Here is a 71,579-nt window from a genome sequence, read left to right on the forward strand (position 1 = left end):
CGGAGGTGCCGAAGAGCTTGCGGCATGGTTGCTTTACGATTTATTGACGCATAAGGGTTCGAAACACGTCCGCGAGTACCTGGCCCGCTGGAGCCCATAACTGTTGACACGCGACCAGCGAAAAGTAGTCATCAATTGATACGACTGCATATCTCCTGGCTAATTAATTTATAATCACAATGACGGAATTAGAGCTGGCGCGTTTTGGCGCTGCTACAAAACTTTTGCTTCACCAGGACACCCTTCGCCACGTGATACTTGGAAGGAAAGCTTCAGCTGCGGCCAAGAAAGCCGGTAGCCAGTATCACAACCAATTACTCGTTTTTAATCGCTGCTTTTTATTGAAGCATAGAAAAAAACACGAACGATTTCGAGTGCGTAACGCGAAGGTGTGAACGTTAGCTGGGCTGTGACACCGATAAATTTTCAGAGAAATTTCGTATTTTTTACCGCGACAGCGTGCTGTTAGCGCAGAATCCAGGGTCATAGTCGGCGAGTCGAGGAAATCTGGACTGTTCGGGAGGGTCGTGACGTCACTTCTGTAGCTAGGGAATTGAAAGGTGACAAACATTAGACACATTACGATTATAAGGTCTTAACATGGCTTAAGCGTAATTACCGTGCATGCCAGAATGTAATTTCCGCGCTGGTAAGAGAAGGGAATCGAATCTGTGACCCTTGTGTCGCAAGTCAGACACGCTAAGCCGCGGCCATCAAATCGTGCGCGTTCGACTTGATTAAAGGGAGGCCTTGTCTGTCTTGTCCTGTCCGTGTCTGCGAAGTGGGGCTCTAGAGAACACGCGGGCGCTGAACGGACCTATTAACGCTATTAACGCTATCGCATCACACCCTGAAAGCGGAGCTCGTGTCCCCCCATTCGCTTTGCAACATCCGCGTGGTTCGTTATTAGCTATACAAACTGCGCTGAGAAGATTGCATTGGAATTTCTAAACTGTCTCGGCTCGAGAAGTTAGGCCTAACTGTTTGGAATGTCCGGCAGGAGGGCGCGGTGGTGCGCCGCGTGTTCACGCCTCCAACGCTGGCGATGGTCTTGGGGGCTGGCGCTCTCGTGGGAGGAGGAACCGCGGCATTCGGATACCTGACCTGCACGTTCTGGGTGCAATCCGAACCGCGGAACGAGCTGCTGGCCTCGCCTACCACACTGCTCTCCCCGACAACCACGCCGCTTTCCCCATCGCCCACGCTGCTGTCCTCGTCGCCTGCACCGCCGTCCCCATCGCCTACCAAGGACGAAGGCGGCACTGTGTGCAGCACAGTCGGTTGCATGTCTACGGCAGCCTACCTGCAGGAAAGCCTCAATCCGTCGATGGAACCATGCCGCAACTTTTCGCAGTACGTCTGCGGACGACTGCAAGAAGGCAACAGCAGCACCACTGATAAAGTAAGCGGAATAATGTGGTTCCACACTGTGACGGAAGGTAGTGCATTCACTAGAGCATAGAGCAGTAGGATGACGAAGATAGGCCGAGATTGATTGCCCTGAGCAGAGGGAGGAAAGCTCCCTGTGTTCTCTCGGCCATCCCTGTCGACGAAATAGCAACAGCGCTTGTATCGCATTCGGATTCTTTACAAACGCGGCCGCTCGCTTTTCAAGTCCACCACGGTTGCTTCCTGTGGGACCACGGTAGCTCGACCGCGTACTGGATATCACTCGGACTACGAAGATCCCTGCCTGCTTTGTCACTAGAAGCAATTTTTCAAGCGCCACTGAGTTTTAGGCGCAGGATGGCTTTCCACTATTGCTAGATGATGGAATGCCGAGAAAGACGCACTTCTCATCTGACTTGGCGGTTGTTTTGAAAACAAAATGTGAATTAAGTATTTAGTTCTTTTACTTGCTAAGGCCGAACTTCGACTTAAGTATGCTTAGTTACAATAGACAAAACCTGAATATTAAACGAAATGAATTCTGCCACAGTGGAGACAGTCGCGCTGAAGCCACAAATCGGCAAGCAGAATCCAAGTCTTAGGCTACCTCTAGCCAAGCTAAATACGAAGTTTCTGCTTCCAACAATTTTCTTTAAGGATGAAGGGCTCTTTCAGAAGCTTGCATAACCAATGGCGGCCGTTTTACTTCCCGATAATGATGGGGAACATTACGCCTTCCGCTTGATGTCGTACAATGAACTCACACTCGCGTAATATTCTTCGCCTGCTTCGAGTTCAGTTGTATATCATCCTCAATAACCCTCAACAAACGCGGGAGTTCTTTAGGGCGGCATGACTTTTCCACTTACGAGGTAAGATCGCAGTAGTGCTGCCATTTACATTAGAGGATGTCCCGCCGTGTGAAAGAATCACAAAATGGAAAATGCACACCTGCCTTACCGACGCCCAGAGGTATATAATGAAGCCGCTATGCTAGCTCAAAATATTTGTACTGCATGAGAAATTATATTTGTCCCGAAAGAGCAACTAGGGCAAGTATACGATGTACCGGAAAGAATCTGCACAGCAGTTACGAGGTCGTCTCTCAACACATCTCACTTAGCTTTGTCTTCCTTCCGGCTATGATTTCTGTACCAAAATAGTTGGAATTAATGAAGTACGCACGATTTTCAGTATTGTGTGCTCAGCTATCTTAAAAAATAGGTCAGTTGAGGTTATGAGTAGTAATGTTTAAATTATACTGCGGCGCATTTGCTTTCGTCTGCATAGAATACTTGACAACGTAGAGGTCAGCTTCTGAGACGTTGATGTGCACACGTCTTCAGTTAGCGTTTGGCGACTACGCAGCTTCGAACACGTAAACCTGGCGCCAAAATCGGCAGTGGCCGTGACAGTAGCACCATCCTCCAGCATGCGAAGTAGCTGCTGAACCGCTAGGACACTCTTCGCAGGTAATAAAGCGCATCTTCACCGAAGTAGTCAAGACGATAGACCCCTACGTCCAAGAGGTCATCCCTGATGGAGCGCTTTACAAGGCCGCAGTGATGCTAGCCCAGTGCTTGGATCTTGTCAACGTCAACGTCAGCGCTCCCGAAGACCTGAAGGATTTGATGAACCAGCTCAAACTGCACGTGTACACCCCGCCTTCCGACGCACCCACGGGGCCCGATGACTTGCTGGCACTGCACGTGGAGCTGGCCTACGCCTACGGGTTGAGCGGACTCATGCGGATCCAACCACGAGCGCGGCACTCGCTGTCGGTCGACTTCAACATCCAGGACTGGCAGGAGGTGCTTTCCATAGAGAGGGACTACACGACGTGAGTCCACAAACCGCGGTTTTCTATACTGACACTTGTACGATGGACCTTCTCGGGGATCCATGGTGCCCTCGCCACACCCATAGTTCTGTCTTCGTTGTAAATCCCACTCATCGGTTCGATAGTGGAAGCGTTATTCGTGCAGGCAGACAGACGTTTAGTGGACTTCCCCCAAATGATCCCACGCCACTTTCGCTCTCAGCGGGTGCAGACACATTCATGGAAGGGGTGTGCGAAATAAATAACACTGTTATTTGCTCCTGAAATACATGAAAACTATGGGACTTAGTTTTCCTCCGTTCTAACCTATTTCCTCTTCTGGAAGATAAGGCGCACAGACACCTGAGGGAAAGAAGGGAAGCCACAGTCAGTGCGGCTCGGTACACTACCGAAAAACATATGGGCCAGCACATTTGTGTTCAGTGTCAAGAACGCTGCCCATCTGCAGTGTACGGCCAGGGTCACGATATTTACGGCGATGACATGTCCATGTCCACCTATCACTTTAGAAATACACTGGTATTTCTTGCCAGCCAAAAGTGGCGATAGCGTAACTTATTTCATGTACGTGAACTCGGAGCTAAATGACTCAGTATGTCTCCCTACTTTTGAGAGCTTATATGGACACTATTTGTCACACCCCTTAGGGGTACAATTTCATTTTAAGCCGCGTAACAGTGTTTCACTCTTTGCGCATCGCAAGTTGGAAATCTTTCTAAACTAACCTCATCAGGTTTCTGGGCCCCACTTATTTGAAAGCTGACACCTAGAGAAGCGAATGCATGCGCCTGTAATCGGTGCTCGTTTCCGTAGCCACACAAACGGCTAGAGAGTAAGATAAAGGGCACGCCTTGTTCCTACTGCCAAGTAGATTCCACCCCCTGCGGGCGCATATCAAATCGTACCTGGATACAGCGCGAGGACCATCATCGCCACCTCCTCTAAAGTCCGTTTCGTGCCTTAGGGAGGCTTAATGCGCTCGAATATACACGCTTGAAACCGAACCATTTGGCCTGAAGAATTTGTACGCATTCAGAAACATCGCGAATAGCGCGTCCGCGGCGTTCACTGGACGCAAAAGGTTACAGGAGGGGGGGCACAGCTTCCTATGGGCGTACTGGACACCAGGAGGTACTCGCACAGGCCCACGTCGGCCAATATGAGCTGCTCTCTACAAGGTACTTGTCCACTCCCAGTTTCGGTACGACTCACTGCTAACGAGCGAAGCGCCTGTCCAGGATACGTGTAGCGACCGTACCGTAAATGACAACGTTTATAGTTTCATCGCCGGGACTAGGATTAGACGTAGTCAAGCATAGCATAGCCCAATTTGGTCCAACATTTATGCGGCTTCAGGACCGTAAACGAAATGAAATGGCGTGATTGGTCGACGGGTTGCGTCGTGCTAGCTACTCTTCATTCATTTGTTTATGCGCTATGTCCTCAAAATGGATTTGGGCGGCCATGACAGCAAGAAGACCACGTTCATTACCCGGCATTGTTTCTACACTCTAAACAGAAAGGGTTAAAAAGGGAGTAAGCTCTGCCCTAGCGCACACCCTTTTTATGAAATACTGTGTGCTTGAGTACAGTTTACTCCCTTTTTACTCCCATATAGGCGTATCCCTGCTTAAAGTGCACTAGCTTAATATGCTCTATTTCATCTTGTGTTCCGCTTCTGCCGCCCTCCAATGTTGTACACTCCATGTCCGAACTAGGGCAACAGTTTGGGCAGTTATCTTCGAATGTCTAGAGACTGAATATATGCAGATGTTGAAGCTCAGTTGCACGGTGTGTCTATACCTCTTCGTGCCGTGTGGACCGGCGCATTGTATGATGTCGTCATAGTACACGCTAATACAACTTCGCTTCTCGCGTATAATCCGTTTCATGAGCGGCTCTGTCAGTTGATTGCATCATGTACGTAAATGGTGCTTTCAGGGGCAATCTGCATGCAATAATAGTTCAAATAGTTTGTTAAGAAGGGAGTGTGCACTGAACTCTCGGACATCGCTGCTTCAACAGGCCGATTGTCCACCGAACTCCTTAATGTGATGCCTTCTCAGTCGTGCGTCTAACTGTTTTAGGTATCTTATCTGTATTTATTCTGCCTGTACTGTTTGTCTGTGTCGTCTAGCGCGTTTATCTCAATTTGACGGCAGGTTAGCTGGCGCCCTTTCATAAGGGCTGCCGCCATTCTTTGTGACCTCACACGCCTCCTACTGGGATATCTCTAGTGATAGAAATATCCTGTTTCCGTTTTTACGTTTATATCCAGTAAGGCTCAGCCCAATGCGGCCGCACAGCGGCTGAAGAGAAAGATACAGCCTCCCGATTTGCTGCGGTAATTTAAAAGACCTCAAAGGCCTTTCACGCAGACTCGCCCCAGAGCTGGCAGGCGTCAATGGCCTCACCACGACATCTGAACAGGGAAGGAAGATGCAGCGCCTGTATGAGGCCATAAAGTTCGCCGTGGTGAAGGCTCTGGAGAGTTTCAGAGGAGGAAACGCTACGGCTTCACAGGCGGTCGTCATTAAAGTGAGTTGAAATGCCGCTGCTTATGTTTTCGTTTCGCCTCCATCTGTCCTATTGAGACCCGTTTAAACAGGATACCACTGCTGTCTTCAGTGAAAATGTTGTGCAGCTACCATTCTATACAATACAATCCGATGAGCTTGCAGAGCGCTCACAATGATCACACGACTTAATCAAAACGGGTTCTTTTTAACGCGACAGCTTTAGTACTTCCATGCGGAAAAATTTCAGGCGTCCGCACCGGGTTTGGCGACCGTTTGAAGAGTCGCAGCCTGAACGGCATTAACCCATTAAATCTGTCGGGTCATACCCTTAAATCGGATCTTTGATTCCCTCCCCGCATTTTTTCAAACTCCTCATGGGTACGTTTACGTTTCTCAGGCCAGCCTATTATCAACTGTACCTATGTGTGCGGACGTTAGACTGAGACCAAAACAAAAGCAGTTATTTTTAGAGCAAAAAATAAGAAAGTTACACTTGTAAAAGACATTTGCTTCAATAATGCTCATGTAGATATAGTACCTACATTTAAAACACTGGGCGTTGTATTTAATGAAAAAATGACTTGGGATGACCATGCCTATTTTATATCCAGCAAACTGTCGCAAATTATTGGTTTAATTTGCAGACATCGCCAACTGCTGCCAACAAGAGCATTGCTGGCCATATATCATTCACTCTTTAGTTCTCGCCTCAATTACTGTAATTTAGTGTGGGGAAAAACTTCGCAAGAAAACATCAATAAGCTACTCGTATTACAGAAAAATTTTATCAGAATAATTGAAAATGTTCCTAGAACATCATTCCATACACAAGAACTTTTTTATAAATACAAAATACTCCCGGTAACTAAATTATACACCTTTCGCCTCAGCCACGCACTGAAGCGCGAAATTATTAATCACACGTCCTTCCTTTATGAACTCTCCAACATTGTAGTAAGCTATAAAGTACACAACACAAGAAACGTCGATCAGTGACACATTAAAACATACAGAACAACATATGGCTGTCAAACACTTGAAAACATCTACTAAATGCTCTTTGTGTTAATGACATTGACCTAAAAACCACCTCACACAGAAAGCTTTTAGAATATTTTTATTTACAGATACTGAATTGAATCTGTGAACCGAATTTACTGTATTGCACTCTTCATTGCTTTGTTTGTCATTTTGTTTTTCTTGTGGGAAGTACCTGTCGCGATTTTTTTTTGGCAATATTGTATTTACTTTGAAAGTGTGCCACGGTTTTGTTGCCAAAGTTCGCAGCTGGGTGTCCATGGCCAAGTCAAGCGGTCCAAGAGGCCGCTTTTACTATGGGCACCCTGCCACCATGTATATTGTGGTGGTAAATAAATAAATATCAAATATCAAATACCTTAAGACCAATTGGCAGCGCTTGCTTCAAATAGAACAGCTGCTGAATGGTGCGCTCTGCATCTGAGCGAGTGTCTGCCGCATGTGCTTGTCTGTAACTGTAATGAAAAAGAAATTCCTCGTTTTGCAGTGAAGCGCAGCGCAGACCTTTTGGGCTGAAAAAAAGAGAAGGGAATGAGAGAGGTGCAGCCAGAGAGAGGAAAGAGAAATGAAAAGAAACTGTAAGCTTGACTCCCCCATATTGGTTCTGGTAAGGAAGTTAGTTGAGCTGATGAGATTAAGAAGTTTGCGGAGACACGGTGGGCGCAGCTGGCAAAGGACAGGGTTAATTGGAGAGGCATGGGAGAGGCTATTGCCCTACAGTGCGCGTAGTCAGGCTGATGATGATGAAGGAACCTGTACAATCATGATGAGTATAAAGTGCAACCAATCAAACAAAGTCACAAAATGGACTACAGACAACAGTGCTATAACTTCAGTAGTTTGTTTCCAAGAGATACGCAGTATATGCATTGAATAGAGTCGCATCACTCTTTTGTCAAGCTTAACTTGTAAGCTTGAGCACAATAGTAAATTAGGACACAGAAAAGCACATTGTAGTCGCTGAAATATTGAAGTACCTATGTTATGAAAATGGCTGCTCGTTACATAAACCTACTGGGACCACAGTGTAGGATATAAGCACCTGAGCAGATCTGATGATCTACAGCTGCCGACATCAACGTTTGCTTACATAAAATTACCGCTGATCACGATTTACACCTCAACGATCAACGGTTAATGACCGAAAGATTAATTAGGCTCCTGGTATTACCTCTCCGCCATGGTGAATGTCTCGAGAATTCTGGTACACATGAAGTTTTCAGTGCGTAACAACGCGTGGCGCGCTATCTCAACTGTGTCCTGCATTCCTAAGCCGCCACTTTTGGAGCCTAGGTAGGAAAGCGTCTCAGGCCAGACTTTTTTTAAAGAGGCAGATACCTCCGCCGATCCCTTCAGCCATCGCCCATCATGACTATCATGAGCTGTCATCTCGCCCATATAATATCTTCCTTAAAATAATGAAATTCACACGTGTCCGTTAGGGCAATCTGTATGCATAGCCACTTGCAGCATGGCCACTAAGATATCAGGTTAATTTATTAGTATCCAGGTGAGCACGCACCATGATGATGAGTACCATGAAGTACAGGCAGTAGTGGACGCACAAGCACCTAGTCTCCTTGGAAAGCATGTGCTTCTTTGGGAAATCGGTGGCAGTGTAAATTATGAAGCCGTTAGAGACAGCTTCGCACATTTCTTCAAGTTTTTATGTAGAGTAGTTTATGCTGATCTCTTCTTGTCAGTTCCTCCGCTCTTATCGTTTCCATTGCTGGCGGCGGGTTTCTTACTTTATTATTTCATTTATCTTTTCATGAGACTCTGCAGCGCAATATATAGCTCCGGCAAGAATGGCATATACACAAAAGAGACCTCGGTTACACGACAATTTGCTAGAGCAAATAAAAACATTCACTTTTCAAGGGACTGGTGAATTGCATAAAGCACATTTTCAGTCCCAAATGCATCAGCAGGTAGGTCGCTTGATTTGATTAAGGTTTCTATGAAAAGATTTGTATCTAAAGCTGCTGGTACAACCAAGCAGAAAGTTAGCTTATGCGGAAGTGTTTTCTTCGATTTTACATGATGACGACTGAAACTGTGGTGAAGGTTGAGGCGAAGCTGATGGCAACGCAAATCAACGAGCAGTTTTAATTCTTGCTTGCTTCATAGGAGATTTTAAGGAAGATGTAATTCTGCAACAGTAGTTGAGATGGGGGAATCAAGTCGCTGGTAGCGACTATATATAAAACGAAATGCACGATTGTATTCACCTAACTTTATTTTACTATTATTCTTAGTAAAAGCTTCTCAAATTTCGTATGTTCCAAACGAGATGCGATAAGTGTATTATAAGGCGACAATTCAAAACTGACAGGAGAGGACATAAGTATCCGTCCAGCTTTCGACCTGCCGACTATTACTAATGGCGAGAACTCTGATTTCTCAACGTGCTCGCTCTTGCATGCATGATCGTGGCCACGTGAACGACCTGGCGTTCGCTGGTGTGAGCCCCACCGCCTTTGCTGACGCGGTCGTGACGAAGACACCGTACAAGCGGGAAGCGAGCCTGTTTGAGAGCCCCATCTTGAAAGTCGTGCTGGAGACCGTGTGGGCGGCGATGAAGAGCACCGATCTTTTTCTCTGGACCAGCTGGTACGTGTTGGGCGTGACAAGCCCCTTCGTCGACCCTGCGTCTACCAAGCGCTTCGGGTAAATAGGTTTTATTTAGTGCGTGTTAATAGTGACAACTGGTTTTCACCGTTACAATTAATTGCACGAGTTGAGAAACTTCGCTTCGCAATACGGATATGCTATGTGGTCACATCTCGAAGTTAACAGAAGTCCGCTGCAGACGTGAGCCGAACTGTCAGCTATTTATTACCACCTTTAACTTTTATCTTCGGACTTTTAGACAAGCTGAGCAGCTACCCTGTTCGCTGCGAGATTGGGGAACAGTCTGATAACATCCGAGGCGTGGCCCACTCAGACTGCTTGGTTTCAAAATAAATGGTTTGGTTTGGTTTATGGGGTTTAACGTCTCCAAGCGATTCAGGCTATGAGAGACGCCGTAGTGAACGGCTCCTGAAATATCCTCTATGAAAAGTTACACAAATGGCGATCAGCAACGTGCGCAAAGCCAAAGCTAGGCCTGTAAATCGAGCAGCGTGGACATCGAGGCTTAAACAACAAGAAGCTCAACTTTCGGGTCGCTCCGCGAATTAGTCGAACTACAGCTAAACGAATACGGCAGGCAATGCGCGGAACATCATACCTCGATCTGCAGGGCCAGCAGGGTTAACGGCGGAGCTCAGACAACACGCTTTTCGTAGTCGAGTCCAACTACGAGTTTAACTACAACCGTGCCAAATGTCACCTACTGCAAAGGAAGACGGCATTCGCTCGCGCTTCGTACCAAATCTTCCGAAAAAACACGACTGACTACTGAAGAAAGGCCGCTAACCGCACAAAGGCGCAAATCCAGCGCATTATCGAATGTTGCCCGCCCGATCCTCCCCTGCGCAGGCAAACTTTATGATGGCAAGCCTCGTTCTCTTTGCCGGTTGGAGTAACGAAAGGCGTTTTCCGGTTGCCTCCTCTGATGTAGAACCCATAAGCTCAACATAGCTCTGCATCACCGCAATTAAAGGCCGCAAACTCCCGCGAAACGCTTCCCGCCAAAACTCCGTCACGCAAAAACAAAACGAAGCTTGCCCTGGAATCGCGCCAGCAGTGCCAGCATCTGCTGCAGAGAAAAAAAGCGAGCGCTAATGCGTGACCACGGCGCCTCGGCCAATGGGAGGTTCGATGCTCCTGCGGCGCGCTGGGAGAAAAAAGGAGCCGGAAAGTTCAAATGACTTTTGGTGTTTTCCTGGATAGGAAATAACCGTTCCTTCGCAGGCAACGTAGAGCCGTCATACGTGACGTCATTATCGGTGCCCCTGCCCGTCGTTGTGCCCTTCAAAGAAGCCGAACGCCAAAGACGACTTTGTTCAGCGATTACGCTACCATTCCAAATGCTAGAGCAAAACGATTTCGCAGGCTTTACCTGCACATTTTGCACATTCGGCAAACTTAAAGTCCTCGAATTCTAAAACTGCTTCAGTTGCCCTTTAAGGCGTCCGGCTGTAATATAACTTGACTAAGTCGTAGGTTCGATACTTAGCTCTCAGACATGTAAAAAAAGTGTGGAACTGCGTCGTAACGCCGACGTTATCCTTTCCACTGTGCTTGCATGCAGACAGTGGACGTCCTCCGTCCCGACGTCTCCGCGGGTGGTAGTGGGCGTCTCTTCTTACGCCAGCAACATGGAACGCCTGGACAACACCTACGAGGAGGTCTCGATACACAAGGAGGCCCCTTTCTTCAGGAACTGCGGTGTCAGGAATCTGACACCGCAGTATGACCACATCGAAGCGCTCAACCCGACCGTCAACGTGGACACCGACGGCACTGTTCTGGTGCCGGCGGCCCTAATAATAGCTCCCTTCACGCCGGATGGTCCCGTGGCGGCCAACGTCGGAGGACTCGGGCACCTCATAGCAAAGAGACTGGTCAACAGGTGATGTTCGTACACTGTCGGCATGTTCAGGGTATTTGGAACACGTTAGGACATCTCCAGGGTATGTGGTATATGTCACAGAACGGCCCGTGGTTTGAGAAGGCTGCGATTCCGAATACTCCGAGGAAACAGGAACTGGCTGGGTTGTGCGTTGATTCTTGTGAGGTGATTCAACGCGGACTTCCCCCTTTTTGCGCATCGGCCTTATGGTAACATGCGCTGCATTCCGGGGCATGAACTAGCGCCGTCTGCCAGTAGCCAGTAGATACCCCGCAACTAAAGGGGTTATTACTCGTAATTGAGAAAAGGCTAAAGAGCGTGACATGTTTACGCAAAAGGCGTACTGGCGCTAAAAAAAACGAAGACAACACACACAACAGGACAGGACTGGCGCCAACTTCCAACTAGTTTATTCACAGAAAAAACCACTTAAGAACCACACTGCATGCAAAAAGATACAGACAAACCAGAAACAAGGGGTGATTTAACAAAGATGCACGTGCCAAACGGACCAAAGGAATGATTATAACGCTGCAAGAGACCCACTCAGAAACCTAATCTCTTCTTCTGACAATGACACAGATGGCTTGCTTATGCAGATATCGCCCCTCTGTTTGATGTAATAGGCTTCTATTATTTCACGCTCTAATCTGTCTTTTGATCTTGCAATGAATTTGGTGCTCTCAAAACCAGGACGGCATTTGCAGCTTTTGCAGTGAGTGGCCATGTGGCTGCCATAGCCATTTTTTACAGCAATCTTGTGCTGCCTCACTCTTTCATTGTAGCACTGACCTGTCTGGCCGATATATTCCTTGCCGCAGCTTAGAGGAACAACATACACAACATCAGCCGTGCATTCAGTGGCGCGAATTTGGTGTTTCTTTTTGCACTGCTTAACCTTTCTTACTCTGTTGAAAGTGCAAACGCGTGACAGCTTGCAGGGAGCAGAAAGCACCACGTTGATCTTATATCTGCTGGCCACTTTCTTCAGGTTGTGCGAAAGCCGGTGAATATAGGGAATCACCACCGTCGGTTGTTTTTCTTTATCCTTGTTTTTTTTACCCTGTTCTCCCATCAACATCCGCTTGCGCTTCTTAACCAGGTCCTCACTAATGCTAGTGATGAGGTGTTCTGGGTACCCGGCTTGATGAAAGCGTTCAATTTGCGCATCGAAGCTCTGTGCCATCTCATGCTCACACGATTTATCCAAGGCTGCATTCAAGCATGTCGCAACGATTACGCGCTTAATTAGCTTGGAATGTGCACTACTAAAAGGCAGTAGTTCTTTGCACGATCTCGGGTTGTAGGACCAACAAACATGGCGGTCCTGCTTAAATTGAAGTTTCAAATCAAGAAACTGCAGGCTATTGTTGTGGGGAACTTCATGCGTGAAACGGAGCCCTTTTGATTCACTGGCGAAAATGGTGACTATGTCTTCAAGGATGGCGCTTGGTTTTGAACCTACATGATCGGTTAGCACAATTAGGTAGTCATCCACGTATCTAAATACCCTAACAACGTTAGAGGTCAATAAAAGCCGGTCACTAACACGTTTGTCAACACACGATAAATAAATGTCACTTAAAATAGGGGCAAGGGACGACCCAATACAAACACCATCACGCTGAATGTAAAACTGATCGCTGAAAAAAACTGCAGTAGATGAAAGGTAAAATTCTAAAAGTGTTAAGAAATCATCACAGCTAATACCTGTCTCGTCCTGAAATGCCAGTACGCCTTTTGCGTAAACATGTCATGCTACAACCAACTAGCTCAAATCAAAGTATTGCTAAAGAGCGTGCTTAGATTGTCCGCGAAGATGTTACCACTGACGGTCTACTCGTCCAACGTGCTGCAAAATTCTAGTTCCAAAACACTTCCTGCGCTCTCACGGAATAGTTCTGACTGCCATACGAAATCAGTGTTCAGCGCCCTTAGACACTTGGTTGAAGCCGCTTAAATCGGAAGTCTTTGTCAAGATTTTCTGTACTTGGATAAGCTGAATGACCCCAAAGTAATCAGAGTTTTTCCTCAACACCTCTGTTTGAGAAGACGTTTAGAGTGCAGGAAGCTAATTTAGACAAAGCAAGCGTCATGCAAGACTCCTCAGAGCGCCCCTAATAGGACCTAATTATTGAAAAGGCGACAACGCTGGAACACAGAGAAAGAACACGCCACTTGTTGGGTAACCACCAAATCACGCCCAGCTGTGGCCTCCACCTACAGACTTGAGGCAGGCACACGGACCTTCGTAATAAAATAACATTTTATATCTCTCTGACTTCCACTAGCGCACAGGCGGCAGTGCTAACGCATATTTTTTATGCGAAGCATATTACTAAGCTACACTACAGCCCGTCGAGCGCGGCGGTGGAGCGACCACCATGACCACGTGACACCACGTGACCACGTGACACCACGTGACAACATGACGTCACAGCAGAGGAGCGATGGGCTGCCGGCTCGCGCGGTCGGCCGCGGCGGTGGAGGCTCCACATCAGAGGCGCTGCCTGCTGCTGCTGGGGGTACATCAATACAGTCTATAGGGAATGGTGGCGGTGGTGGAATAACTAAGGGTGTTTCCAATGTACTTTCCATGGGTGCCAAGAATGCTGTTGTAGCCGGTGCGGGGGCAGCGGTTGTACACTCTGCATTGAATTCACCGATGATCCCATATATAGCTGCCACGGCAATCCTTGCTACACTTCTAGTGGTTGTATTAAAATGACCAAGTATTCAACCAAGCAAAGCCATGTATTACCAAGCCTAGCCATCAATATGCTTCGCATCTGACTAGGCTTAACCTTAGCTAAGCCTCAGCCATTTTTTTTCTTGAAAATCTAATTTTCTGCAAATGTTCCTCATACGGCTTTCCCACCTGAAACGCGACCACTCAACTAATATTTCCCAGGTATTTCGTGTAATCAGGCGCTGTGCCGGCCGAGTGCCAGGCAATGACGAGACAAGGAAAGGGTGATGATTTTCAAAGCCTCGTGGCGTACTCCTGCGTCAGGCCCACGCTGTCCGCCATGAACGCCACCCGCGAGGAAGTACTGCCTCAGTTCCCCGATCTGCAGCCAGAGAAGCTGGCCTACGCTGTGGGGTGCCTCAAGGTGAGAAGGTGACATAAGCGTGGTGCAGATAGCACCGGATGGAATCGGAATCAGATGGACGGTTGCAACATGTAGAGAAAACAGCAGGTATGGTACAGGGGATGGAGTGGAATGGTAGGCTCAATTCTTTGACGGGCAGTTTCAACAAGACGGCACAAAGTTACAGATATTAAAGACCGATTACGTCAAAGCACAGGACACATCATGTAAAGGATAACGGGACAAGCGCTACCTTTAATTCCTTTACCTTTACCTTTATGTGCCGTCCTCCTTTATGTGCTGTGTGCTGCGCTTTGAAGTAATCTGTCTTTAATCATGAGCCAACTAGGCCCAAAGCAAACGCAGGTAAGAAGGCACTAGGACACCCCCAGCACTGTTTCAAATAGTAAACGTGCTTAGCGCCGGGAAATTTTTCTTCAAGAAACCCACTGATTCCGGGGTCAAAAATATTCATGATGCTCTCTGTACGAGTAACAAGCCAAAGCCTACCAGTGTAAACAGTACACGTATTGTCACCTAAAATCAGGTCTTTACGAATATGCTTATGCCGCCAGAATATTACCAACAACACCCTGACAAATCTGGCGGAGGATCTGGACGCTCCTGCAAACCATTGGGGTACGGGAAATGGGATTCGACCTCCACCAGATCCCATGTCCAGGTCCAATGTCGCCATCTTTCAGTTCGAGCGCCACCTAGCGATATTATGCACCACTTCAAATGTGTTAACTGGAAATGCCATTGTCTTTCTCTTACGCAAGTTGAAACGATTAAGATGGCGAAGTGAAAGAGGGTATCTTGGCCTGGTCCGTGAAAACCAGGTGAACTCAAACTCTCTCTCCTCGATGGCGCTGTTCACACGAGAGCCCGTGTAAAATAGCTCGTCTTTCAGGAAACCAGTTAACAGAAAGGCGGCAGATAGAAATTGATTGCGATAACGAAAATTCCCGAGCCATTTTGTTCCTGACTCATGCAGAAAAAGGGCAAAAAAATGAGGACAAGGAAGTAGCAAAAAGACACACCTTCGACATTACCTTTGTCTATTTTTCTCATCCCCTCTGCCGCATCGTTTCAATGTGTTATAACGGTAAGTGTGAAGGCACAAAATATGAATAACTGAACGCTTTAGTTTCCTTTCCCGCACTGACGTGTAAGTGGTTATCTTTGGGCAGTTTTATATTAGTTTAATGCTCCTCGTTGGCACCAGACAGTTCAAAATATTCTCCAGGCAATAGGTGCGTTGCATTAGCTTACCTCACAAAAATAACGGGTCTTTTGCACCTCTGAAGAGATTAGTGCAGTCTGTACAATATTATTATAGCGGCCACCAGTAGAGCTGTGAACTTTTGCTTTTCAGGAAAGCATCTAAAATTTAGTGAACACAGGGAAGAGTACAAACCATGAAAGCCGGTCAGCGATGGCAGCGAAGTTCTTCGCGGGCCCAGACTAAATCACGGCCAATTTTGAAGCAACTGCTAACTAAAGCAGAAAAAGTCACCACACCAGTTCAGTACAAAATAAAGTTCCGAACCATCTGGTTCCACTGGACGATAAACGCCTTTTCTTATTTATCTGCAATTAGGCTTGTACTACTCCTACCAGGGCCGCCCACAAATTTTAGCCCCATCTCCGCATCTGACTCTGCCACATCTTTCCAAGTTTGTCATCACTTGGGATCATCTTTTACCGGTTCTCCGCATTACAGGCCGAACCTCAGTTAATTCTATAACCCGTTATTTCTAACGGGTTATTTCCGCCATGTCAACGCAACTCTGTTCTGCGCTTGGCACTGCTTTTCTCTTCCTCTTAGTGTTACCCTTTTTAATTGCTTTCCATCAAATGCACTCATACTCGACCACATCCCCTGCCCTGCCGACTTCTTTAATGCGTTGTCCGAGGACTAGGTTAACGCGGGAGTATTCGATCACATTGCTACGCTGGCGCATTCGATAGAGGTCACGTGCCCTTGGTACGTCATCACAACCTGCCCAACGGGTTGCGAACAACCCAGCTTCTTGAATGAAATCTCGACAGAATTAGAGACAGCAACAGAAACAAAGTGTTATATATACAAATGTCGCCGTCACAGCATAGCGGGTACCTGCTACTGCAACTAGCATCAGTTCAAGTAATATCGGTTGATGAACAGACAATTTCAACATAAACTGACTCAACCAGAATCGTAAGCTGTAAAGGATGCTGCGACAAATGCGAACTGTAATGCTGTCGCACTGCACCTCTGGGCTTTCTCAAACATCCCCATAGTCTGTTTGTTCATGTGACGCCGCTGTATATGCCGAATCCTCCTCTACTGAAGGAACGTAACATTCCTGGGCACATTTTTCTAATAATTGGTCTCATAATTAAGAGAGAGTACACGTCAGGTAGCCTTCGATTCTGCCGTTGCTAACCGCAGAAGATGTCTCTTAATGTTAGTAGTTGCTCGTAATGTGTTCGGAACAAAGATCTTTACGCTCCCTCGCAGGATTGCAGAGTAGAGCCCGGTCATCCGGGAACCTGCATCCCTTCTGCACAAGGGCTCAAGGAGTTCGAGGAAGCCTTCGCTTGCAATTCGGAGGGACGACCACCGGCGTGCAACCCGGCAGAACAGCCGAGTACGCAGCCACCCAGCTAGCAGTGGGCCCCGTCTGGTCCATCGGTGCAGTTGGCGGTCGCGGATCCCGCCATATTGAAAGATGAAACGTCGTCATCACCATAAATGATCTCACATTTTACAACTCGTAATTGCCCCGATATTTATGCAAAGTGGAAACAATTTCGCCTGAACACGACTTCTGTCCATTTTTGTAACTTACTTTTATGCGAATTTTCGTTCTCTTTTGGTAGCTTACATTGCCTCATGATCAGTGGTTTTGTTAGTGCTCAGATTCAATAAATGTGTTTGTGTTTTATGCTTACGTTCGTTCTGTTCTTCGTGTCGTTGACATGATAGTCATTGTTTTCGAAACACTGCCATGTCCCTTTTTAGCGACGCTCGGTTCTTTTTTTTATTGCCGAACCAGGGCTATAAACTCACGCATTTAGCCATTCCCATTGAAACGCCTAAAATTTCGACGTTGGCTTTATGTCGGAAGCCACGGATAAAGCATTGGGGTTCTGAAGGAACGTCTCACAAGCGTCTAACTGTGGTCTCATAGGCATCTCACAGACGTCTCACAGGCGTCTTACAGACGTCTCACAGGCATATCGCTAACATCTCACAGGCGTCTCACAGGCGTCTGAGCAGTCGTGCCCGTTCGTTGGTTTAACAGATTGATGGAGCAGTCGTTGCCGATAGGGGACCGCCTGTCGACCATAATAGAAAGGATTTTCACCACACACCTTCTTCTCACAGATAATTTAACGGCACTGCTGTACAACGTGTTGCCAATCCATCAGATATAGACATCATGGCTGACAATCAAATTTGATCGTGTTTCATGTATCGAATCCCGGATTTTTCTTCGACAAACGCTGAACTTATCGAGAAATGCCTCTTGGCATTTCGTATTCATGAAAGAATATTAAGGACCAACCATCGCTCCCGAATTTGCGCTACTGCAGACGCTGTCCCAAGTCTGCTTTTAACACGCTTATGTCCCAGCATTAAAGCAAAGGAAGTCAATTTATTCCAAAATATATCAGAAATGTAGCTGCAAACAGCAAATGCAGTACACACACTGCCGTCTCCAAGATTGCGCAATTTAAGAAACTGACTTGGTCACTCTGCTCACCGATAAGTGCTACAATCCCTGTGGTGTGCATTCAAACCTTAGGTCGACGTCTACCCTACATAGACTTATCGTTGCCGCGCATACCACCATCTAAGTCGAGATAAAGCATGCATGGTTACGTTGGCTGTAACCACCACTGTAACCACTATTTGGCTGCAAACCGTCTTGTTCTGTGCAACCGCCCTTGAAGCGGTAAGGCAGCAGTGACGTCACTGGCAACGCTACTGGAACATGGCATTGCACCCTGAGTGGTTCCAAACCAGTGACGTCACGTTGACAGCATAATTTCTCCCTCTCAGAACTGCTCCCACTGCTGTGACGACCTCCCAAAAAGCATGCAGAGACCTCGCCTTTCAGAATCTGGCATTGTTCCAACACCTGGAACACATCTCCTGCCACTTCTCAGATCACAAGGCTTCCTTCATCACTGTCAAGGAGTGGGAGAGGAAAGCTACTGCAAGAGCGAATATGTCTGACATGACATCATCATCATGAAAAATAAAAATGTGATCTGTAACTGTAAATATACGCATGCTGCTTTCCAAATATTTCTCTCAACATATCGCGAAGCAGAAATACCTCACCGGTTTGCGTTACAGTGTGAACCGTCCTGTGAGTTTGTTTTTTTAGTTATGCCATTGGTTCGAGCTGAAATCCCGGTGGTTCTTCTTCAATGTAATGTATTGCAGACCACTGACGGTAAGGGCTGTTCTAAAACAATGAAGCCGCCAACAAACCTCAGGTTAGCAAACAACGTTAACGAGGTTCTCTTTTTAACTATACTCGAAATTCTTCCGCATGTAGAAAAATCCTATTTCCTTTTTCCTTGGTTTTATTTTTCTCCAATTATTCTTGTCTAATTTTCAATCACTTGACTAGCCTACCCTTCCGCCCCTGCCTCTCTCTTCCATATTAGATCGCGCCAAAATACATGCGCTTTCGAGAAGCTTGCATGCAAAGGAACTCCTCCAGTGCACTAACGTGTCGGAATAAATAAAAAATAAACAAATAAACAAACTAGCCAAATTTTGGGGACACAGCGCCAAGGGTAGCTGAAATGAATATTACTTACGGTGGACTGCACGCCTCTAAATGAATAGAGAAATAAATGAATAAATAAACAAATCAACATTTAAATAAATAAATAAATAAATGGCTAATGGCAAACATCTCGAACAAAGAGCGCTAAAAAGTTACTGTTCAATAGTTAACCAGCCAGCTAGTTAGCACGTCTTAGCCATATCCTGATGCGCTACACTGCTAACATTGTTCGGACGAAATAAACGCTCTTCTAACTCAAAAAGCCTATCTTTAAAATTGCAGAACATCTTTGGTGAAACACCCAGTGTAAATGTTTTTCATTCATCCTCAATGTTACAGTCTCACCAGTGATGAACATGATGATGGTGTGGATGTACCCTTTGGAATGGGTGAGCAATGAACAGCTCAGCTCATGTTCGAACAGATAACAGGAAAAACAAAATTAAAGAGGTGGGGATGGGAGCGCTTTATATCAGTACGACACACAGAACAAAAGAAAAAGGGAGGGTTAGGTAGTAACCCCTCTCACATCCATTGTTCACTAATCTACCTGCATCATCGCCCACCACACGGAAAGTCGTCGTTTTGCTGCTGACACCTCGGTGTTTGCTACACCCAGGAAGCCGAACACCTGTTAAGTAGCCTCACCTAGTGCTGAATAGGAGAAGGTTTAAGAGAATGGATAAAGTCGAGAATAACGGCTCTCATTTTCATCGGCTGCTTTGTAAAAGGTCTCTTTATACGGCCAGTGTAGAAGCTGTTTTAAGAACGCTCTTTATGTAGCCTGTTCCTGTGCATAAGTACGTGTAATAAATATTGAAGGAGAAAACAAAACTTTAGGCTTAATCGATTACAACTGCGTTTTCGAATCAATAAGCCAGCAGTACGAATCGTCATTCCTAGAATAACATTTTTGTCTTTTTGTTTAGCGAAAAGCTCGCATCACGGAAATCATTTATCATTTCGCCCGGTTTAGAGTACCTTCTAGGTGGCATTCTGAGACAATTTCGAGCAGAAATCGCCGTTTATAAAGATGAGTGAGGAGGCAAAACAGGAATTGGGAGTACTGTAACATTGAGAGAAAAGCTGTGAGCTCAGCGGTCCAGCTGAAACTGACCATCAATAACAACGTCCATCCATCAGCCACAATGCTTTACTCCTTAACAGAAGTCATCGGTTACAGCACCCAGGTACCGGGTACCGATCACAAATTCAAAGATTCAACGCGCGTGGAGACGCATTTCAATAGAGACAGGATAAGACAGTCCTAGGGACTAAGATATCGGGCCGCGTTTTAAAGACCCATGTGTTTAGAATCATTCCCCGGCCCTCCGATAAGACACCAAACAAGGCCTCTTTTTCACGCTAAATTGATTAATCCATTAGGTTAGATAAACACATGGCAACTTGCCATTATGATGATGATGATGATGATGATTAAGAGGAGGAGGAGGAGGAGGAGGAGGAGAAAAACTGATGCGTAACGAAAGAATTAAAAACTTCAGCGCTGAAAAAATGCCTGGAGAATTTTGTTCTGCCCTTTCGGAAGGAGAAATAATCGCAGATATAGCCGCACTTCTGTCTTGTCATCGCCTCCTCGATTTGAAGTGCAACCAAATCAGCTGTTTGCGCCAAATGAAGCTTTTTCGTATTAATGTTTCCTCCGCTCTCTCATTCGCTAACTTCAGCGCCCTCTGTTACATTTGTTAGGTTGGGGCAACCAAAAAGGAAATAAAAATAATATGCCCCTGCCTGCACCGCGTACGCACAACAGGCTTAATCCAATTGGAAAATAAAAGAATAGGCCCGTAGGCAAAATATATTTTCGCCACCCATGGGTGGAAAAATAAAATAAAAGGAAAAATGCTACTGTAGCGGCCCACAACCGGGGGAGCGGGCCCGGGGAGACTCCCCTGATCTCCCCTGGGAAGTAGCGGAAGGGATGGGCAAATGGATGGGAAATTGGAAGTTGGATTGGGTTCTGGGAATTAGGTGGGATTGGGGACAGCAAGGATTTTGACCAGATTTGGTTTGATTTGATCCTCAGTTCCTTTTCAGGCCTCCTTGAAGGGCGAGCACTCAGTCCACCAATAATGGGCCCTCGGCGTCGATCGTACACCCACACCACAGAGAATGTTCTGTGAGCAATCTCCGACCGTCTGAGACAGGGAAAACCTACAGGGGCTCGACTAGGATCCCCTCCCCCAAGCCAGGTTCCGCCACCCCGACCGTCCCACATTACTAAGATGACGGATTTTTCACACCACTCGTTCGGTACTTCGGCTCTTACTCCACTGGTACTCGCACACGCAGCAGTTATCCTTTCACGTTTTCGCGGCGTTCGTGCCCACCGACGATCGCCGCTGGCATAGTATGTGAAACTCCAATCCATTCTCCCACACTATCATGGTTGAAGTCTCAATTGATGTCCGCAGTTATCATCACATACTACCACAAGGTAGCATGTTGTCTCTCTGCGATTTCGCCAGGTCTACTAACGTTACTCAGGCAACCGCCGGGCTTTCCCGCGTTTCGGAGCTTACTGGCCTCCCGAGCGTGCTACTTACTCCATCACTTTTCGTGCTTTCGGGCCAAAGGCGGCTTCCCCAAAACCAAAGCTTGGTTCGCCCTGCCGCATGCCCCCGCGAGGCACCGAGCTCTTCGTGATCGGAAACCAACGCGTCCGCGGCCGAGTGATACGCCCTCGTACCGAGAGGGAACCGTGTGACTTTCAATTTTGCGAATTTTGGAACGACCGCGTCTGCCTGGGCGATCTCGTCGCTCGGCAAAACAGCTAAGTCGGAAACGCGTCTACCAAGGCGCGAACACCAATGGCAAAACGACAAAGTCGCGACCGCGACTACCGGGGCGACCACGCCAAAAGCAAACAAATCGTTCTAGTCACCAGTTCTGCTTTTGAGCCGGATTCCACGTGCCCAGTCCGTCTCCCTTCTCGGACCTGCCCTCCCACATAGGCAACGGGCATCGTGGGCGCGACACGCTCACAATGTCTCGGAAAGTCTGCTGAACCTTTCCTGGTGATTCGCAACCCCAAGAGTGGGTTCCGGCGGCTCCACTCACCGCTGTGCGTTGCACCAAAACAAAACCTAGCAGCCGAAACCGCACCGGTCCGTATTTAGTGGCGGGGGGGGGGGGGGGGGGGGGGGGGGGCCACGGCAGGCCGCACAGTCGGATTTCAGTAAGAAGCATACCAGCTACAAGAAATCGCTAAGCACGTCAGTGCCTCGTGTTTTGTGCTTCTCCGTCCGCTGTTTACTCCTGGCGCCTATTCGTAACAAATTAACAGGATATCGGCGAACAAATTCGTGTTTATTTTTCATTTTGGGTGGAAAAAACAGCGCGAAAGGGACGGAAGACAAAGATGAAGGAAACCACACGGACGAGCGCTGACTCACAACTATTTTTTATTCAGAAAAAAACAGACATTTATAGTTAAAAAGTCACATGACCTGACGACACTCGCGCACATGCCCAGACTAACAACAGTCTAAGAACTACATCATGAGTCAAGATTAAAACCTTACAACGCGATTTCAGAACACTGTGATTAACCGAAAAAACACGAGACAGCCAGAAACAAAAAAACAAACAAACAAAGCCACTAAAAAACAAAGCACAAATCACGTGTTGTCAAGAAATGCGACCTCTTTATCAACCATCAATAAGGAAGGCTGACTGACGCATTCACCCCGTCTTTTCCGAATATGATATGCCTCAATGAGCTCCCTTGTCGTCTTATCTCTATGGCGGAATAAAATACGTGTGTGCGCGACTAAAGGTCTGCATACTTTTTTATTTTCAAGCTTGCAAGCTTTGCAGTGCTCTTTTAGATGCGAATAGTTTGAATCTGATAGTGAACGAAGATGCTCCCTAAGTCGAATATTTATACATCGGCCGGTCTGTCCTATATATACTCTTTTACATGAAAGAGGAAGTTCATACACAACTGAACATGCGCACTCTACACACCTTGATCTATGGGAAACCAAACAACGAAATGGGCTAATTCTTGATATATTGTCATGGCGGTTCCCTATCATGCGACAAAGCCCCCCCAACTTGTGTGGCGCAGAAAACACCACATTCACGTCAAATCTGCCCGCCACCTTTTTTAGATTATGAGCCGTTCGGTGCATATACGGAATAACAGCAAATTTTTTTCCCGCTCTGTCCAATTTTGTATTCAAGAAATCTTTTCGCACTGCCCTCACCAGCTTCTCGCAAGTTGCTGAAATCACCCCCTGTGGAAACCCCGCGGCTTCTAATCTACTTACTTGTAACATCAGACTGCCGGCTATGCAGTGATGGCATGAATTTGTGAGGCTTGAACGTAAGGTAGTCATTGCAATTCCATTCTTTACTAGCTTTGAGTGCCCTGAGGTAAAACTTAACACCGTTTTTTGGGATCGGGGTGAATGCATCCAGCAGATGTGCTCTTCCCTAAAAAACAACTTCAAACTTAAAAACTGCAGTGCATTTTTCGAACGGCAACTCGAAAGTGAAGGACAGTCCTTTACCACATTCTTGAAAAACCTTTAGAATGTCATTCACTTTTGTATTGAAACTGTCCCTGTCTACTAAAACTAAAAAATCGTCAACAAATCTTGAGATATGCATTGCAAGACCCCCAATTTTGTTTTTTATTTCCTTGTCTACCTGGGCAAGATAAATGCTGCTTAGGGCTGGAGCAACCTTCGAACCTATGCATATGCCCTTTCTTTGAACATATACATCTCCTCGCCATCCCACGTATGTTGATTGCAAATAGAAAGCCAAAACCTCAAGAAAAGCAGACACCGAAATGCCGCACCGACTCACAAACCTGGCTTCGTCATTTCCTTCATCTATGCACTTGCGTACCGCTTTTAACATGCCTTTATGCGGAAGAGAATAATACAGGTCTTGTATGTCTATGCTAAAACCGGTACACCTTCCCGGATTTTCTTGCTTTAGGAACTTGACAAGAACATCGGCATTTTTCACAGCAAATGGATCGTCAACTGTCAATCCTGAAATGTGTTCCTGTAGGTAACTAGAGATTAAATACTGCCAAGTGCCGCCTTCGGAAACTATAGCCCTAAATGGGACATCGATCTTGTGGGTTTTTGCCGAAAAAAAATAAGTCCAATTCCGTTCCCTGTGATTTCTGAACCGAGGTGGCTAATGCCTTCAAATTAAACTCATTCAACAGTGAAATCGCCCGCTCTTTCACAACCACGTGATCTACGTTGACCCGTTTAAAACACTTTTTGACAGCCGCCAAAACCTTTTCATTGAACATCCCTTTCGGAATCACAACAAAATGCCCTTCCTTATCTGATAACACAAGTCTTAAATCGGCACTGTGGAAATAATCTACGAGGCCACGCACGTCCTTACTCCGTTTCGGTCTGCCCGGTGACACACCCAAGGCGTTGACGCTCTCCTCCAGGAACCTTGGCCGAAGTTCATCCTTGACTTTTCTGGAGATACTTCTGGAAATGGCTAGCCTCTCCACCGGTGATAGGATTGGCTCCTGGGAGTACTTCGGTCCGTGTTCAAGGGTCTTACGGTGTTGCGGTGGAAGATGTGCTTCGCCCAGAAGCTGCACTCTTCCAGCTTGCTTTACAGTCCTTTCTTTCCTTGGAAGGTGAGGAAGGGCGGAAGCCCACAAGAACTCCGTCGTCTGCAGTGAGGTTGCAAACCACTCCCTGTAGACCTTGGTTTGCTGATGTTCTGTTCCGTACCGCCCACATGCCACCCATAAGCACTCCTTCAGATACCGTGCCTGTCGCCAAAGCTCTGAACGAAGAATGCGACAAATACGTCTTGAATGCCCTGGTGACGGCTGTAAAACTCCGCACACGAGCGGCAGATCCGTGGGGCAAAAGCCGCGCTTGAAATGCCACGCAGCTACTCTGGCTCTGCATACACATACTGCATACAACGTGGCGATGTACGCTGGGGAAGACAGGTCTAAGTTGAAACACGCAAAAGAGCCCTGTGCACTAGAAATACACTGTAGTAGAATGGAAAGTTGGGCGAGTTGGTATACGTTCATTTTGGGTGGAAAAAACAGCGCGAAAGGGACGGAAGACAAAGATGAAGGAAACCACACGGACGAGCGCTGACTCACAACTATTTTTTATTCAGAAAAAAACAGACATTTATAGTTAAAAAGTCACATGACCTGACGACACTCGCGCACATGCCCAGACTAACAACAGTCTAAGAACTACATCATGAGTCAAGATTAAAACCTTACAACGCGATTTCAGAACACTGTGATTAACCGAAAAAACACGAGACAGCCAGAAACAAAAAAACAAACAAACAAAGCCACTAAAAAACAAAGCACAAATCACGTGTTGTCAAGAAATGCGACCTCTTTATCAACCATCAATAAGGAAGGCTGACTGACGCATTCACCCCGTCTTTTCCGAATATGATATGCCTCAATGAGCTCCCTTGTCGTCTTATCTCTATGGCGGAATAAAATACGTGTGTGCGCGACTAAAGGTCTGCATACTTTTTTATTTTATTTTTATTTTTTTTTTCAAGCTTGCAAGCTTTGCAGTGCTCTTTTAGATGCGAATAGTTTGAATCTGATAGTGAACGAAGATGCTCCCTAAGTCGAATATTTATACATCGGCCGGTCTGTCCTATATATACTCTTTTACATGAAAGAGGAAGTTCATACACAACTGAACATGCGCACTCTACACACCTTGGTCTATGGGAAACCAAACAACGAAATGGGCTAATTCTTGATATATTGTCATGGCGGTTCCCTATCATGCGACAAAGCCCCCCCAACTTGAACGTATACCAAATGAACGTATACCAACTCGCCCAACTTTCCATTCTACTACAGTTTATTTTTCATCACGAGGCAGCACTTTATAAAGGAGCATATGAAAGTCATGCCACAAGTTCGCACCATGACGCCAGGAGCGCCCCCCGTAAGTGGCGCCCCATCGTGAGCAACAATCCAACTGAGGCGTCCAAACGTGTTCAGCTGCGAAGTGAGCGGAATTGGTAGCATTGCAAAGGAGGAGGTCTTGCTCTTGCGTTCTTTCATCGGACTCTAAGCCCAAGGGATATTTGTGGCTTTCATGTTAAATGCAGGTCAACGGAATACATATGCATTTGTCCTGCAGGGAACGTAGACAGGCAGATGATGATGATGTATTCTAGGACGCTCACGAGAATGTCCACTCCGCAGCTTGTATGTCTCACAGAACAGAGCCACTTCTATAGCTCTCCCTTGGGGCAGCAAGTCAAGGCGGAGGTTTTCACCTGCGACACGACGCACCACCGCCCGCTTATTCTTGACAGAGTCCTGCACAAACTACACCTTGTAAATACACAATCTGGCAAGCCTGAAATATGGATCGCCGGGCGAGCTGATAACAGTTCATTGATGATGGTACGCAGCGGAACAGATTAAAGGCAAAGGAAGAATAGAACACCCTCTCTACCATCTACAACGAACTAGCAAGCCTCCTTGATTAGTTAAGCAGACCTCGCAGTTGGGGAGCATTTAATGGATGTTCAGTATTTCTTAAGGTGAGCCGTTGCCTATAATACCATGCATAGTCACTCGTTTTCAATTCGTAGTATTTGAGAGCACCGACACCATTAAGGCTGTAGGAAGACAAAGAAGTCGTTAAGCCGCCTTCGTGCGCACGTGCTTTCTGGAAAGAAGAGAAGACGAAGAACAACTCCAGGGTGAGCAAGTCGCAGCGCACAGGAGCTCTGCGAGGATGCCCAATGACAGTCCGGAAGGTGGCGTCCAGGTGAGCTACGTTATTTCCTCACAACCGAACTCCTACGACGAAATCTGACTGGCTGATTTGGGACGGTGCTCGCGCCAAAGGCTGAACTACGCCAAGATCCTGGTACCGGAGCAGGAACACGCGTGGAGTGTTGGCTCATGAACATTTGAAGAGCTATGCCCAGCTTTTCTCGACACTAGAGTTACCGACAGGTAGAAGTTACGCTCAAGTCTGTCGTGTTGTCTCCCAAGCATCCAAAGTATGAGGGAAACATGCAAGGGTGGAAGAGCGGGCTAGTTGGTAGTTCATCTTGAGGAAAAACACAGAGCACTCCTAAGACACGGACAAAGAAAGGCAAGACGATACAGCGCTGCATCGTCTTGCCTTTCTTTGTCCGTGTCTTAGGAGTGCGCTGTGTTTTTCCTCAAGTATGAGGGAAAGCCGCAACTGTGACACGCAAGAGCAGGACTTGGTACAGTGGTAAGAGCGAGTGCAGGCTCAATCCGTTTGATTCTGGCTGCCCAACTTGCTTTATTCTAGGCAGATTACTGTTGCACTCAATGACACAGCTTGGTAAGAATGCGTCGGCTGCACCAAAGCTATCTCAATTAGTTACGCACAAATACTCGCCGTGTCGATGGGTGGCGCCCTCTGTTGTAAACGCCACAAATCACAAACGTTTTCTTCTTAACCAGCGAATACTTGCGATAAAATCGCGTGTTATTGCATGTTATTGATTAGAAAACATAGTTTTCAGTGAGCATGGGCACTCTGAAAAATTAAATGCCGCAAAGCACGAGGACAGTAGGCTTACGAATCGACTGCCAGCAACGGACTAGTGCTGAACGATGCAAAGAAATTGGCATCTCCGCAATGCATGGACGCTTTTCAACCATTTGATCGCGTATAGGCAACAGAGGCGCGAGCGACGCAGGGAAAACGAACGCGCAACTAAGGGTATTATACAGTAACCCCTACAGGACTTCAGCAACTGAAGTGACTTATTGGTCGCTAGTAGAGAACACAATAAAACTGAATGGCATTATCTGCCACTGGTGCGACTGGCGGCGCTCGTTCCCGGCTGTGACTGTTTCCTTTTGAAGAGAGAGAGTGAACGCATTGCGTGGCCGTTATACACTAAATGGCTTGTGCTGAATGGTATGTACAAAGCTATTACAGCTTTCGCTGTAAAAACAAATCTCCTATTAATACTCATTTTCCTCCGTTCAAAACTTTAAACTTGATACTCCGAACATTCCACTTAATGCGGGTAAGCCGCACTCTACACCTGTGCTTATACTTTCCCGCACCGTGCTCAAGTTACGGAGCTAGAAGCCATATGATGGCTATCTCCGCGCAATCCATGATAAGAAATTTGTTTCTGACGTTGTGTTTGGCACCATGGTAAAAACAGTATAGAAGCGCTCAATAGCTGAAAATAGACTAAAACTATTTTGGAGCTGGAGCTAAACTGCTAGCTACCATCTGCTAAATAAAGATGCGCAGTCACGTCCAAAATAATCTCCAGCATCTATGCTCCCCGCCATCGTACGCGACTCTCCACTAAAGTCCACTTCGGAATGAATTGCACAAAGCTTAGATTTGTGCGAGCCTTTTAAGTATCAAGAATAAGACGTGTTTTCCAGCTCTCTTGTGGATCACAGAATTAAAGAAAATGAGGTCGAAGAATTCATCTCATGAAAGGCTGAGGTCCCCAAATGGGGAACATCTTTTATGCGAAGCATACTACTTTAGCTACCACTTCAGCCCTTCACCGTGGTTATGCGCCTCCAAATCACGTGATACATGACGTCACGACAGTGGAGAAACGGGGGCCCACCTCGCGCCGTCGCTGTGGTTGTGCGCCTCCAAATCACGTAATACATGACGTCACATCACGTGACACGATGACGTCACGACAGTGGAGAAACGGGAGCCCACCTCGCGCTGTCGCTGTGGTTGTGCGCCTCCAAATTACGCGACACGATGATGCCACACCACGTGACACGATGACGTCACGACAGTGGAGAAACGCGGGCCCACCTCGCGCCGTCGCTGTGGTTGTGCGCCTCCAAATTACGCGACACGATGATGCCACACCACGTGACACGATGACGTCACGACAGATCGCCGTCACGCGCTGGGAGAGGGAGAACGATGCCATCGCACAGACGCCGGAATGTCCTCGAGCGGCATTCCCGCGCATTTCGAACGCGCGTTCACACTCGGTGTAGGTGAAACGCTCGCTCCACCGGGCAGGCGGACGCGACTTCCGTGGCAATCCAGGCGCTCACCCAACGCGCGTCTCGGGGTTAGTCGGCGTTCCGCTGTAGCCATGCCGTTGTGTTCCCCCACGACGAAGGCTTCTAGTGGTTGTATTAAAATGACCAAGTATTCAACCAAGGAAAGCCATGTACTACCAAGCCTAGCCATCAATATGCTTCGCATCTGACTAGGCTTAACCTTAGCTAAGCCTCAGCCATTTTTTTTCTGAAAGCCTGTACTTCAACCGAATTAATTACATCCTAGACAAAACCATGAAGACTAACTGGACATGAACAGTGCATGCAGAGCGAAGGCAAGGTAACCGTTGGTCATTAAGGGTACTAAACTGGGTTTCAATAAAATGCAATCGGAGCACGGAGGGGCAGAAAGTTAGGTGGGCGAATGATACTGGGAAGTTTGCGGGGATATGGTAGCCGCAGCTGTCACAGAACCTGGTTAATTGGTGATATGGGACAGGTCTTTGTCCTGCAATGTGCGCAGTCCGGCTGATGCTGATGACATCTTCTTCTACCAGCGCGTCATTCGTACCACGTTCCAAGGTGCACTCGATTTCCGTAGGCTCCACAAGAGGACGTGACGGTGCGCAGCGGTGTCGCCCTGCACACGGTGGTGGCAGCCTGGTGCGTGAGTGCACTCGTGGGAGCCGCCGTCGGCTCGTTGGGCTTCCTGGCTTTCTCATACGTGGTGGGATTCGAACCGGCGACCACGTTGCCTCCGCCGCCGCCTGACCGCGACGACGGCACTGTGTGCTACACGCCCGGCTGCCTGGCCACGACTGCCTACCTGCAGGATGCGCTCAATCCCCTGGTAGACCCGTGCCTCAACTTTCCGGACTACGTGTGCGGACGACTGCGGGCAGGCGAAGGCAGCACGTTAGAAACGGTCCGTGGTGGTCTACACACATGCGGATACACGTGTTCGCAGGTTCTTGAAAGGTTAGAGGATGGTTTGGTTTGGTTTATGGTGTTTAACGTCCCAAAGCGACTAAGGCTATGAGAGACGCCGTAGTGGAGGGCTCCCGAAATTTCGACCACCTGGGGTTCTGTAGCGTGCACTGACATCGCACAGTACACGGGCCTCTAGAACTTCTGCTCCAAAGAAATTCAACCGCCGCGGCCGGGATCGAACCCGCGTCTTTCGGGTCAGCAGCCGAGCACCATAACCACTGAGCCACCGCGGCGGCAAAAAGGTTAGAGGAATGCCTTTCGGAGAGTACTGCGATCTGGCTGGACTTACCATAGGAAAAAAGCTCTGATGGCAATGAACTTTCTATGTTTGGTCGGGGCGATGCAGATCTGATTGCATTTCAACTACGCGACAGACAGATGGATAACATCCACTGCCACGTCAGGACAGCGGCTAATCCTATATCTGTCCGCCGCCCCGGTGGCTCAATGGTTATGGCGCTCGGCTGCTGTCCCGGATGACGCGGGTTCGATCCCGTCCTCGGTGGTCGAATTTCGATGGAGGAGGAATTCTAGTGACTCGTGTGCTGTGCGACTCAGTGCACGTTAAAGAACACCAGGTGGTCGAAATTTCCGGAGCCCTTCATTACGGCGCCCCTCGTAGCCTGAGTCGCTTTGGGACGTTAAATCCCCATAAAGCATAAATCATATCTGTCCAATTAATCTCGTGGTGTGCCAGCTGAGGCCACCTTATCGGAGGAGCGGTCGGAGGAGTGGTTTTGCTCCTCACGATGTCCTACCAACTGGCCTGCAATCACATCCTAACTCGAAAACGCAGTTACCCTCGGCGGTTTGTGCTGACGTATTTTGCCTATTTCGGTGAGTTACGTGGGGGTTGCTGTGCATGCAAGCTTTTGCCAAGCGCATGTATTTTGGCACGTTGTAAACAGAATTTGTTGTCACACAGCACTAAGGTAACTACGTGTTCGAAGTTTAAAAAACTGATATGGATATTACTTGCGGTGGGCTATACGCCTCTTAATAAATTAAGAAACTAACAGTAATGGTTAAAAGGTGTTACTACTCACTGTTAACTAGCCTACTGGTTAACACGTCTTAGCTGTGCGCATCACAGCTGACAATGATATGCCGAAAAAATTGGTCTTCTAACTCAAAAAACCTTTTTTTCTTTTTTAATTACACAGCATATTACGTGGAACGTCCGTTATATGGACGTAAAAAATTTGAGGCGACAATTTAACCATGCCTTAAGGGTACGACGTGATAGATCTAGTGAGTTGATGCCCATGTAAGTGGAATTGGTCATTCTTTACTTAACATTCACAGATCCCTGGGAGTCCTCACGCCACTATTGGTGCATAGGGCCAGTTCTGCCACCGGTGCGGCTTGTGGGACCCTGGTTGCTCTTCCCGAGTACCCTGTCGAGACCAATAATTGATTTAACTGCCACCGGACACGGTGAGCAGTTTGCTCACAATCCGGTTGGCATCCAATTTAAAAATTGAATGAATTCAATGAAAAAGAAGCATAGTGTAAAACTATATCGATACTGGAAAAGGCAGATCAGGAAAGAATTTTTCTATGATAACTCAAGAGGCAGTGCCCTACTTTTTGAAGCTAGGTAAGGGTGTCTTAGAACGCGCAGCTACAAAAAGAAATTTAACCAAGAAGATGGCACATGTGCAGTGTGTGGTAGATCTGTGGAAACAATTGAACACCTCATAATCAAATGTGATGGTATCCAACCGGATGTCGATGCAGGCACAGTCACTCTTCCTGAGAGCCCTAGGGTTTAAAGATAACAATGGTCATGTAAATAAATCTGCAGTGGAAGTTAGCAAAAAGCGATTGGAGGTTTGGTGGCTGAAAAGCAGAGATGTGGCATAAGGTTAGAATTGTAGGAAACCGTAGGTAAAGATGATGGCGAATCTTAATGAGAATTGCCAACACAGTAAACAAAAAAATATAAAGAAAAGCTGAGCATGGTGGCAATTGCCACCACCCCGTTTCAAAGGGGGCGCTCCTATCCATCCTATCCATCCATTTATCCATCCATCCATCGGCAGGTTGTGATGACGCCACCAGGACACGTGGCCTAGGTGGTCCAGCTGCCTTCTAGGTGGCTTCTCTTAGAGATTTTTCTCTCAGGGTCAATGACGCCGATGACAACGCCGGACTTTCTGCGAAACAATTTCCTTAACGCTGTCGCGTTAATATAGTGTACGACGTAGGTGTTCTACTAACAAAGCCGACACACGCAGGGAGCGGGTCGCATCCACCAGGAGGTCGTGAAAATGGCGTGGAGCTACGCCACGTCCGACCCCGGCGGCGCGCGCTCGAAGGCCGCATCGCTGCTGACGCAGTGCACGAGGCCGTCAGTGTTCGCCGCCTCCAGCCACTCAGAGGTGCAGGGGTTCATGCAGCGGCTCAAGCTGCACGTGAACACCCCGCCTCCCGATGCACCCACTGGCGCCGACGACTTGCTGGCGCTGCACGTGGAACTGGCCTACGTATACGCGATCAGTGGACTCTTCCTGATCCGACCTCGAGCCAGGCACTCGCTGGATATCGAGTTCAATCGTAGGGATATATCGAGTATGGCGTCCCGCGTCATCAATTACACGCTGTGAGTGCCTACAGAGAGGTTCTTACATCAAAAGCTACTGTTCGGAGCCCTTCCCGGCGTCTACTCCGCGTAGGCCCTGAGCATTCAATGATGCGGCCGTCACGTATTCACGGTCATATCGTGACCACAGCCGCCTACGTCCCCAGCGCTCAATGCGATCGTTTGTAGACCACGTTGATTCAAAGTCTGTAGGTGTTGTAGGCCGTAGCAAAAGACAAGCTGCAAGACGGCAACAGCTTTCCCAGAGTTCAGCAGCGGAGCGTAAACACTTCACGTATAATATTATGGTTCCCTTGAGGTTATGAGGTTGCGGTGCTCTTGCTCCGTACGTAGATGGTCATCATGGAAAGCTGCGACTTTCACTTCCAGGTCTCTTCGGGTGCTGTCCAGGTAGCCTGAACAGCGACGTCATTCTCGAGTAACACGCCGAGTAATTACACGATCGAGGTGTGCTTCGGCTTTGAGTTGAGCGTTTTCACCCCTGGTCTTTTAGAGCGCTTCCTGTTAAGACTATGCTTGCCGGTCTATGCGTAGTAGTCGGGGTAATTAACATCAAGCGTCCCTATAAACGCCGGCCGACGAGGAAGAGCCAGTGCGAGGTGAAGCGGAGCTGAAGGCACTTCGCATGTACAGATGGTGACTCCACCGTTGTATGCGCCTATGTATGTTCCCTTCCATGTCCTGTCCATGTCTGCGCAAACATTCCCGCCAACTACCACACGTATTAAGGAGAAGTGGGTCTGCCTTTACACAAAGGGGTGCCAATGAATCGGGGAGAGCTGATGTTTCACTGCCAGTCCCGTATAGTTTCTATTTGTTTCTATTTGTTCTATTTCTATTCATTTCAAACTTTATTTTCACTCTGTTGCCTATTTTTACACTATTTTGCCGTCCACAGCTGTTTTCCCGTCCACTCACTTCATCGTCCGCGCTATTTCGACGTTTTTCCGAAATTCTGGCTTTAATTAATTAACCAATCATCATAGCGACATAATTTTTTTCACAGCATCCTCACATCATCCTCTTTCGATTACAACCACACGTTTGATGCTACCTCTTCCAAGAACGTCACAACTGCTGCGGACACGTTTTGCGGACTCGTTTTCGTGACACGACCCCGCCGACATAACCTAAAAATGCTTTCCCATTAAAATAGGCCTAAGCAGAGCAAGCGTCATCCTGCTGACATAAGCGGTGGCGGCAGGAGCAATGGGTCGAGCAATTTTGAGGTTTCCTGAGGAAACTCGCCTGCATTCCTCCTCCTAGCTTTCTCGCACATCCCTATCTACCGTACCATATCCCTATATCTTTATCCCATCCATTAGAAAGGGACGTAAAGTGGCGCAGTCGACTAGTAAAAGCTTTATGCGGTTTCTAGCACTGTGTCCCGAAACACCACAGTTTGTGCCCTGTACTGTTGGAGTGGCGTATAAGGTTCCACTCAGCTGTGGGTCTGTGTACATAGGCCAGACAGGGCGCTGTCTCAATGAGAGGCTCAGAGAGCATGCCAATTCCTTGGGCTCAAATGGAGGCTCGAACCTGTCATTGCATTGCTTTAAATGCAAACACTACATAGACAGGAATAAGAAGAAGAAACAGCAGTGCCGCCGTCTCCTCCGTTCTACGGTGGTTATCGGGAGAGCTTCCGATAGGGTGGCCCGGGAAATTGTGGAGGCCCTCGAGATATCTTGTACGGCAGGCTGCGTGAGTAAGGCATCGGTAGCCCTTCTCAAAAAAGAACTTGATTTTTTTCGCGACCGATAACCCGCTTTCGTGTTCCTACTTTCTTGGCATTTCCGCTGAGTCTGAATTGTCTTGTGCCTATAACTGATGCTATATTTGCTGTACCAATGGGCTCCCACACGTGTTGCACTGGCTATCGTAAGCTTGCGCCTTTTCTGCTTTTTAAGGCGATATATCGTTTACGAAAATACAGTTTCAAGTTTGCGCTCGTGTGTGTGTACGTGTTTTGCCCTCCGCCTTGTGTCATTCTGCGCAAAGTTTTCTTTAATATGTCGCTATAAGTAAAAGCCCACCACCGCTCGTCCACGCAGTTTGGCGCAGTTGCTGGCTCTCATCGCTGGCATCACCCCGAGTTCTGACGAAGGAGTGAAGATGCAGCGCTTGTACGAAGCCGTAATACGTGCCATTGCTGGTGCACTGCAGAATCCCGGTGGCCCGAACGCTGACGACACACCGCGGATTGTTATTAAAGTGAGTTGCGATGTTTCTGCTACAGGCGTCAATCTGCTTGCAGTTGGCTGTCGCGCGTTAATTTTAAACATTTTTTTTTTTAGGAAATTACTGCCTCTTTAGGTTGGAGGAGCCTCTGGATACTAGCATACTGGATACTAACATGAACAAAGAATGCCGCCAGTTAGAACAAACTACCGAAGACAAGCCTTATCTTTTCAATTAACGAATACTTTGAACAGAACAGATGTGATGCAGATAGACTTTAATAAAGGTGCACAATTTTTTAAGAAATACTGTAAAAAGTTTCTTGTGAACAGCTGTACTAAATTCTCATTACTCTAACTATTCCGGAAGTGTAACCTTTGTTTCATTTCATTTCATTTTTTTTATTTTCTCACAACAGAGAAAAAAGGAGCAGGAGCTAAAGGCTCATAGCCTGACAAAGGCTCCTGCCCCAGGTAGCACAATTCGGCATTTCAGTGCACACTTGATAAAAAGAAAAGATAAACAGGGAAACAGCTCTCAATTACAAAAAAAACACATTTGAACATATAAATATTTCAACACATAAAAGTGAACATATATATACGGGATTAGACAACACTTAGTAGAATTTAATGGAAAAAAGAAACGCTAAATGCATATCTCGGCACTCTGCAAAACTCATGTAATTGCAAACACACACACACACACACAGATTACAGACACATAGCACACCGTACTCTAATAATATATATACACCTTGATTACACCGAAAATTAATGAATGCAACAATGTCTTATTGAAGAAAAGAAATGGATTTTTTTAACAAATACGATTTGACATATTTCTTAAACTCCGGTTTTTCGAATTTAATTTCTTCTCCTATGTAATTCAGCAAATAAGGAACTTGGAAATGTAAGATCTGTCTGCCATAATTGGTCCTAGTGAGCGGTATTCTTCTTGTGTGTTTACGTAAGGTGTATTTTGGTTCTTGGAGGTTTGCTTCAGAGAGGTACAATTTATTGTTTTTTATGTATTGTAATAACTTGAAATAATATATTTGCGCAGCTGGAAGCATTTCATGTTTAATAAATAGCTTGTCTGTTGGAAGATCAGATGGTTTTCCTTGATAATTTTCAAATATTCGCAACACCTTTTTTTTGGAGGATCGTTAGTTTGTTATAGTTATGAGCTGTAGTAGTACCCCACACTAGACTACAATATGATAACTTGGAGAGGAAAAGAGAGGAATACAATGTTTTCTTCAACCACAGAGGAATGAGCTTACCAATTTTATACATACAGCCCATGGTTTTTCCTAACTCTGCAGCTAATTTATTCACATGCGTGTTCCAGGACATATCGTTTTGAAACCATACGCCTAAGAACTTTTGAACTGTCACCTCATGCAGTCGCGTGTTACGAAATAATATTACAATATTTTCAAAAGACTGTTTATTTATAGGTTTAAATATCACATATTTGGTTTTACTTACATTTAACTGTAACTTATTTGTGTCCAACCATTAAGAAAGGTTTTCTAAGTAATCATTTACTGTTTTTTCTAAGTGAGGCAGTGACGCATTTGAAAAGAATAGGTTTGTGTCATCTGCATACATGACTATTCGAGGTGAAGAAGGCATTAATGGAAGATCATTTATGTACATATTAAATAACAAAGGCCCTAGTATCGATCCTTGAGGAATGCCATTTAAAATTACTGATCGTGGCGAGGACAGTTTGTTGAAAGACACATATTGATACCGTTTGGTCAAGTAGCTCTCTAAGAGTTTGTGCGCATTCCCCCGTATTCCATACCTCTGCAGTTTACATAAAAGAATGTCATGATTAACGGAGTCGAATGCTTTACGAAGATCTAGAAATAAGCCTATTGTGTATAAACGATTTTCGATGTTCTTATTATTTCTTGCTTGACGTTGAGTAGTGCGAGTTCACATGATTTGTTCTTCTGGAAACCGTACTGAGCATCGCTCATTATACTGTATTTATCTATGAAGCTTATTAATCTTAAATTTATTATAGTTTCGAACACTTTTGAAAAAATTGGGAGGACAGATATGGGCCTGAAGTTATTTACTGAGCTATCATTCCCACCTTTATGAATAGGACATACTCTAGCTATCTTAAGGCTTTCGGGAAATATTCCCGTCTCAAGCATACAATTGATAATGTGAGTTAAAACTGGTGAAATAATGTCGGATACATGTTTGATGGGGACAGCTTTTATATCATCAAAACCAGAGGCAGAATCATTCTTTAGTTTATCAATAATTTTGCTGACTTCATGAGGAGAGGTAGGGGACAATATAAGCGAGTTTACCACGCTTTCACTTGGCGGGACAGTAGAAAGAGTATGCTGATGGAGGCTGCAAACATAATTTCCACAACTGATAAAATGTTCATTCAGCGCTACCAATGAATCTTTAACATTCAGACTATGGTCATTTTGAGTAACACTCAATGTGTGTTCCTGCCCGTTTTTACCAGTTAAGTTTCTCACTTCATGCCAAATTTTCCTGGGATCATTAAAAATACGCGTAAATAGTTCCTCATAGTAGTTAAGTTTGGCCGTTTTTATTTCCATATTAACCTTATTGCGAAATTTCTTGTACCGAACAAGTTCACTCGCATCGCGACTCTTTATAAATGAAAGAAACATTTTATTCCTCTCTTGTATTTTCTTGTACAGTGTGACATTTATCCATGGTTTCCTTACTTTTTTATGCTGGCTAGCCGTTGTTTGCACAGGGAAAGCTCTTTCGTAGCACGTAATAAAATAACTAAAAAAATTTATTGTAAGCATCATTTGGGTTTGTCTCATTTATTACCGATACCCAATTGTCATTTTCAACAAGGATGCGAAAATGTTCCAGTGAACTTGAATTTATGCGGCGGTAATAAACACCCCTTCTACTTATGCTATTATGGTGCGGTATGAAGAAAAAAATTGGTAAATGGTCACTAATGTCTACAGACATAACGCCGGCTGACGAGTTTGGGGGATGTACATTTGTGATACACAAGTCTATCAGAGTGGAACTATGCTGGGTGTTACGTGTGGGTATAGTGATAGCGTTTGAACATGCGTAAGAGTTTATTAAGAGGTTAAGCTGCCTTGAACACGTGTCGTCGATCAACATATCTATATTCATGTCACCTAGAATTGCAAACGCTTTGCCGGAGTTATTCAGATACGTCAACAGGTCCTCAAGAAAAGAAAAGAACTGGATTTTGCTCCCGCATGGCGGTCTGTACAACACTGCGGCTAAGGTACGGTTTAAGCGAAGTAGGAGGCATTATACATTCTGATATATCAGGGAAAATTCAGGGATGACTTCGTGTTTTATAGTCTTTCTTACATATGTTGCCACGCCGCCACCACGGTTGATGGCTCTGTTTCTTACGTGGCATACATAGTCTTTAACCTGCATGGGACTATCGCGTTCGGTTAGCCATGTCTCCGAGAAGAACAATATGTCAAACCGAGATCTAGTGTGTACAATTAAATCATGTATGCAGTCTTGTTTGTTTCTCATACTACGAGCGTTTATGTGTATCATAGAAAGAGACCTATTAAAGTCTGAGTAAGTCTGATTAAATGTTCTGTAATCATAATAGCAACACTTAAAGTTGTTTACAGAGTCCATTTTTCTTAGTCATCCATGCCGCTCGTGTTCAAGTCATCTAACCTGTCATTTGATCTAGGTCTGCAGTACAGGCAATGTGGACAATAGTCGACGTGTCATCTTGTCGAGCTAGCACTTTTCCTCCGGCTGTCCACACATACTTCCATCCTATGTCCTTCTTTTTCTTAGCAGCCCCTAACAGTTGTTTTGCCTTCCTTGTCAGATGTTCGTTTACATAGATATCTCCTGTTTCATCAAACCCAAGTGTTTTTGCGTCAATTTTTGTTTTCCGTGCTTTGGCGAGAAAGGCATTCCTCTTGGTGCGTTGCACAAAGCGGACAATCAGGTTTGTCTCGTTATGTCTAGAAGTAGGGACTTTGTGGCAGACATCAATATCCTTTTCATCGATTTCTTCTTTCAGAAGTTCACCAATTTTCTTTACTGTTTTCACTGGTTCCGCATCAAAAGGAATACCTTTGATTTCCAAATTATTTGACCGCTGATAGCGCTCAAGTTCCTCAATTTTTTCTGTCAGTTGAGCATTTTCAGCTTTAAGAGCCCTGTTTTCTTTTAAGACTTGCTGGATTTCTTGTCTTAGGTTCTTAATCTCTGCAATGTCTTGTTTCAATGTCTTGATTTCATCCAATGCTTCTTTTATCTCTTCAAGTTCCTCAAACAGCTCAGTGCGAAGATCTTCAACAGCCTTTTTAGCCATGGCTAATACACTTCACGCGGCATGCACAGCGCTTACAAGCATGAAATTTCACTTTCTTTCGGCAGCAGTGCACAAAGAGATAAACAAACAGAAATACGATATTGATTTCCCTTACCTTCAAAAGCAGATTCGTTTAGTTGCGTTCTCGAGGTGCACTGCTGCCGAAATGCGGGTAGCGCTCGCCGTCCAGCCGTTTATGTAGCCCACAGAATCTCTGGAAACGCCCCCCACGTGGTCGCGTTGGTATCAGCTGTATCAGCAGGTCAACGAATTGCAGAAACCGAAATGACGACGTCGTCTTGCGGCCGCTGCCTCGCTCCTTTCCTTCAGCTGGTTTATTTCGTCGCCGTGGCCTGGCCCAGGATTCCAGAGATGGCTGCAAAAGCAGATTCGTTTAGTTGCGTTCTCGAGGTGCACTGCTGCCGAAATGCCTATCTATCTTATATTCCTCTTGTCATATCTTACCAACTGTAATATGATCTATTGTCTTCGCTTGGCGACGACTCTCATGGTTGCGTCTACTGGGTAGAAAGTGCTAATGTGTAAATCATGTATTGGTTTAATGCTTTATTCAGTATACTCCCGATGTGCCACTCAATTACTGTTTTTTTTTTGTATCGCCAATCTGTTGTATAGAAAATGAAATTGTCTCTAATGCCGTGTGATTCTGAATAGCCACCTTTTGTTTTCCCACTGACTGATCCTAGGACGACTGCTTGACCGAACTTTGTAATGCTAGTTTTGTACATTGTGCAAGGGGGCCGGGGCCCTTGTCAGGCGCTCCGTCGCCTTCAGCCTCGGCCCCCTCTTGGACTGTGTCTGAGGAAACAATAAAGAAAGAACATTGCAAGCCGTAAGCCTTTCTACATGGGCGGTAACTGTGGAAGTGAGCCCCTGCTAGTCTTCTCGTTGTATGGGCTGTCGATGCCTTCGTGCTCGAGGAGGTAAAGTAAGAGGATAATACATACCGTGATCCCTAACGACAGACTTTATTGTACTCGTTGCGCCTTTGTATATTTCGCATTTCGCTTCGTTAAAGCGCTGGTCTAAAGTAGAATTGCACCTGTTTTCTTCTCTGCACATCTGTCCGCATGTCTGTCACCGTTACGAAAAACGTTTGGGACCTAGCAATGGATGTGACAGTGGGAGTATAACTGAGGGGATGGTGGAATCTCCGACTGCGACCACCAAAAAAAAACTGAGTGTCTTGCAAGGTCAGTGCGCACTTTTACCGTGTAAATACGCCGCAGATACCCTGCCAACGCGTACGATGCACTGGTGCCTCACACGAACATGACTGCATTTCAAAATGTTAGAGCCTGTCAGGTGCACCTCACAAAGCCAACCGCGAAAAAAAAAATGGAGATGAGGACAGATGGAACACAGTCTTCACCATTGCTTCCAATAGCAGCTCTGCAAAATTCGAGGGACATTGGCCAGTAGAGTATAACCGAAAATCATTAACTCTTCACCTCACAAGATGTCTCGCAAAGGCGTTACACTCTTTAGATTTCAGCTTAAATTTAATTACGTTGCCGTCTTAACGACCATTCTGTATGCTTTATATACCTATCGTTACCCCACTCCATTGTCCTTAACGTAATTACCGCGTGAACTAATAGGTAAAGTTGCGCTGGCATCCGGCTACTGCACCCGAGTTCACATGATCGAGTCCCTGCAGCGACGCTCGTATTTTGAAAGAGCAGAAATACAAAAACGCGCGTGTAAACAGTGGCGTCACTTCATGTTCAAGGACATCAGGCGGTCAAAACTAATCCGGGGCCCTCCACTACAGGAGTTTCCCCCGTCTTTCTTTCACTCCCGCGACGCGCTGCTCCGTGGCTAGAGCTCTCGGCTACTCAGAGCAAGTAAAAATGATTGGTTGTCAGGGAATTAAAGGCGCGGTACTGTCTTGAACAAGTAAATGGCAGCGCAAGGAGACGAGTACTAGACGAGACAACAAGGACGGCGTTGAACTTCCAAGTCGTCTTGTCTCGTCTAGTCCTCGTCTCCTTGCGCTGCCATTTATTTGTTTATTTATTTATTTATTCACAATACCTTACACGGCCCAGAAGGGCATTGAGTAAGGGGGGCAAAGAACGACAAATGTACAAAAGAAACTAATTAATACAACATGAGATACAAGAGATTAAGTAAAAAGAAACTAATGTACAAAGCAAAACTTAAAGGCGAAATTATACATAGGATACAAGGTACTTATTAGTAGCATGAATGCCGGACATACGGCCAAAACAAAACGTAATGGCAACGAAGGAACGAAAGTGCACTGCGACAAAGAAAATAAAAGATAGGAGAAAAAGCGATGTCATGTGAGGTAACTACGTAGCTGATCCTGGAATGGTTGATGGTTGACGATGGATGCGATATTGTCAGGAAGATGATTCCAAAGAGCGATAGCACGTGGAAGTGCAGATGAATTAAAAGGTTCAAGACATGTACCAACACGCCCAATTTTCCGCGCCTTATTTCTCGGCGGACACCTCTACCGCGCAGTAAGCGAAGGGAGAACGGTGAGAGGGAAATAACGAAGAGACAGCCAGGCGCCGCAGTGGAGAGCTCCGGAATACTTTCAACTACCTAGGGATCTTTAACGCACGCTGGCATTGCACAGCTCGCCGGCGCCTTTTGCGTTTCGCCTACATCGAAACGCGGCTGTCGCGGCCGGGTTCGGATTTGCACACGGCTACTGGGGTTGCGTTTCGCAGGAGGAGAAATGCGAAAGGTGTCCTTGTGCTGTGCGATGAAGTGTGTGTTAAAGATCTCCAGGTGGCCAAAATTATTCCGGTGGTTCTGGCGCCTTCCACTACAGCACTTTTCTCTCCTCCTTACATTTCCACGTTATTCCCTCCTCTAAATGTTCGGTTGAGCTGTCCTCCAAGAAGTGAGTTAGTTACTGAGCTACTCATTTTCTAAAGAAGGATGGATAGCTGGGCGAGTTTGTAATAATACATCGTGGGAGGGAACAGCGCGAAACAAGACGACAGACGAAGCAAGAGGACACAAAGACAGCGCTCGTCATTGTGTCCTCTTGCTTCGTCTGTCGTCTTGTTTCGCGCTGTTCCCTCCCACGATGTATCATTTTCTAAAAAACAGTTTTCCTCAAAGCGCTTTTCAGGTGTCCACTGAATCACAATTAATCTGCCTTGCTTTTCTTTATAAGAGATTTTCATATTGCCTGAGCGCCACTGTCTTGCCGAACTCCTCACACTCACACGTCTGATCGTGACCAGGTGAAAGACTTCGCGTTCTCTGGGGTGAGCGCCACCGCTTTCGCCGACGCGGTCGAAGCGAAGACACCTTACACGAAGGACACGAGCATGTTCGACAATCCCGTGCTCAAGACCGTCCTGGAAGCCGTGTGGCGCGACGTGGACAAAACCGAACTTTTCCTATGGACCAGCTGGTACGTGCTGGAAACGCTCGGCCCTGTCGCCGATGTGGTGATCATCAAGCTAATGGGGTAAATACTCTTCCTTGTTTAAGCGCAGCCGCACTTACTGACGACAGTGTTTTGCGCGCTCTACCGTACTCAACTAAGTGGTCTGCTAGAGTTTATTAAAATGCATGAATCGCGCCTCCGAAACAACACGAGACGTACACGGAGAGGACAAGTGCTTCTCTCATGTCTTCTCTGCGGCGCGCTACATGCATTCGTAATAAGCATTATGAACAAACTAGCCCAACACCATTCGTTACTGTGGGTGGTTAACGAGTAACTGTCGTCTGTTCTCGATGAATAGCACGCCACGGTCTATTGCGCTAAGAGATCGTCCTTCCGGCCCCGTGTGGCCCAGGTGGGAGAGTGAGCTTAGCCGCGGCTCGTATTCCCATATAACAACGAGGTTGCTCAAAACATCAGGTGCCTAAATAAGCGAAAGTGCGTTGTACGCTCTAAAATGTGTTACCTTCACCTCGTATGAGAAAAGTATGTGTGCACTGGAATCGAACCACACAATTTAACGTATCCAGTGTCACAGCGAAAGGCACCATTGGGAAACTATATCCGTCAGACATTCCCGTCGCGCATCAAGGCTGCCATAACCGACGCCCTCGTTAAGCACGCAAAAGAAGGGAATTGAGGGGCTCGGTATGCATATGAAAGAAGCCAACAGCCACACAAACCAAGAAGCATTATGGGATGTCTTTTTTGTTTAACTTCGTAAAATAATTTGTGGCTTTCATCAGTGGGAAATTAATAAAAGCAGGAGAAAAAATAGTCACAGAAACAAACAAGTACACCGTGAAAACTGCCCAACGTGGCAAGTGGTATAGTTCAGTTAAAAATCGGTCGCGAGATACTGCTCGAGGAAAAGCAACCTGGGTAATACAAGCCCCCTCGTTGGCAGAACCTGCCATCGCAGGGCAGTGGCGCATCGCTTAACCGGTGCTCCACTGCGCCATAAACAGTATGAGGACTCCCGGGGATCTTTGAATGTAATATAGAGAATAACCAACTCCGCATATATGGAATTTACCCATTTTCCCAGTGGCCACTGAAACTCCCTTGGACGTCCTGGGGACGTTTGAAACGTCCTGTAGACGTCCATTTGAGTTTCAGTGCCCATTGGGTATCCTATCTGAACAACCCTTGTCCGTGAACAATGGATCCGAACATATTAAAGTCGAAGTGCTAGCGCAGCTAATTCGCACTTGGTCTAACTAAGGAAATCGGTCATCAACATAGCTTGTAAAAGCATCGTTTTTAATTAAAGCATCGTTTATGTCAGCTAGACGGAGGTAAGCTATTGGCACAAGCCAAGCTCACTTCGTTCTCAGTGGTCCTTTAATACTTCCTTCGTTAACTGCCCCCGCTTTGTACCTTTGTTGTGAAGCACTGCGTTCCACTCCCTCTGCGTGGAAATGGTGTCCCACGTGATGGGAGCGGCACTGGCCTCAATGATTCGCCTTTCCGAAGTCACGGACAAGGCCCGGGCCCAAGTGGCAGCCATGACCAACTCTGCTGCCAGTTGCTTGAAACGAAAGTAAGTATATAAGTCACCTATGCTTTATCTAACTACCTCAACTATCTGCGAGGCTCCGGATCGATTCCGGCTTCGGCAAACGCCTTTAGAAGCAGACCAAAGGCAGAAGCGCACATGCTGTGATGTTTCGGTTCATGTACATAAGATCACTTGGTGTAAATTACTTGACGAAAGGGAATAATTAACGGTTTATGGATTCACCGGGTATAACCTCCCAAAAGGTCTCAAGCTATGGTGACGCTGTAGTGGAGGGCTCCGGACCGGACCATTTCAACCACCTTGGAGTTCTTCACGGTGCTCTGACATCGCACAGTACACGGGACTCAAGCATTTCGCCTCCTTCGATTACTTGACGAACGGAAATAATTAACGGTTTATGGTTTCACCGGGTTTAGCCTACCAAAGCGTCTCAAGCTATGGGCACGCCGTAGTGGAGGGCTCCGGACAATTTCAACCACCGGGGTGTTCTGACATTGCACTGTAGATGAGCCTCTAGCATTTCCCCTCCATCGAAATCAACCGCCGCGGCCGGAATCGAACCCGCGTCTTTCTAGTCAGCAGCCGTGCACCATAACCGCGGCGGCTCGAAGGAAAATAGTCTGAGATAGAGATCGAACCTCTCAAGGCAGTGATATACCTAGAACGGCTTGGCACAGTAAAAACAAAAATTGACACAATTCAACTAGACATTATTGCGTGAATGCGTGAAGTTGGCAGCACTAGTTAACAGGATACTGGTATGCGGAAACAAAATTATTTCGGCGCGATCCACCAAGTCTCTCGCCTGAAATTCCTGCAAATAGCGGGGTACCGCATGCTTCAACCTCTGTTGTTTATACCAGGCGAATTTTTCCCAAGGCAACTCGTATAAAATTTTGTTCCCAAGCACTTGCCATTCCTGAATGCCCTCATATACTTCTAGCAAAGCTGCTAACGCAGGACAAAAGGAAAATGCAACGCATTCATAGCGACCAAGCGTTCGTGACAAGTCGCAAAGACCTATTTGTTTTCGTAACTACTTCCTATCATCTTATCGCGTTTTTCCATGATGTATATTTTTTTTCACTATTTTTGCTTAAGGTCGTCTTAACTCCCAGGGTATATCACAGACATATAGATACACTTTGTGTTCGTATCATGTCCAAGAAACCAAGAGAAAAACTCTCAGCGTCGAGCGTTGAGTAATATTATGCTTAAGCTCATAGCATGTCATGAAGGCCATGAAGTTGACGGTGTTTTCTGACTTTTACTTCGCCGTCTAAGGATCTTTGAATGTGCGCCGTTTTTGTATTGCGCTCATATGCGCCCTATGCATTCTATTCTTTGGACCATCAGGCAGTTCACTTGTACATGCACTTAGTGTTATGTGGTGCTCACTATGTACGGCAGTGTACATAAGTTGTAGACGTTTCATAACCGACAAACAAATTTTGAACTTATTTTGCTTTTTTGAACTGATTTGCTGCATGTGCTGTCATTAAGGGTTAGAATTTTAAACCAGCTCACCTTACAGCACCGCTTTAGGGGTGCCATCTTCGCTGACCACCTCCATGAACTGATTGCAATTTAAGGCGAAAGCCTTTAATGCCTCATCGTTGTCGACAGAAGGTTGTCAGCAGAGGTGTCATGCTTTTCGAGTCAGACCAGAAAAAAAAAATGTGTGGCACGATAAGACTCGAACCACCATCCTTCCGTTCGGCAGAAGAGTGTGCTAATGGCTAGGCTACTTCCTGCCAACGCATATGTAGTTCTCCTTGTCTAGGACGCTGGAGAGTGTGTGCAGAAAGGCGTCGAATCAGACGGATGCCTCCCAAATGCCCTCCAGTGTCTCCAGCATTTAAGATTCACCAACAATTGTGTACTTAATTAGCATCTTAACCTCACATCAGTGACACAAGCAGCAGCAACACTGCGCTAAAGGCTTTCGCCTCACCGCACCTTAGGTCAACAAAGTGCCCCCCTGAATTTTTTTAAGAATGGATATAGCCGGATGAGTTTGTACTGGTTCTCTATAGGTTCCATTTCTGCGCTCTATTTTCTTTCATGATCGAGGTTCGCAGGTCGAAAACATAGCTAGGCTCCCATCAGTGAAACTTTGGAACCTTATCGTAATTAACACCCGCGCCATTCTCTTGCTGTACTTCAATGCAGGCAGTGGACGTCATCGGTGCCCACACCTCCGCGACTGGTCGTAGGCTTTCCTTCATACGCCACTACCCCAGAACGCCTGGACGCCTACTACGAAACGTTCCAGATGTCCAAGAACTCTTTCCTCGGGAATTGGCTTGCAGCCGCTGAAGCGCGACGGCAACGTCTGTCCCCGGATGATGACCACTTGGACGCGCTCGACACGGAAGTCTACGTAGACACCGACGGAACAGTGCTGGTGCCGGCAGCCCTGTTCATGGTACCGTTCTTCTTGCCGGATGGCCCGGTGGCGGCGAACGTCGGAGGACTCGGGCACCTCATCGCCGAGGCTCTCGCTGAGAGGTGAAGTGGGGGTGGCTGGGGCAATTACACTTGTCGTACACTTTTAGATATGTCTCGCAGTGTGCGCTGGTCGCGTGCGGGCTCTACTACGGAATCAGTTAGTGAGGGGCGAAATTGTTTACCCATTTGTCGGGCGTGGCGAAGTACCCCATAATGGAGTATACGCCAAGCCCCTCAATTAGCTCCTGAGAGGAGAGGCTGGCCAGCTCCGGAAGGACAATGACTACCTTTGACTAATAGGCCCTCACAGTTATCCAAATGATGCCATTTAATTACAACTAGGTGAAATTCACTCAAATGACTCAGTCACTGTCTTTCGAGCACCAAATTTCGCTGGTCTAAGCAATATTCGACGCTTTGTCCTACGCGCATGTCCATTTCGTATGGGTTGCGTCAAAAGCAAAATGGATGTTGTCCTGTGCTCTAAAAGTAAGTGCTGGAGTCTGGGCCGTTCGGAATTGGACTCACTATGATTTTGTGTAGAGGTGTGGCATGGAAACCGTCCTACATGGCAATATTCAGTCCGGTGATATTCTAAATGTGTAATGCAAATGCACTGTGATCTCTCAATCGTTTCTGTTCGCCTTTTACACTGCTTTGTTTGATAGCAGTGAAGTATAAACTTTGTGTATCATTTCTACGCATTCCGGTTTGAGCACTGCACAAGCTGCATTGTTCCAACGGTCATATTTCTTTATGCATAACAACTAGCTATGCGGATGTTCGGGATTCTTTTGCGTATTCCGTTCCAATGACGTCAGCCAAAAAACTGTTTGGCTTTCGTATATTCTCAGTTGGAGTGAAGAACAAAATGGTGATATAGTCGCGCGCTGTGATCTGAAGACAGGATTCCGGCCCTCATCTCGAAACCGAGAACACAACTGTAGTCAGACGGGGGCGCAACAGTGGACTTCGAGCGACTTTTTCTTCGTCGGGACCAGGTTGTTCACGAGCTTCGATGCACGCATGTTATATACATTGACCGCCAAACGCCAGTGTAGCATGGTGATTAGCGCGTTAGGGCAGGGGTACCTGCGCAGAGATCCTGTCTTCCGCAACAGGGCTTTAAGTGGACTACATGGACTCCCTCAGAACGCAAGCTGGCGCTCCAGTGTCGCACTCCGTCGGGAGTTACCTCATAGTTGAAATCAGCAACCGAGCGCACGACTCGGTAGGGCCAATTATCTGCGCAGAAACCTTTCGCTCAGTTTTCGTTGGCAGACGGGAATCCACACCTAGACACGATCGCCGGCAGTATATCGACGTAGTGGCGGCGAAGGTTGCGGCGCTGTACGTCGGAACGTTGCCTGCTAGCGATGCGTACGCGAACAAGTTGCCAGGCCTCATCCGCGCTTTTCAGGACCTGGGCGCAGAGATATCACGGTCGTCGTGAAGCAGCATGGCATCAAGCATACTGTGCGGTGTCAGTGCACGGTGACGAACCCAAGATGGTCAAAATTTCCAAAGCTGTTCATAACGGCGTTCCCCACAGCCTGAGTCACTTTGGAACGTTAAGCCCCAATAAACCACACCAAACCTTCTTGTACACATTATCTCTAGAAGGAAGTCCGGGTTTGCTCAAGTAGCTATCAATATTAACGCGGCAAAATTGCATGGGACACTGAGTTCCTGTGTAGTATCACCCTGTCCATTGTTCGAATAGCGAATCTACATATTAAGGAGGTGCAAACGCATTGAAAGAATCTGCTCGGAGAAGTACAGTCCGTTATTCAACTCATTCAAGTAAACGGGGTACAAGAACTGTTATCTCTGCAAGCGTCCGAAAAGCGAGTTTCCATATAAACGAGGCGCAAATGAAGTGATAAGTCTAGTCTCCAGAAACATTGTCCACAATTTTAGTCGTCCATACTAGCCGGGTACAACTGTTTACCGCTGTTGCTCTAAATGTTGCACGTGCAGCTATCAACTCTGAACCACTGCTGCGCCTGCTTTGAATTTGGTCCAGATATATCACGGGATCGAGCACAGTACCAGCCGAGTGCCAGGCGTTGACGAAGAATAAACAGGGTGTCGACATCCAAACCCTGCTGGCGTTCTCCTGCGTCGGACCCATACTGTCTAACATGAACAGTAGCAATGAACGCCGGCTACCGAAGTTGGCCGGACTTAAGCCAGAGAAGATGGCGTACGCTGTGGGGTGCATCAAGGTGAGAATATAATTAGAGAATGGTTTAAATAGTATTCAGCCGGTAACTAAAAAATTTCCTGCAATATACAAATCAAAGAGAAGGGCTGTGTCCAAGAGTTTAATTACGGAAGACCATTTCACTTATTCCAGGTTGCGCGCAAAATATTTGCTGAAGTAGCTACTGACACAACGCCAGTGACGTTAGTGTCAGGTCAGCCAAGAGGACCGGCTGATTTTCGGAAATGCTACTTGGCGTAAGGCGCGGTTCATGCCTCCAAGCAGTTTATCGAAAAAGTTGTAGAATATAACAAGTCCGTATATTCACACTATCAATCAGGTGATAGAGAATTGAGCAGAATACAACTGTCCCCTATATATAGCGTTCATTGATTACGAGAAAGCGTTTGACTCGGTGGAAACGTCAGCTGTCACGCAGGCATTGCTAAATCAGGGTGTAGAAGAGTGTTATGTGAAAATATTGGAACATATCTATAACGACTGCACAGCTACCATAGTCCTCCATAAAGTCCGCAATTAAATTCCAATAAAGAGTGATGGGAGGCAGGGAGACGCGGTCTCGCCAATGCTATTCATCGCCTGTTTACAGGAGGTATTCTGAGGCCTGAATCGGGAACAGTTGGGGATAAGAGTTAATGAAGAATACCGAAGTAATCTGCGATTCACTAACGACATTGCTTTGGTAAGTCACTCAGGATATGAAGTGCAAAACGTGATCAATGAGTTAGACAGGCAGAGCAGAACGATGGGTCTAAAATGCATGCATGGAAAAGAAATGTGCTTTGGAAGAGCATGTAATGCGAAGGAAAGATAACCGCTGTTCCTTAAAGGTAACGGAGCTCAGCGTAGCAGGGGGCGGCAGAAAGTTAGGCGGACGGATGAGATTAAGAAGGTTGCGAGGATAGGGTGGCCAAAACTGGCAAAATACAGCGTTAATTGGAGAGACATGGGAGAGGCCTCTGCCCTGCAGTGGACGTAGTCATGCTGATGGTGATGATGATGAGGATGTACAATGTGACTGTTTCTTTTTATTTAACCTAGCTAAATATCGCCGAGATGGCATATAGCCAACATCGCCGTCAGAACAAATGAGCGAATCCCAGTACACCACACAGTTAGAAATAAGGCGTTTCGAATAAAATCACAGCCAAGTGCATGGCCAGTTCGAGTCCCTATGCATGAGCGAAGTTCGGCGAACCAATCTAAGGTTCACTTGGACGCCACGCGTGTCAAGGAACTGCCACGCGCTGCGGTGACCATTTCCCTTGCGAATACTGGGTTCTCAGTTTATTATTTCGATAATTCGCAACAGTTTAGCAATGGAGGTAAAAAGGTACGAAGGGAGAGATGGCCTGAAGGCTCCAAGGACCCGATATACAATTTACAAGCACTGCACAAAACGTGAGACTTCTGCTCTCCGAGCACCATAATCCATGAGCGGCTCAACCGCCACATTTCTTATATTCTATTTTGGGTCTAATGATACTGTAAGTGTTAATAAAAGAATAATATAGAACTTTAGCCAGTAACTGTTAACATAATCTGGGCGTTCTGATGTGGAAGGGGGGTGGGGAAGGGGGCGCTGTGTCTCGCAGCTTTTTTTCGCGCATTTTAGGCTGGAAGGTGCAGAAGTTGAGCCAGAGAGAGGGTTCCTCGTCAGTCTTTGAACACTGGTTGCGTTTACCAAGTCTGAAAGATTAAATTCTGGGGAAAAGAATTATTCTCGCTGCTGAACTGCCGGCTTATGAAGGGCGGGCTTGTTTTAAGAACGGAAAAAAACTTGTGGGCGCACCAGAAGCAAGTATAAAGTTCGCGAACAAAGCAAAAAAGATATACTTCACCTCAAAAGTACAGTACCCACGCAATCTTTTCTTTGTAACTTTGTGCTACGAAAGAAATTCTTTCGGGTTAAGAAATTGTTCGTAGCAGAGTGGGCATGCGGGTGAGTTAATCTGGCTTTCACATTGCGGAAACCGCGAAAACAAAGACAAGGCAAGATAATCAGCGTTGTCCTATGTCCTCTGCCTTGGTTGTTCGTTTTTTTTTTTCTTCGCCTGTTCTGTAATACCCAACTCAAAAACAGTGACCTACGGTGCCGCTCTAAAGCTATGCAAGTTTGTTAGAAATAGGCAAAGCCAAGCTTTACACGACATGAACAGGTCCTTCACTATCACCTTCATTATCATACGGATTCCCTATGTCAGTGCTCATTAGACGCCTTGCCAGAGAAAAAAAAAATGACCGTAGATAGGTCAAATACGAATTAGGTGCGCGATAGTAACTCGGGTAAACTCGGAGGTTTGTCGCACCAATTGCAGCCAAGGGGAGGAGAGTGAAAGAAGTGAAGATGAAGGCAGGGGAGGAGGACAAAGTGGATGCGGAGGATAAAGTCGCCGAAGGAACGTGCAGTGCATCAAACGGTACGTTGTGGATGAAACCGGTCCTTCGACAGATTCAGAAGCCCAACGATGTGCATGGTGAGCTGAGCAGCAACGCAAGAAAATGACGTCAACCTGAGCCAACCAATCCATTGTATATAGCGAGAAGCCAAACCGAATCAGAGCGGCGACAGTATCTCCTTACTGATCGGGAAGCGGAAAGAGATAATAGCGAGAAACGCGAAGAAAGAGGAAGAAGAAGCGAATGAGAACTCGGCCATGCCCGTGAAAAACGACGTTTGACGTGGGTCGAACGCTGCTGCTTCTGGACTGTGCTGCTGGACTCTGCTTCTCCTGGTGGTTCCGGATTGCTCTTCACTGGTGAGGCCGTTCTACGTTGGGGGGTTTTTGGCCAAGGCTTAGGCTAAGGTTAGGTTAATGTGAACCTGAGGGGGCGTTTCGCTGTGAGATGTCTTTGACCTCCCCAGGTGGAGGGTCGGCAGCTTGGTTTGCCAGCTTGCCAGCCCAAAGCCTGCCGCTTGAGTGCTTCCAGAAAAATGGCATTGAGGCAATTCCTGTGGCTCTCGTCCCAATCGGTGAGGGGGCGATCAAAATGAAAACACCCAAAGTTATTCAACAGGAACTACGATCATTGACAGCCAACTATCTTCAGATCTCTGAAGTGCGCCCATTTGGCCGTAGAGGCATTGTCTGCAAATCGTCCGATATCGCTTGTGTGGCTGACTTGCTGCAGTGCAAAATTTTCAGTTCACTACCGGTAAAAGCATTCATTCCAGAGCAACTTGCATGCCTCAAGGGCATTTTACGCGGTGTGGACCCAGCATCTTCCCCGCAAGAAATTCTAGAAGAATTTCAGGATGCAGGTGTTGGAGTCCTTTCGGTATATCGGTGCAGTAGAGAAATAAACGGCTCGCGTGTTGCTACTGAATCGGTAATAACAACTTTTGCTGGCACTTCCTGCCCTACTGAACTAAAAATCTGGCCTATTGTATACCGTGTAGACACTCTGCACACCACGCCCACTTCAATGCACCAACTGTTGGCGGTTCGGAGTCAGAGACCCGCTGCCGTTTGTGTGGCGAAGGTCATGCTGCGGATAACTGCACCTCAGAACAGCCTCATTGTTGCCTCTGCAGCAATAACCACCCAGCAGATGATGCCGACTGCGCAAAACGCAGTGAGGAGCGCAGCTTGTTAGACATTATCAAAGAGAAGCGGTGCTCAAGAGCCGATGCTTACGCTCTTCTTAACAGGAAGAAGGATTCATACGCTAGTCGTGTGCGCGCTTCTGTTGGGGATATTGAGTCCAACTTGACTGCCTCCATTGTCTCCACTGTAGAAAATGCTCTTAACAATGTTGTTGAGCGTATGCTAAACACATTTTCTGAGGCGTTGGCTCAGTTTATTGCAGTTCAATCTGTGTCACCATCTCCATCCGTTCTGGCAGCGAAGCCTGCGTCTGTTTCAGCTTCTGCCGCTACTGCTAGCAGCTCAGCATCACCTCCTGATGCTTCCCAGGTCCCACCTGCACAACAGATGTTGAAATGTCGTGTTCTACGCAGAAGCGTCGTGCTTCCTCGTCTCCATCTAAATCTAGTTCTCATCAGATGAAAGCTAGAAAAGGACCACCAAAACTTCTTCCCAATGTTGATATCCTCAAAGAGGCGGTGTCTGCCTCTTCAATTGGTCAGTAATCATGGCAGGTATCAAAGTGTTACAATGGAATTGCCGCTCCATACTCTCTTCTCTTCCAGATCTAGAACTACTTATTCGGAAACACAACCCTGATATCCTGCTTTTACAAGAAACGTGGTTATCACCCTATAAATCATTTTCAATGAAAAACTTTCGAGTTTTCAGATTAGATCGAAATGCTGGTAGGGGAGGCGGATTGGTAATCATGCTTTCTCAACACACATGTCATCAGGCATCTATCTCTAACAAAATTCTTCTCCCTGACTGTGAGCTTTTAGCGCTCAAAATTTCATTTCCGCAGTGTGCTGATATTACAATTGCTAATACCTACTTTCCTTTAGGTGTACAGAGGACAGACTGCTTAGACAGCTTGGTGGCTGGCGCAAGTAGTGTAGTTATTGCGGGAGATTTTAATTCCCACCACAGTGAATGGGGAAGTCGCACTGATTCCTGCGGCCAGCTTCTCTGGTCGTGGCGGTCTGCAAATGCTGTACGCTGCTGTAATTCAAGAGATATAACATTTATGCGAGGCGGTGCTCGCTCAGCCATTGACTTAACATTATCGGCAGGCAGGCTTGAGGTGACTGACTGGTTGACAGAAGATTCGGGTACTTCTAGTGACCACTTTCCTATAACTTTCACTATCCGGTTATCTCCGCACAAAAATAGTTGTGTAAACCATAAATTTGTCAACCACAATATTTATAAAAGTTTGATGTCCGCCTCACTTGCCTCTATAGTCAGTACTAGCCGGGATGACAGAGCTCAGCAGGCGGTTTCATTTTTGCAAAGTGCAGTAGACCATGCAATATTCACTGTGCCCGCAGCAGTCTCTAATAAACAGCCGTCTCCCTGGTGGACACAAGAATGTGAGAAGGCCTATCGTTGCAGAAAAGCGGCCTGGAAGAGGCTATCCTGCAACCAGAGTCCAGCAAATTGGTTAAATTACAAATTTTTCTCTGCATCTTTCAAAAAAACAATTGCAAAAGCCAAGGAGGACTATAACCAAAATTTGAACACTTATCTTTCAAATCCTCGTAATCGGAAGGCCCTGTATAGATTTATGGAACATAACAAGAGTTCTCCAGTCCCTCACCTTACTTCTTCAACAGTGTTATCACCCCAACAGGCTCAGGAAACCCTGGATAGTATTGCTCAGGGACTAGCGGTACGTTTCCAGACTCAAAGAAATGTCCCTCTGCGCGCAATTACACCCTCTTCAGATTATACCGAGGTTGATGCGGCAGAGCTCCTCTCAGTCCTGGCAATGATGCACCCTGCAGCTCCCGGGCAAGATGGTGTCACTGTTGGTATGATTAAAATTTTAGCCCAGGATTTCACAAGAAACCTCTTAGATATTGTCAATACTTCATTGAACAATGCATGGATTCCAAGCATTTGGAAGGTAGCGAAAATTATTTTATTGAGGAAAGATGCTGGTAAAGGGTACGTTTTAGACAATATTCGGCCAATTGCACTAACTTCAAATTTAGTCAAATTAATTGAAAGGGTAGTGCACAGCCGTCTCACAAAACATGTTCAGGATGTTAATGGCCTTAGCCCTGCACCGAATGGCTTTCGTCGCGGATGCTCTATATGGACCGCGCATGTGGATCTTGAGAGTAGAATCCGGCTCTCGATACGCAGAAGAGAAGTTTCAGCTTTGGTGACTCTTGATGTAGCAAAGGCCTATGATAGTGTAGAACATACTATTTTACTTGACAGACTTGCGCAGTTACATCCTCCAACCTACATTTATGCATGGATATCTGAATTTCTAAAGGACAGATACTTTTACTGCGCAGAGGGTACCCTACGTTCTAATACTTACCATCAATCAAGAGGAGTGCCGCAAGGCTCGGTACTATCACCGCTGCTTTTTAATATTTTGGTCAGTGACATCCCCATCCGTCCTGATATAACAGTTTTTGTGTATGCAGATGACATAGCTTTTTTCGCCTCGGCCACGGATATCCATTCGCTTTACCAGATTATGCAGGGATATTTGGATGCTCTTGGAGTTTGGTTGGACCGTATTAAGTTATCCCTGAATGTTAACAAATGTGGCACACTGGTATTTCCTCCAGACACGCCTTTGTACATTTCATTAGCCCATCACTCTAATCTGATTCCACAAGTGGAATCTGTTACATATCTAGGTGTTACTTACCATCCAACCTTAGATTGGAGCCTTCATATCAAGAACAACGTGCGTAAAGGAGAACGCGCTCTAGGCCGGCTGACACGAATCGCCAATAAAAGGTTTGGGATGCGCCGCGACACATTATTATTACTCTACAAAGCTTATGTAAGACCTATACTTGAATTTGGTTGCGTTTTGTTTTCTGGTAGCGCAAACTACAAGGTCCAACCCTTAATCTTACTGGAAAGGCGTGCTCTACGTCTCTGCCTTGGTCTCCCAAAATCAGTTTCAAACGCCCTGCTTTATCTCGAAGCCAGTATGCCCGATTTAATTTCCCGCTTTCAAATACTCACGGTGCGAACTTTCCTCAGGTCGTTGGACCTGATGACTAATGTCAGTACTCCTATTTTTGTGTCTCAGCAGGCCTTATTTTTTTACCATCATTGGCCACGATATAAAATGCCACAAATTACCTTAACGCAGAAACTTTTAACCCCGATTGGTGTTGATCTCAGTTCCTTGCAGTGGGTTCACGACACGCCGGCAGCAGTGGAATTCCATTTTGACCACATCTTCCCATCTCATGCGAAACACATGCCCACAAACATTTTAAACGGCATTCTTTCTGGTCATATAGCGGAATTCCCCCATCATGTGGTGCTTTCTACTGATGCCTCCGTCAGCGGCCAAAAAGCTGCAGTTGGCATCTTTTCGCAGGATTTGGCATGGAGCTATTCGGTCCGCATCCCAGATTACATCCCCATATTCTTTGCGGAATTTTTGGCTCTTGGAATGGCCCTGCACAAAATTCCGTGTCATGTATCTCACGTTATCATCCTGGCTGATTGTTTGTCAGTTTTAGTCTCCCTTGAAACTTCCCAAAAAGATTTTTTGTGCCGCTTCCTGCGATTTTTTGTCCCGTCCACTTTAAAGGAGGTCCGTTTTGTCTGGGTTCCTGGTCATGCAGGCATTCATTCCAACGAGGTGGCTGATTATTTAGCAAGGTCAGCTCTTGACGGGCCAGTAACGCATCCCGTCCCGAATTTCAGTCTGCTGGCGATCTCCAGGTTTCAGCGGTTCCAACACATATCAGCCAGGTTACGCGATCCCCTACTAAATACTGCTGATTATCAGCATTTAGCGTATAAATGGAACGTCCGTTCGTGTAAAACCAGGCAGTGTGAGGTATCAATGACGCGACTGCGGTGCAGGATTCCCAGTTTAAATTTATACCTATGCACATGTGGGTGGTCTCCAACAAACCTATGTGACTCATGCGGGGTCGTTCAATCTGTGGACCATTTCCTGCTCTACTGTCCAAAGTTCGCACTTCAGAGAAAGATTTACCTGGAGGTCCCTCTCTACAGGTTAGGGCTCCCGTTATCTATGCCAGTGTTGTTATCGTTCGGAGCGAGCGCCAAAGGATTTGCTTTGAGTTCAATTTGTGGGAATCTACATGATTACATAATTGCAACTGGTAGGTTGATTTGCTAACTCCTTTAAAAGTCTCGGGGTTTTTTTTTTAATTATTATTATTCTCGCCAAAATGTTCTTTGTTATTTCACTTCAAATATTCTTCTGTCGTTTTTCATGAATACATTTTTCAAAATTCACGTTTAATCCTACGAAAATTTTCTTATGTATACCACTACACCTTGGCCAATCCCCCCACGTGGGTATGTGCCATTATAAAGAGGTGAAGAAGAAGAAGAAGAAGAAGAAGCCTACGGAGGAACGTGCTGTCGACAGGCGTGCATACAAGCACTTTCAAAGACTGCCTAACAGAGGATATGGCAACTTGAATCGCAAAGAGCTGTTACTGTAGCTCATCGCAAAGTTAGGCCGAGAGACGACTGCAAAGAACGGTTAGGTGCAACTCGAAACGTCAAGCTTCGAAGAGGCTAAAGAAATATAAACAAAGCCAAAGACGGGCAAAACTACTAGCGCACTTCCGTCGCATTTTGCTTAAGCAGGTAAATCTGGGTCTTTTTTTTTTTCTAATTCCATTTGCGCCTCTCGCACGGAAAAAGTCAGTACGCCTAAACGTCGATTCTTTCGTTGCTACAACGGTAGCAGCCCTACCCGAGAGTCATTAGAAGCAAAACTTGTTTCCGGTGAGTTCACAATAAGCAGCGTGTAATTGTGTAATCCCGCAGGATTGTTGGAGTGTGCGCGGTGGTCCGACCACCTGCTTCGCTTCGGCACAAGGGCTCAAGGACTTCGAGGAAGCCTTCGGCTGCAGTTCGGAGGGCCGACCACCTGCGTGCAACCTGGATTAGACGAGAAGCACGTGTTCTTTCAGCTCAAGCTATTGCGGCAAAATGTATAGACGGACAAGGAGGGATCATGAACCCCACGAATTTCAACGAGGAAATAATGTTCTCATCGCAAATCTACAGATTGTGTATGATTCGTAAATGCCACGGTATATCTCAGAAAACAAGTGTTTTGCCTCGCTTTAAGTTATGTCATGTTTTTGTCCTTTGTTGGTCCGGATTGTGTATGATTCGTAAATGCCACGGTATATCTCAGAAAACAAGTGTTTTGCCTCGCTTTAAGTTATGTCATGTTTTTGTCCCCTTTAAGATCATCGCGACGTTTGTTTAATTGCCGTAGTATTCAACGCATTCATGGTACAACCAATGCGTTCAATTCCTCGTTCCTGCCAGCTGCCATAGCCGAGTGGAATGTCCTTCCTGACAGTGTTGTGAATGAAGTTAATTCCCTAAAATTTAAACAGATGTTAATTGATTTATTCCCCAAATGATTCCTGTTGAAGGCCCTTTTTCTTTTTCTTTTCTTTTTTTTCTTTTTCTTGTGTTTACCTACTTACTCGCTTGTTTTTCTTTTGAAGTGTTCACAGCTGTATCTACATGTGTCTAAGTTTATGTTCCAACTTTGTTCTTTGTGACTTGATTACTGTTCGACCCCCCCCCCTTATGTAATGCCCCCTGGGGCCCTTAAGGGTAAATAAATGATGATGATTGGTCCCGATTGGTCGGGAGGGTCACGACGTAACGCTTTGAGCCGTGGAATGAAAATGATTGAAGTGTCGTGATGTAAATCTTGATTACGTGATCATAGCATGTTTCAAATGTCATTATGACAAGTAAAGATCTAAACTTAATTGCGCCTAAACATACGCAGAAATTTCGGACAAGCGCGTTTTTCAGGTTGTGTGATAATCTGGTAGACAAGAAAAGAGGCCGATCACTGTGAACCCACCTTCTTGACGTTGTTTGTGAATATACATGAAAAAAAAAATAGGTGTAACGGAATCTTTGTAGACGTGAGCTTGCCTGCGTCATTCCGAGCGCAGTATCTTGCATACTCTTATTGTTGAAACAACAAAGTTTAACCCACCAATTCAACAATGTTCCGCTGACTCGCCCAAACCTCAACCTTTTACGCATTTTCTCTTGTTCAATGCGGCATTCTTCCTGCGAACACGGTTCTAAGCCAGTGCGAAATGTTAATCGACAGTCGCAAAAAAAAATGTTTGTGGCTCAGCTTGGTTAAGCCGGGAAATCGCGAAAGCAATACCCATGGCTACGCCCTCGCTCACATGATAGTCGTGCTGTTGTGGTGCTTGTGTGAAACTTGTTGTATACCTTGGTGCTGCTGTGGTGATCACTTGGCTAATCTATGTAGCTCGCACGTTCTCGCCGAGCCGCATACTGGGCTCGTCGCTTAGCGAGTCTTGTTTCACGCTCTTCCTCTGTCTCTGTAGCTCGCCGCTCTCTCTTACGCGCATTACGACGAGCCTCCCTAGTGGTAGGCGGCATCGCCGCGAAGCAATGTTAAGGCGCTGGTGGTTGGCACAGCTACTGCTTTCTAGCGACGTGAGTGGAGCCTAAATCTCTTCAGTGTAACGACACAATCGCGCTCCTAGCGGAGAGCGCAGGCGTTAGGCGCCCGTGGTCGCCGCGATCTGCTCCGGCGGCGGCGCGCACCGTTGCTCAAAAGCGCGCTTCGATCGCGGAGGCCACGCCGTGGTGGCAACGCCGCGGCTTGCGACGGCGCGAGTCGGTCGCCCTCCTCTTCGGCGTGACGTCACAAAGCACCTGTTGCGCTCCTAGCGGAGAGCTCAGGCGTTAGGCGCCGGTGGTGGTGGCACCGCCGCGCCACGGCAAAGGCTGAAAGTGCAAGTAGTAAAGCTTTCGCTTTAAAAAAAGAAATTACCGAGGTCCCCAAATTCACAAACACTGAGGGAAATGCGTAAGCACCGTTTCGATAGCACTCTCTGAAGTGGGACTTTTTCTAAAAGGTAAGCAAAAAAGCGCGCAGTACTTCATATGTGTCCGCGCTCAGGGTTCCTGTCATTTGTTGTGTGTTTCCAGTTGAGATTGCCACATGATATAGATTCAGTGTCAAAGACAATAAAATCAGTTGTAAGTTCGCACCCTGTCTGTGGTCTCTTATCATATCCACGTTTTTGCTCTGCTTCGATAATGTTGAACCAACTCGCCCAAGCTTCCCCTTAGTGTGCAAGAGGCTTACCCTAGACTGGCTTGCAGGGATGGGCACCAGGGGGTATAGGGTGCGGGTTCGTCGTATTCCTCGGCAGTCCATGGCGAGAGCCGTCGTCTTGCGCAGTCGACGCATTTTAAAGCCTCCCGAATACTGCTCGGGGAGTCAGTCGTTCACTATCCTCGGAGAAGTGTTAGCTCCCTTTCCCATTACGTAGGCAGTCAAGGCGCCATCGCGTCGGAGTGGTGGCATCCATGGACGACAGGAAAAGCCGATGCACCTTCCCTCTCGGGCGACTCGCGTGGTTACACGTGTGTCCCTCCACCACGGCAGAACGTTTCGAATATACTTGCCAGACACAAGCCTCAGATGAGTGTCTGAAAGCCGTTATTCCTCTGAACCTTCGGAGCGGCGGTTTTGCGGCAATATAAAAACTCTTGCGGTCACGGGAGTGCTTCAAAGGCACACAACAAGCTTCATCGATTCGATACCTGGGCACGAATAGAGACTGAAGTATGTAGGCGCGTACGAACGCTCCACGTCTGCCAAGAATGAAAGCCTCGAAGTGGAAAGCCACATGCTTTATTCAAGCCCATCGCAAGCACAAAATGTTACTAGGCCCTGGCGAGCGATTTGATAAGGCCGCTGCCGTAGGCACATGCCGCTTCGAAGCGATCGCTGAGTCGTAGCCGCGGCCAGCAGAGGCTGCCCGGGAGACGATGACAAAGCTGTTTTGTATCTCGTCACGTATCTCACTTCGCAAGCCTTTTGTGACACGTGTTCCGCAAAGGGTGCCCGGCAGCAGAGCCAGCAGAGCACTACATGGTACCATCCCTAGCCCAGTGTGAGCGAGCGGAAAAATCGAGATAACAAGCCGCTCCTCGGCGCGTTTGCGATATCGCCCAATGACTAGGATGCGCGCCTGGACGCCATGCCCTTCGATCGGCGAAAGAGCGCCAGTAGCTCGACCGGTCGGCTTTGCGGCGGCTTTTATGCGAAGCATACTACTTTAGCTACCACTTCAGCCCTTCACCGTGATTATGCGCCTCCAAATCACGTGATACATGACGTCACACCACGTGACAAGATGACGTCACGACAGTAGAGAAACGGGGGCCCACCTCGCGCCGTCGCTGTGGTTGTGCGCCTCCAAATTACGCGACACGATGATGCCACACCACGTGACACGATGACGTCACGACAGTGGAGAAACGGGGGCCCACCTCGCGCCGTCGCTGTGGTTGTGCGCCTCCAAATTACGCGACACGATGATGCCACACCACGTGACACGATGACGTCACGACAGTGGAGAAACGGGGGCCCACCTCGCGCCGTCGCTGTGGTTGTGCGCCTCCAAATTACGCGACACGATGATGCCACACCACGTGACACGATGACGTCACGACAGATCGCCGTCACGCGCTGGGAGAGGGAGAACGATGCCATCGCACAGACGCCGGAATGTCCTCGAGCGGCATTCCCGCGCATTTCGAACGCGCGTTCACACTCGGTGTAGGTGGAACGCTCCCTCCACCGGGCAGGCGGACGCGGCTTCCGTGGCAATCCAGGCGCTCACCCAACGCGCGTCTCGGGGTTAGTCGGCGTTCCGCTGTAGCCATGCCGTTGTCTTCCCCACGACGAAGGCTTCTAGTGGTTGTATTAAAATGACCAAGTATTCAACCAAGGAAAGCCATGTATTACCAAGCCTAGCCATCAATATGCTTCGCATCTGACTAGGCTTAACCTTAGCTAAGCCTCAGCCATTTTTTTAAGCATGAAATGCCTTTAGCTCCCGTTGTCGGCAGTGTGGTGACGTCGCGCCGAGACCGAGAGCCAACATCCGGGCACTGAATTCCACTCATGCGGGCTCTGAAACGAGAACATCCGGGCACCTTACGAGACTTGCCGAGATTCAACGAGACTCTCTAAGCCCTCCTACGGGACCGGCATACAAGCGCCGGTTGCTCTCAAAACGAGTCACAAAAAATAACTGCTGCCAGTGTCTTCACAATGTTTATCAAGATATCAGTCGAGCTATGCATTTGATAATGCACGGAATTATATTTTCCGATTTCTAATAACACGTGCAAAAAGCACATACATGTCACAATACACTTCGTTGTCATATGTGATCTGTTAGGGGCTTTGAGAGAAGGCCGCTTAGAGAAAGAGGGGAGCTCCAGGGCGAGAAGGGCTTTCGGCTGAAAAACTGCTTTCGCGCGCTCCCCAAGGATGGCGCTGCGGTCCTACACTCGCTAAAGCCCCTAAAATTGAGGGGCTTTAACACTCGCGCATGTAAAAGACCGGCCGCAGGGCCTTCATACCCCCGTGGCATTCGGTTTGCAGCCTTCGGGCTGCGGCCGTGTACTTGTATTTTTCAGCCAGCGTCCGTTCCGGCACACGCGGTTGTTGCGACGCGCGTCTTTACTCGGTCTTTTACTCTGTCCTCTTATCTTTGAACTCTATTCTATCTGCACGTGGCAGCGGTGGTGGCTCGGCTTGAGCCAGTTGGCAGGCCCGTGCACTTTCCTTTTCATCCTTCCCTCAGTCGCAACCAACCAACCAACCAACCTTCATGCCCTTTCCCCCTCTGGCAGGCAGATGTATACACGCTCGCGGAGTATTCGAACGCGCTGCATATACATTCTTGTCAGGCCTGCGTCTCGTCGTGTCCGCGTACGCTTCTGCATCGTCCTGGATTTCAATGCCGCCACCGTCACAGCTGCTTAAGTCGAGCAATGGAGCCTGTGTTAGGCCCGTAAACATTTCATGCTTACTTTACTCTCGGTTACGGGAGAGGCGCAATTTTTTCATGTTTGGCGGGCAGCTTAACGCACCAACGGGCACGATTCAGGCCAAGAGTTTGGACGATGCCCGCGGAGTCAAGGGGGTGTGGACGGCTAAGCAAAGTTATGCCGCCAGCGTTAGGCAAATTCAATTAAAGTGCCGAACCGCAACCGCAAGAAGGTCAGGGGAAAGTCAGAAACCTACCTGCTACCTCCCACAAGGAGACGTGCACACTGATCCGAGAGACACGGTTCTCAAGCGCAATCGCGCATTCAACGACGCAACGTCGTAATTCGCAGGCGGTTTTTTGTCAAAATGGGTGGGCCTCTTGGGAATCGCTCAAAACTACAGGGTGAACGTCCGGAGGTGGCGGCTTATCAGCGGACCAGTTCACTTGGTTTTGGTCAAACAATACTTTCCAAGCAAATCTGATATGGAAGCGCCAACGCCGCACACGTAGGATAGCGCAAAGGCGAGAGGCTCGGTCGCAGGCAAGCCCCTGGCTTGTGTGCGAGGATAAATGGCCAGGATAAAAGATCAGAATCTGGTCATGACTGCAAGAAAAATCACAGGACGAAGTACGTGCCATGCCAAGATAACGTGGTGTATTCAGTCCCGTTGACGTGTGGTGCCTCATACATCGGCCAAACGGGCCGTTGTCTAAATGAAAGATTTAGAGAGCATGGAAACAACGTTAAGAATGCGGCCCACCACATAGGTATTCACTGTCGTGATTGTTCCTGTTTTCCGAAATTCAAAAACAGCCATGTAGTTACCAAACACAAAGATAAACTTACTAGAGAGATAATCGAGGCATCTGAAATCATGAAGCTGGGTGAGAATTGTATCAGCACCCCATCCGTAGCCATTTCGTTGAAAGAGCACAACTATCTGATGTCATATGACCAATGTACGCGCGATACAGCTGCATGCGCATAGTGAATGGGATGAAACCTTTAGCTCCTGTATCTTTATTTTGTTGTTTTTTTCGAAGGTGCTGAAGTATATATATGCTGATTGCATCCGGAATAAATATTTGTTGTCAGTTCAGCGCTGTGTTTGTCCTCTTCTTCACTAGATAAGCCCCTATCGACATCGCTATATAATACTCACATACCACGAAATCCAACGAGATGCCTAACTCCACAACACTTTCATTTGAGCTAGTTGTTTGTAGCATGACATGGTTTGTGCAAAAAGCGTACTGGCACTAAAAGACGGAGACAACACACACAAGACAGGACTGGCGCCAACTTCCAACCAAGTTTATTCATGGAAAAAACCGCTTAATAACCACACGAGCAGGCAAAAACAAATAAAAGAAAAACAGATACACGGTGATTTAACAAAGACACACGGGCCAGAAGGACAAAAGCAAAGATTATAAAGCTGACAAAGACCCACTAATAAAGCTAATCTCTTACTCTGACAGCGACACAGATGGCTTGCTTATGCAGATATGACCCCTCTGTTTGACGTATATGCTTCTGTTATTTCACGCTCTAATCTGTCTTTGACCAGGAAATGTTTTTCACCAAAGTTATCACGGGTAATTAATTTGGCCGGTTCAATAAAGAGCCCCAGATTTTATTGAGAAGATCGAAGGGGTTGCAGCGCCAACTCCAGTGCGTTTGGCATGGAATGACCCTACCATGAAACTTATTTCGGGGGCATGGAAGTTCCGGAGTTTAATCTGACTCCTAACATGGCGCACATGCTGTGAAACACAATCGGCTGAGGGAAGCGTATTTTGCTAGAAAATACGGCCACACCTTCGGCACGAAGCAAAACTTGTTCTTGTTTTTAGGCCGAACTGGCGGTTGAAGGTTTTATCTTCAGAGCCATATAACTGTCCCTCAAATGTTCTCTTTGTGAAATGCTGCCCCTCGAATGCTTTCATGTTAATCCGCGGCCCTGATGTACTTTTTGTTGACTTGCTTCACTTGTCTTGTGTGAATGCGCATGTTGATGTTTAGCGCAAACGTCCATGTATCGCTTCACCGTTTTAACTGTACATGTGTAAATAAACTTTTTCTGAACACAAAACATGAACACAGGAATCGAGGGGGATGCCTTAATGCGTTGGCCAGCAGACGCCGTCTTGTCTAGGAAAGCTTATCAGGACAGGAACATACTACTAGTCTATTTAGAGGCTGTTGCAGCACTGGGGTGCAATATGATGGTCTTAGACACGTAAAAAAAAGCCATCCACAAAAAGGAAGTTTACAAAGTATCCCATTATGACTTTTCTTCCTCCGATGGAGGACCTTATGTAATTCTCCCCAGAGATAACTGCGATTGCCGACACGAAGACGTGTCCTTTTGTCGAAGTCTTGGTCAACGGACAGAGGCTTCTCCTTCTTAGTTGAAGTTTATGTTTCGAGTACCATCTTCCTCACTCACTTCTACGAGGGATAACAAGGGTGATGACCAAGTCTGCACGTACGCCTTAGAAAGTGACCACTAGCTTTAATATGAAAAGCAGCAGTAATGATGACAGGAAACAGTGGAAAAAGCTAACGGTGGTCGAAGTTTCCTTTGCGTAATAAACCCTTCCTCATAATGTTAATCGTCTTCACTGATATGCAGACTAATAACTAAGTTGCTGAAGAGACCATTTTTATTGTAAACAATATACTTGTAGTATGTTCTTTGAGACGTAGAAGATGTTGACGCGGTTCCCATGATCACAACACGCGCTGCCACCAAGCACTCGTAAGCACATTCACCGCAGGTATCTGCTCTTGAAAGAATTCGCAGCATCAGCTCTGACCTCCTCTCCCGAATTCCGGCACCTCCATTACCCGTGGTTCAGTAAAGGATGGCGATCACGCAAGCTTGAGGTTTCCTTCACGCGTCTACGTTGTCGCGTGCCTCACTTAAACTTCTGCCTTTATAGATCTGGTCTGGCGGTCTCCCCATTGTGTCCGTTCTGCGGAGAACCCGAAACGATAGATCATTTCTTGTTGACCTGCCGCCGTTTCTCCTCTTTACGGAGCCGCCTGCTGGAGCTTCCGTTACTACTGCTTGGTCTAAGTCTGTCAGCCGGGGTTGCTCTGTCTCTTGGGGCTTCCTCCCTTGGGCACAGCAACTGGAATGTGCTCTCCGCCATGCAAAACTTCCTTACAGACACTAAACGGCTGCCGTCTTAAGCTCTGCTCTTTCTCATGATCAATATTTCTCTGGAACGAAAGCTTTCTGAAACGTGGAATATTTAGCCCCGTTCTCTATTTCAGTCACCGATCTCACAGCATTTGTTTAGCCTATTTCAATTACACATCTGAGATCCTTTCATTTATTTCCTAATTGCTATTATTATCATAATTATTTTATTTTCCCCACCATTATTTTCTTGTTTAACATTTTGTGCACCTATCAGTTGCCGCCTGTGTCTTGGCCAATCCCTCGCAGCGGGTACGCACCATTATCTAGAGGACAACAACAACAACAACATTCACCGCTCTGTCTTCATTTGACTATCGGCAAACGCTCCCATTTATTCATCGGTAAACAACGCTGGGAAACCAGCTCTCAAAACATCACATTGTCACGTGCCGGGGAATAAGCGACATCAGCACAACAGTCAGGTACGTTTCCGCGATTGCATATTCAAAATGCATCCTAGCACGAACAACTGTTTGTACAATTTGCATTATGGATACATGACGAGCTGATCTTCCACAGAGCTCGATGTAGTTGAGCAAGAAGGACCACACACGCAGTGTCGCGAATTCGAGGCAATTATTTCCCAAATTTCAGCGGCGTTAACAAATTAGCGCAGATAATTATCCAATGTTGGTACTTTAGCTCGCATAATGTAGTAATTATCATTTCTTCTTGGATTCCTTCGTAATTTCGTATTTAAATGATTACACTTGATTAGCCTTACGGGATCTCCTCATTCGCCCACTGCAGTTCTGGATAAGCCACTGTTGAAGCACACCTCTTGTGTCCTCTGGGCCACGTGTGTTGACTTGGTGCTCCCCACGGCGCATGCGAGCGCGGAGGTTGCACTTCTGTGGGAGTAGCTCGAGTTCCGCTTAGGCCACCATCAGAACGGCGGAGCCACACGGCTGCACTGATGCCACCAGCAGAGTGCACCCAAAGATCATACATTAAAAAGCACTTTGAATTGAAAATCTTCAATTAACTTCGCCATCAAGACCTGCGTAAAGCATGCGGTTCTGGCTCGGCGATTCCTCAAAGCGTCAAAGACGCATTTGAGGAGCGCACATGAGTGGGTCCCTAGTGTCCTCTCCGTGACGGTGACAACTTCAAGGAGTGGTTACTTGCGACGCGCACTTTCTTTGCTGCGAGTGCAGGAGAGTGAACCACACAGTTTGGACTGTGGCCGGAGTTTCGTTCGACAGCCTCTCCTTTCCATGTCAGGTTCGTCTGAGGCCCCTTTAGAAGATGTAGTGCGAAATTGTAGAGCATCTTCCACTCAGGACATTCGTATCCATTGAAACAGGCGGCCCACGGGCGCTGCAGTCCCTACAACATTTTGCAAGCATTCACCTTTTCCACAAGATGTGGCGCCCTCTCAGCAGAGGAGAAAATTCGCCTGCTACTGGTTGAAAGCAAACGCACGTGAGAGTCATGATCTGTTTGTACGAGGAGCCAGCTGCGCCTGCCAAGTGTGTGTTTGCTTTACAGCTGCCGCCATCTGTAGCATACGCCTGTAACTAACACGAACTGCTCATGCGCAGTAGGATCAGGAGGTTTCATTTTCAACCAGTGGAGCTGGAGGAGAAGAGGCGCGCATGCGCAGAGCAGCCTTGTGAAATAGGCGGATTGCCACCACGACAATAAACTACAACCACTCCTCACCTCGCTGGTTCTTCCAGGTGGTGCACAGGGCCCCGTGACCATGCCACCATTGAACAATATCCCTGTACACCCTACGATCTCCCGGTCGCGTCTTGTATAGCGCCTCGCATAGGACGCAGTGGTTGTCGAAGCTTTTTTGTTCCACAATGTACCTGCTTCTCCAAGCGAAGTACTTCTTGTACAGCGAGGGACGGGACGCGACAGCCTTCAGGAACTCTGCCAGCTTCTGAGGCGAACCAAAATCAAGCGCGTTGATATACGAATTGGGAGGGGCAAGCGCGGAGTAGTTTCCGAACACCACGGGAACCATTCCGTAGCTTAATGCGTCGCTGAACTTTTCCGTGACGTAGTCGCGGCACATGGAGTTCTCCAGGGCCAGGTAGAAGTAATAAGTCTCAGCAAAACGCGACAAACACTCTGGCCCATATGGACATTCCAGCTCACCGCATCGACCGTACCTGTCCACAGGGATGTGCTTTTGGAGCTCCGCGACGAAGTCCTGACGACCGCTACTCGCCCAGCAGTTGCTCGCCGCCCAAACGACCAGTTTAGACCGGTTCGTCCGCTCCACAACAGGCGCCGCTGTCTTTCCCGTGCGTTTGTCGGCCTGCCTAACAAAAAAGTACGGGTGCGGAACATCCGAATCGCGACGGTAAGTGTACGTCCAATTGAAGACGTCCCTGAGTCCACTCATTCGAGAGGAATCACTGTTGGGCGGAGCTTCCAAGTTCCAATATACCCATCGTTGGTGCTCGGCTCGGTACTTGGGAAGGTCGTTGCCGCTGGCATCCCGGTCGTGGAACACAACGGCGTCCACCTCTCTTACCAGGGTCCTGTCCTTCGTCACAAAGCACGGAACGTTGCAGCCGTTGTAGGAGATCAGCCCGCTATCGGCGGAGGCCAACGGTTCTAGCCAGGAGCCGAATGTCTTGGTCCAGAACAAGATCTTGACAGGTTCTCGTGGTGCTGCCGTGTCAGTGTCCTTCTTTAACGACTTGTGCGTAAACACGACGCCTCTTAGCTGTCTTGGATAGCCAGTGTTAAGTATGATGACAACTAAGACGGTGAGAAGGCATGCGCCAACGAGGAAGAGGCGGATATCCGAGATCTTTACCATGTAGTCCTGCAGAGAAATGAAACAGCAAGATATAGGTGCATGGCTGCAGCAAAACACAGACCATTTAAACCAGCGAGCAAGAAGTAAAGAGGTGCTCAATAAAGAAAGCCGAAGTTGTTAGCCGGAACAGTCTCCAGCTTGCTACTGCGCGCAAGAAAACGGTAAAAAAAAAACTGCAAGCATTAACTAAGACATAATGTACAGTGAGCTCTGTGCTAGAAAGGACGACGCCTCATGCGCTAACACTTCGCCGCACACAGATTTGTGGGAGGTATGTTCGCACCTGTAATTACCGACGTAGTCCAAGCAGTAGCGGTTGTCAGAGGACGCTTCGTAGAGCACATGCGCATACACACCTACGTTGACACTGCTTTCGGTACAACTGATGCAAAACAAGGCTCAGGCGAAATGGCGTTTTCCCACTTCGTTCGACTGCCTGGGGCAAGCTCGACGCATTATCACATCTCCTCCCCCCTAGTTCAATGTTTCCAAGTGAAACGTCTGATAAGAGTTGGAGCTTCTGAGCCCGAAGATAAGGGCTCTTTGGCTTGCTATCGGTTATTTTCTTTCGGTGTCCGATAATCGGCTCACGCTCTACACCATCTCCTGCGTCTATGAGTGACGACGAACTCTTGGCGACCGTGTGCACTAGCGAAACATTTCCAAACATTCGCCTTCGGCTTAGTCAGCGACCATGAATTTTTCCATTAAAAAGCTGGTGAGCATGTTGGCTAAAACATTATATGGTTCATTGTCGAGCAGTTGGGGAGCTGGCAGGTACGGTGTCGGCTAGGAAACAACTTATCTTAGACGCACAAGGGCTGCGCGAAGTGTCCTCGAAAGCTGGACCCACGGATAGAGCACCGTGGGTCTTTCTTAGCAGATGCTTCTCTCTACAAGCGTCGCGATAAATCAGCTGTCCAGACAAACAAGGGACAGTATACTGGGCGAAATAGGATGACCTTTGCACTTGTCTTGCTCTATGGGCTCTAGCATGCAGGTTATTTCTAAACCGCTTTAAGAGAACCGCTACCTTCCTCCTCGAAATAAAAGCAATAAGAACGCTCACTTCGGGGGTTCTGTCGCGAAGCCCTCCACTTTCAATTTCAAGGAATTTTATTTATTTTTTTTCTAACCAAGAAAGTGGAAGCTGAGGCAAAAGGCCTGTAGCGTCTGACGAGGCCTCAGCTTCCTTGTACAGTTTGCAGCACAGTGCAGCGGGAAAAAAAAATAAACATGATAAACGATACCCTATCTGTCGTAAGCAAACAGTGTTTGAGGGAGAGAGGTGCTGTAGACAAATATTGAGGACGACCGCATTACCCTTCGATTGCTCGTAACGCTTTCTTTTGTACAAGTATCAATTGGTTTGGTTGGTTTATTGGGGTTTAACGTCCCGAAGCGACTCAGGCTATGAGGGACGCCGTAGTGAAGGGCTCCGGAAATTTCGACCACTTAGGGTTCTTTAACGTAACGTGCACTGACATCGCACAGTACGCGGGCCTCTAGAATTTCGCCTCCATTGAAATTCGGCCGCCGCGGCCGGGGTCGAACCCGCGTCTTTCGGGCCAGCAGCCGAACGCTGTAACCACTGAGCCACTGCGGCGGGCCAAGTATCAATTTGTTGTAATTGCTTTTAGTCGTAGTGCCCCAGACGAGACTACAATAAGACAATTTGGAATAAAAAGTGCATAGTACATAGATAACTTCAACCATTTAGGTAGGAGATGGGCGATTCTATAAAGGCAATCAACTTTTTTAGATAGATCAGATATAAGATTACTAACTTGAATATTCCAAGAAAGTGCTTCGGAGAACCAGACACCGAAGAATTTGAGACTGCTGACTATCAATTATTGTTTTCCCGTAATAAATATTAACTGCGTAGCCTTCAACAATATTGAGGGCCTAAATATAATGTACATAGTTTTCTTCAGGTTTAGGGTCAGACTGTTTGCTTAAAACCACTTATGTAATCTAGTCAGGTAAATATTGGTCATACTTTCTAGGGCAGGCAGTGAAGGGGCAGTGAAAAAAGGTTCGTGTCGTCTGCTTACATTACAAGATCAGGTGAATCTAATATTTGGGATATATGATTAATGTAAACTAAGAATAATAGCGGTACTAATATGGAACCTTGCAGAACACCTTGGGTTATGGCTAGCCTCTCGGAACAATTCTCATTTATTCGAACATACTGTAAGCGGTTTTCTAAGTAGCTATCACACTTAGAAAAAAGCGGCTAACAGGGGGCGAGAGGTTAGTCTTTTTGGAGACTAACTGACCTACCACTGGCAATCGTCCTTTTCGGGACTAACTGCAAAGGGTGTAACTGTTGGTCCCCTTCGAAAGGGTGCAACAGTTGGTCCCCGGGACCAGACATTTAATGAAAAAATGCAAACGACGCGTGATTTCCAGCGTAATTTAGAGCGGGATAGTTTCCGACAGAACTTCACACATATAACAACGATAAAGGAAATAGAAATGAAACATACATGAAAGCACCAGGATTCGAACCGAAAAACTTTGGATTATGAGCCGAGCGCGGATATGACTACGCCACCACAGCGGACGGTCCACGGTAGAAAATAAAAGCCTCGTATGCGAAACACGCACTGTCTGTCTGTACCGGTCAAATTGTTATCAAACATACTGCTGTTTAGAGCACAGCGTGGTGATTTTGGTGTCATATGCTTTTGAAACAACCTGCGGTAAGCTTTAATGCGCACGCACAACGGTCTAAATCGCGTTTTGGCCAAAAAAAGAAGTGCTGAACTGTGTATACATTACGGCCGGTACTTCACAACCACAACAGTTGTTTTCTTTTTGTTTCTTTTTTTTGCGTATAAGGTGGTCTTATTCCTTGCAATTGGCAGCTGCACATTACAGCCTGTGGATTACAAATGTAGAAGGCGATGGTTCACTTCGTTTTTTGTTACCGGCGCACAGCGGTGACAGGGAATTGACTGCTTCCACTCACCGATTGGCTATGTGTCGCCGATACTTACACAGCATCACATAAGCTCGTAAACAACGGCAACGGTATGAAACTTCGTGTACTTGCTCAACCCTAACCTTTACAACTCACGTCTGACACGTGTTGAAGCTCGTAGTAATTGTTTATGCACT

General features: G+C 46.9%; 3 protein-coding genes and 1 pseudogene across 4 annotated transcripts in view; 3 read left to right on the plus strand and 1 right to left on the minus strand.

The window, feature by feature from the left end:
• The first annotated feature begins 1,045 nt into the window (after positions 1 to 1,045).
• LOC149365600 (uncharacterized) lies at positions 1,046 to 5,821 on the plus strand. Its single transcript, XM_089568915.1, has 3 exons — positions 1,046 to 1,402; positions 2,862 to 3,229; positions 5,608 to 5,821. The coding sequence occupies exons 1-3, from the start codon at positions 1,046 to 1,048 to the stop codon at positions 5,774 to 5,776; spliced, it is 894 nt and encodes a 297-aa protein (XP_089425041.1). The 3' UTR covers positions 5,777 to 5,821.
• A 3,387-nt stretch (positions 5,822 to 9,208) lies between these two features.
• Positions 9,209 to 17,285, plus strand: LOC149365601 (uncharacterized; annotated as a pseudogene).
• A 25,371-nt stretch (positions 17,286 to 42,656) lies between these two features.
• LOC149365602 (uncharacterized) lies at positions 42,657 to 57,525 on the plus strand. The gene is made up of 5 exons (XM_089544455.1): positions 42,657 to 42,830; positions 44,203 to 44,352; positions 46,504 to 46,842; positions 48,809 to 49,010; positions 57,403 to 57,525. Exons 1-5 carry the CDS (start codon positions 42,688 to 42,690, stop codon positions 57,523 to 57,525), a joined length of 957 nt encoding a protein of 318 aa, XP_089400581.1. The 5' UTR covers positions 42,657 to 42,687.
• Positions 57,526 to 63,751: 6,226 nt separating this feature from the next.
• LOC149365603 (lewis-type alpha-(1,3)-fucosyltransferase-like) overlaps positions 63,752 to 71,579 on the minus strand; it is a 22,170-nt gene continuing 14,342 nt past the window's right edge. Inside the window, exons 1-2 of one of the 2 annotated variants that reach the window (XM_089544476.1) lie at positions 68,734 to 68,924; positions 63,752 to 68,456 (exon numbers count right to left, since the gene is read on the minus strand). In XM_089544476.1, the coding sequence (XP_089400602.1) occupies positions 67,317 to 68,450 (1,134 nt within the window). In that variant the 5' untranslated portion in view covers positions 68,451 to 68,456; positions 68,734 to 68,924 and the 3' untranslated portion in view covers positions 63,752 to 67,316. Of the gene's footprint in view, positions 68,457 to 68,733; positions 68,925 to 71,579 lie in introns of those variants that run through there. The other variant, XM_089544468.1, reaches the window with a different exon arrangement.

This window comes from Amblyomma mixtum, chromosome 1, assembly GCF_055824585.1.
Source record: "Amblyomma mixtum isolate Tamu chromosome 1, ASM5582458v1, whole genome shotgun sequence".
Lineage (NCBI taxonomy): Eukaryota > Metazoa > Arthropoda > Arachnida > Ixodida > Ixodidae > Amblyomma > Amblyomma mixtum.

What these genes read in the sequence shown, in the direction of transcription:
- LOC149365602 (XM_089544455.1), top strand. Translation starts at nt 42,688, where the DNA reads ATGTTCGACAATCCCGTGCTCAAGACCGTCCTGGAAGCCGTGTGGCGC. An exon ending in GTGATCATCAAGCTAATGGG is followed by an intron (nt 42,831 to 44,202) that starts GTAAATACTCTT and finishes TTTGTTGTGAAG; the next exon opens with CACTGCGTTCCACTCCCTCT. An exon ending in ACGCTGTGGGGTGCATCAAG is followed by an intron (nt 49,011 to 57,402) that starts GTGAGAATATAA and finishes GTAATCCCGCAG; the next exon opens with GATTGTTGGAGTGTGCGCGG.
- LOC149365600 (XM_089568915.1), top strand. Translation starts at nt 1,046, where the DNA reads ATGGTCTTGGGGGCTGGCGCTCTCGTGGGAGGAGGAACCGCGGCATTC. An exon ending in ACAGCAGCACCACTGATAAA is followed by an intron (nt 1,403 to 2,861) that starts GTAAGCGGAATA and finishes CACTCTTCGCAG; the next exon opens with GTAATAAAGCGCATCTTCAC. An exon ending in ATAGAGAGGGACTACACGAC is followed by an intron (nt 3,230 to 5,607) that starts GTGAGTCCACAA and finishes CCTTTCACGCAG; the next exon opens with ACTCGCCCCAGAGCTGGCAG.